The sequence below is a fragment of the Drosophila rhopaloa genome, unplaced genomic scaffold (assembly GCF_018152115.1).
Source record: "Drosophila rhopaloa isolate 14029-0021.01 unplaced genomic scaffold, ASM1815211v1 contig_155, whole genome shotgun sequence".
NCBI classification, from domain to species: Eukaryota; Metazoa; Arthropoda; class Insecta; order Diptera; family Drosophilidae; genus Drosophila; species Drosophila rhopaloa.
In genome coordinates this window covers 13,438,076-13,510,164 of record NW_025335034.1, presented here as the reverse complement: position 1 = coordinate 13,510,164, position 72,089 = coordinate 13,438,076, and the positions used below count along the sequence as shown (strand labels likewise).

At 47.7% G+C, this 72,089-nt stretch overlaps 1 protein-coding gene and 1 pseudogene across 1 annotated transcript; one reads left to right on the top strand and one right to left on the bottom strand.

Annotated features, from left to right (window-relative positions):
* Nucleotides 1-23,383: 23,383 nt before the first annotated feature.
* On the bottom strand, nucleotides 23,384-27,912 carry LOC123037233 (annotated as a pseudogene).
* Nucleotides 27,913-52,473: 24,561 nt separating this feature from the next.
* LOC123037220 lies at nucleotides 52,474-52,996 on the top strand (the record flags this gene model as incomplete). Its single annotated transcript, XM_044457008.1, has 1 exon — nucleotides 52,474-52,996. A coding segment is annotated over exon 1 (444 nt), but the record flags the coding sequence as incomplete, so codon positions are not given.
* Between the last annotated feature and the right edge of the window lie 19,093 nt (nucleotides 52,997-72,089).

The following is a 72,089-nucleotide window of genomic DNA, read 5'->3' as shown; positions in this document are numbered from 1 at the left end:
ACGTATAGGCTTGCGTCCGGCAGAGGAAGATTACACCCCCTGGAAGCTGTGCGTGGGCACTAGTTTCCGCAGGAGGGTATTACAGGAGTGCCACGATCATCCAACCGCCGGGCACCTGGGCCTACGGAAAACATGTACGCGGGTGGCCCAAAAATATTACTGGCCCGGACTTTTCCGAGAAGTAGCCGTCTACGTGCGACGATGCCTGAGCTGCCAACGCTTCAAGGTTGGCCAGGAGAAAGCAGCTGGAAAAATGTTCACGCGGCAGGTCGACGAACCTTTCCAGATCCTCTGCGCCGACTTCGTGGGCCCACTCCCGCGCTCAAAACAAGGGAATACGGTTCTCTTTGTATTCTTGGATTCCTTCAGCAAGTGGGTCGAACTAATCCCCTTGCGACGGGCCACAGTGCCTCACTTGGAGCGAGCCTTCCGAGAGCGGATCCTCAGCCGATTCGGAATCCCAAATACTCTGGTTTGTGACAACGGGACGCAGTTCACCAGCAGAGCATTCCAGGCTTTCTGTAAGTCCCTGGGAATGTAATTGCAGCCTACCACCCCATACACGCCGCGACAGAACCTTACCGAGAGGGCTAACCGCACCGTAAAGACCATGATAGCGGAATATCTTGGCGACGACCCGCAGGTCAACAGCAGCGTATCGGATACCACTGGTTTCAGCCCCGCTTTTCTTGTCCAAGGCCGGGAACCACGCCTTCCCAACGCACTCTACGACGAGGTGACGCCAGGACGGGGAACAGCATTTATCCCGCCTGAAGAACGAAGCCAACAGCTGCACGGCATCTTCAAAGTTGCCCGTGATAATGCTGAGCGTGCCACCGCCGAGCAGGGTCGGCACTATAATTTGCGACGACAAGAATGGAGGCCAGCTTTGGGCGCTCTCGTCCTCGTGCGCCGGCAAGTGCTATCCAACGCCGCAAAAGGATTTGCCGCTAAGCTATCTGCAAAGTTCGACGGGCCTTACAAAGTCATAAAGTTTGTGTCCCCAAACATAGTGCGACGAGGACAGCGGCAACAAGCTGGAGCAGACAGGTCAGGCAGATATCACCAGTCTCAACGACGACCATGTTGCCTACGACGCCACAGCCCAGCAGTAACGACGCCATCAAGTTTTTTTGAAGACTTAACGACCGTACCAGGATTACCAGACCATGCAAAATAGATCGGATTAATCGATATCCATCGTCATCGATCGAACGCGATCAATCGATACCTATCGTCATCGATTGGCCACTCGATCCCGCCATCGATAAGGCATGTTTCAAAGGGCAGGACTCACAAACCTCTGAGACTTCGGCGAGTACAGACCATGGAAAAACCGAACGCGAAGATCGACTCACCACCACCGTTGGTCGCGACACGCGCCCCGCCCCGGCGGAGCCCGCGCCGCCAAGAACACAGCATCGTCACGGCCCTTGGCCAACACCAGCTCCGCGCGACCTTCTCCCCCTATTAGCCCTTCATGGTGCGAAGGGCTATCCTTGGAAGACACGGTGGCAGCCATTGTGGTCGATGAGGAGACCAGGGGTCTGCCACACGGGCATCCCCACCTCACGGCGCACTCCCTACACGCGGACATGGACGTGCCAGCGCTGGTACCGCTTCCGCGGGCCCCGGCCGCACCGGTCAGCACGTATATCGAGATCTCGGACGATGAGATCGGAGAGGTCGGCCCGACGAGCAGCCAGCAGGGAGGTGGTGAGAGCGACACGACGGGGAGCGCCTCAGCCCGGAGCCGGCAGCCTCGCCCAGCCTGGAGGAGCTCATTGAGCAACTCAGCCCCCTCCCATGGGAGGATGAAGCGCCTCCAGCGCCCGCCGGCCCTCTGCCCGGCCGGCCCGCCGACTGCACACTAGTGCCGGCATCACTACCAGCCGCGCTACGCACGCGCCACGCCAGGGAGACGCCCCGGACGCCACCACCACGCCATTCTGCGACAACCCAAAAGAGGATGCAGCAGGTCCTGGCTTCCCCGGACGGCCCAACGACTTCGGCAGCCGCCAGGAGCCGCGCCGCTGCCAGTGCTGCCATCGCGGCCGCAGCCACCTGCGCGCCGCCAGCCCGAGCTCCGTCTCCACGAGGGAGTTTCGACGTCGTGCTAGGACGCACCGTCATCAACCGGCCCATCCAGCGCGTAGCCCCGCTACCCGCCACGGACGCTTGACGGTGGAGATTCCGTCGTCCGCACCAACACCCGGCAGCCAACCACGACCTCGAGTCGCCGGGGATTTTTGGCGGACGTCAATCGCCGCCGTCACGCACCATGGCCAATCGAGGAGGCGTCCACCGACGACGACTCCGGGACAGGTTCCGAGCCCGAGTAACCAGAGCCGCTCATGCGGACACCTGAGGGATGGTGCGCCCCGGACGAGTGGATTCCGATCGGACTCCACAATCTGATACGGGAGCGTATCCGCGGCGCGAATGGCCGAAACTTACGTTTCTTGGCCGAAGCCGGAGGGGACCATTACCGGGTACAGGTGACCCACCGAGGAGCATACGTTCGTATCCACCTCCGAGGAAGGGATGGAGTGTGAGGAGCTGAAACTCAGCCCTCACAAATTGTACATATTTATATATATATATATCCTTATAGGTTAAGATTAGGATTAAAACAAGAGAGAACGCTTTATTCGAGTGCCTCGACTATTAGATACCGGTTACAACTTTAGATTTTGCATTAACATAATGTGAATTAGAGTGACCTCAGGAAAAAAGGACAAAAAGTTCAAATTATCAATCGCAATTTCCTTTAATAGAAATCCTTATCGAGAATTAACGTTGAGACTGTTGAGCACCTTGGCCAGCTGTTCCAATGTCATCCGTTAGATGGCGCTATTGTATTGCGCCATCTACCCGGGCCATGAAAGGCGGAAATGTAGGCGCTAGCCAGGCTTAAGCGTTTAATGAGTTTTTGGGCGTTAGAGTGGGCGTGGCAAACTTTTATTAGGCCAATCGATAGGTATTGACGAAACAAATACATATCAATTAAAATTTTCATAATAGCATCAAAACTGTGGCCACAGCTTGTGGCTTGTGGGCGTCAGAGGGGGCGTGGCACCATTTTGAAACAAACTTGCGCTGCGTAGGAACTCCTAAAATCTACATGCAAAATGCTAATCTTCTAGCTTTTATAGTTTCCGAGATCTCAGCGTTCATACTGACAGACAGACGGACAGACAGACGGACAGACAGACGGACAGACAGACGTCGTGCTAGGACGCACCGTCATCAACCGGCCCATCCAGCGCGTAGCCCCGCTACCCGCCACGGACGCTTTTCGGTGGAAATTCCGTCGTCCGCACCAACACCCGGCAGCCAACCACGACCTCGAGCCGCCGGGGATTTTTGCCGTACGTCAATCGCCGCCGTCACGCACCATGGCCATTCGATGAGGCGTCCACCGACGACGACTCCGGGACAGGTTCCGAGCCCGAGTAATCAGACACCTGAGGGATGGTGCGCCCCGGACGAGTGGATTCCGATCGGACTCCACAATCTGATACGGGAGCGTATCCGCGGCGCGAATGGCCGAAACTTACGTTTCTTGGCCGAAGCCGGAGGGGACCATTACCGGGTACAGGTGACCCACCGAGGAGCATACGTTCGTATCCACCTCCGAGGAAGGGATGGAGTGTGAGGAGCTGAAACTCAGCCCGCACAAATTGAACATATTTATATATATATATATCCTTATAGGTTAAGATTAGGATTAAAACAAGAGAGAACGCTTTAGTCGAGTGCCTCGACTATTAGATACCGGTTACTCAGCTAAACAACTTTAGATTTTGCATTAACATAATGTGAATTAGAGTGACCTCAGGAAAAAAGGACAAAAAGTTCAAATTATCAATTTGAATTAGGCGTTCTCTTATCGCTGGCAGCTTTACAGCACGAGCATCAGCACCAGCGCTGCTTTAGCGCAGGCAGCTTTTGTCCTGCACCAGCATACACACATACACCATTGTTTGACTCAGACCTCCAATTTGGTTAACTTGATTTGATTTGCATAGTTCTTGGGATATAGTTCGGTATTGACAAATGAAAACCATCGCAATTTCCTTTAATAGAAATCCTTATCGAGAATTAACGTTGACTCTGTTGAGCAACTTGACCAGCTGTTCCAAAGTCACACGTTAGATGGCGCTATTGTATTGCGCCATCAACCCTAAGACATTGGTACCACGGGCCATGAAAGCCGGAAATGTAGGCGCTAGCCAGGCTTAAGCGTTTAATGGGTTTTTGGGCGTTAGAGTGGGCGTGGCAAACTTTTATTAGGCCAATCGATAGGTATTGACGAAACAAATACATATCAATTAAAATTTTCATAATAGCATCAAAACTGTGGCCACAGCTTGTGGCTTGTGGGCGTCAGAGGGGGCGTGGCACCATTTTGAAACAAACTTGCGCTGCGTAGGAACTCCTAAAATCTACATGCAAAATGCCAATCTTCTAGCTTTTATAGTTTCCGAGATCTCAGCGTTCATACGGACAGACAGACGGACAGACAGACGGACAGACGGCCATGGCTAGATCGACTCGGCTAGTGATCCTGAACAAGAATATATATACTTTATAGGGTCGGAAACGCTTCCTTCTACCTGTTACATACTTTTGCACGAATACAATATACCCTTTTACTCTACGAGTAACGGGTATAACTAGAGTAATAAGTTTGTAGACAATAAGGTAGTATAAGAGTCAGCATGAAGTCCCATGAAGGGCATTGTAAATATTAGCATAAGGGCTACACTACCAGATCGACATGTACACGGGCAGGCTAGCTAGCCCGCCGTCAGCGACAACACCACCGTCAACGACAACACCGCCAACACCGGCAGAGCCATCACCGGCAGAGCCATCACCGGCAGAGCCACACAGCGGCAGAGCAGCAGAGCCAATAGCAGCAGAGCCAATATCGGCAGAGCCACATAGCGGCAGCGCCATCATCGGCAGAGGCACACACCCGGCCGAGCGACGGACAGAACATACGAATGCCAACCGAGCCGAACAGCATCGGCGATCTACACCCGAAGCGCGCCCTTAGCAACAGGGCCGACGCGCAGACAACGGGCCGAAGCCAGAAGCCGAGACGAAGCTCTCGTGCCGGCCGAAGGCGTGAACGCCGACGAGCAGCAAAGGTATCGGCAGCCGAGGACGGCTCACGAACGCCCCTCTTCTCGCCGATCAAAGAATTGGTTTTTGGCATCAGTGGCGATCGGACGTGCGTCTAGGAGTGAAAGGCGATAACGAGGACACCAGGTGTCCGGGACTTGGCGGAGCTCAGCCAAGCGGTACCACTACCGCCTGCCCAGGACAAGGAGACCCATGGGGCCCCGCCCTCATGGATAGGCGGGACTCCATGACGATGGAGGAACAGGAGGAGCTGGTGAGACTGGCCTCGGCCCGAACCCTACGGGGAGCAACTCTCGTGGCGGTGAGACAGATAGGAGCTAGAGTTACGAACCTTTTATATTAAAGGGGAAATATAATAATTAACGCAACATTTATTTCGGCGCTTTTCTGGCAAGGTTTCCTCCCTCTCCCTCCCCAAGTTCCTCACGTGGCTCGGCAGCCAAAGGGTTTTCGGGGTCGCAAACGCCGCGGCCGTGGAGATCACCTCCCCTTCCTCACGTGGCTCGGCAGCCAAGGCAGGAGCGGCACCCGGGTTTTCGGGGTCGCAAATGCCGCGGCTTGGGAGATCACCTCCCCTCCCCCACGTGGCTAGGCGGCCAACCAAGGAGCGGCACCCGGGTTTTCGGGGTCGCAAACGCCGCGGCCGTTGAGACCACTTCCTCGAGATCCTCACCTGGCTTGGCGGCCAAGGCGGGAGCGGCACCCGGGTTTTCGGGGTCGCAAACGCCGCGGCCGTGGAGACCATTTCCTCGAGATCCTCACCTGGCTTGGCGGCCAAGGCGGGAGCGGCACCCGGGTTTTCGGGGTCGCAAACGCCGCGGCCGTGGAGACCATTTCCTCGAGATCCTCACCTGGCTTGGCGGCCAAGGCGGGAGCGGCACCCGGGTTTTCGGAGTCGCAAACGCCGCGGCCGTGGAGACCATTTCCTCGAGATCCTCATCGGGCTTGGCGGCCAAGGCGGGAGCGGCCCCCGGGTTTTCAGGGTCGCAAACGCCGCGACCGTGGAGACCATTTCCTCGAGATCCTTACCTGGCTTGGCGGCCAAGGCGCGAGCGGCACCCGGGTTTTCGGGGTCGTGAACGCTGCGGCCATGGGGCCACTCCCACACCTTCCCGATCTGCATACGGCTCCCGGTTGACGAGACCGCTATCCACCTCGGGATCCCCACGGAGCCAGGCCGACGGTTACGTCGTCGAACTTGGGCCCCAAAATACCTTCGTTTGGTATCGGGATCGGGGTCGTTCCGGCAACATACCGGTAGGGCTGCGGAACGGCTGGCACCCGGGCTTACGGGGCCGGCTAACTAACTCCACCTCCTAATCTCCCCATGCCCAACAATTCCGGCCATTTGGCCAACCGTCCTGTCTGTCCCCGCAAATATATAAATATTTCTGTGGAGGACCCTGGTACGACTTTGTATGTATCCTGGCCCGTGATTAGCATCCTTACAATTGTCATTTGAAGGTTCGAGCGAGCCTAGACTAGACCGTAAATATTGCAGCTTTTCAATGTTGCTTAGCTCGTCATCATTTCCAATGACCGCGGTGAACGTTGCGAGAAAGTCCGGCCACTCAGCATAAAATCCATGAAAACGAGCAATCTCCAGGTTGGGTAATCGAGGCTTCCGTGTCCGAAAAGAAAGATCAGCATGGTGGTTGATGTCTATAGATGTGGAGTTGGCAGCTGTGCTACCCGACAATTGTAATTTGCGTTGGGCCGCTATTGAGCTTCGCCTTCAGATCCATAAAAACCTTTGAAAATTCCAATCGCCTGTCAAATCGAAGTCTCCTTTTAATCCAGCCGTTTCAGCGATGTCTGTGCGGAGTCAAATGACAAATTTAAGGAATTGATAAACTCCGACATTTGTTTCCGCATTTCCTCGCATCGCGTTTCTGGCTTGATGTTGAATTCCCTCAGATAGATTTCTAGTTGGCGGCGTTTGCGACCCCGAAAACCCGGGTGCCGCTCCTGCCTTGGATGCCGAGCCACAGGGGGAAGGGGAGGTGATCTCCACGGCCGCGGCGTTTGCGACCCCGAAAACCCGGGTGCCGCTCGCGCTTTGGCTGCCCAGCCACGTGAGGAACTTGGGGAGGGAGAGGGAGGAAACCTTGCCAGAAAAGCGCCGAAATAAATAAAACGAGCAATCTCCAGGTTGGGTAATCGAGGCTTCCGTTTCCGAAAAGAAAGATCAGCATGGTGGTTGATGTCTATAGATGTGGAGTTGGCAGCTGTGCTACCCGACAATTGTAATTTGCGCTGGGCCGCTAAGCCTCTATTGAGCTTCGCCTTCACATCCATAAAAACCTTTGAAAATTCCAATCGCCTGTCAAATCGAAGTCTCCTTTAAATCCAGCCGTTTCAGCGATGTCTGTGCGGAGTCAAATGACAAATTTAAGGAATTGATAAACTCCGACATTTGTTTCCGCATGTCCTCGCATCGCGTTTCTGGCTTGATGTTGAATTCCCTCAGATAGATTTCTAGTTGGCGGCGTTTGCGACCCCGAAAACCCGGGTGCCGCTCCTGCCTTGGATGCCGAGCCACAGGGGGAAGGGGAGGTGATCTCCACGGCCGCGGCGTTTGCGACCCCGAAAACCCGGGTGCCGCTCGCGCTTTGGCTGCCGAGCCACGTGAGGAACTTGGGGAGGGAGAGGGAGGAAACCTTGCCAGAAAAGCGCCGAAATAAATGTTCCGTTAATTATTTTATTTCCCATTTAATATAAAAGGTTCCTAACTCTAGCTCCTATCTGTCTCACCGCCACGAGAGTTGCTCCCCGTAGGGTTCGGGCCGAGGCCAGTCTCACCAGCTCCTCCTGTTCCTCCATTGTCATGGAGTCCCGCCTATCCATGAGGGCGGGGCCCCATGGGTCTCCTTGTCCTGGGCAGCCGGTAGTGGTACCGCTTGGCTAAGCTCCGCCAAGTCCCGGACACGTGGTGTCCTCGTTATCGCCTTTCACTCCGAGACGCACGTCCGATCGCCACTGATGCCAAAAACCAACTCTTCGATCGGCGAGAAGAGGGCCTTGTTGCTAAGGGCGCCCTTCGGGTGTAGATCGCCGATGCTGTTCGGCTCGGTTGGCATTCGTTTGTTCTGTCCGTCGCTCGGCCGGGTGTGTGCCTCTGCCGATGATGGCGCTGCCGCTATGTGGCTCTGCCGGTATTGGCTCTGCTGCTATTAGCTCTGCTGCTCTGCCGCTGTGTGGCTCTGCCGAGGTTGGCTCTGCCGGTGATGGCTCTGCCGCTGTAAGGCTCTGCCGGTGTTGGCGGTGTTGTCGCTGACGGCGGGCTAGCTAGCCTGCCCGTGTACATGTCGATCTGGTGGTGTAGCCCTTATGCTAATATTTACAATGCCCTTCATGGGACTTCATGCTGACTCTTATACTACCTTATTGTCTACAAACTTATTACTCTAGTTTTAATCCTAATCTTAACCTATAAGGATATATATATATAAAATATGTACATTTTGTGAGGGCTGAGTTTCAGCTCCTCACACTCCATCCCATCCTCGGAGGTGGATACGAACGTATGCTCCTCGGTGGGTCACCTGTACCCGGTAATGGTCCCCTCCGGCTTCGGCCAAGAAACGTAAGTTTCGGCCATTCGCGCCGCGGATACGCTCCCGTATCAGATTGTGGAGTCCGATCGGAATCCACTAGTCCGGGGCGCACCATCCCTCAGGTGTCCGCATGAGCGGCTCTGGTTACTCGGGCTCGGAACCTGTCCCGGAGTCGTCGTCGGTGGAGGCCTCCTCGATTGGCCATGGTGCGTGACGACGGCGATTGACGTCCGCCAAAAATCCCCGGCGACTCGAGGTCGTGGTGGGCTGCCGGGTGTTGGTGCGGACGACGGAATCTCCACCGTCAAGCGTCGGTGGCGGGTAGCGGGGCTACGCGCTGGATGGGCCGGTTGATGACGGTGCGTCCTAGCACGACGTCGAAACTCCCTCGTGGAGACGGAGCTCGGGCTGGCGGCGCGCAGGTGGCTGCGGCCGCGATGGCAGCCCTGGCTGCGGCGCGGCTCCTGGCGGCTGCCGAAGTCGTTGGGCCGTCCGGGGAAGCCAGGACCTGCTGCATCCTCTTTTGGGTTGTCGCAGAATGGCGTGGTGGTGGCGTCCGGGGCGTCTCCCTGGCGTGGCGCGTGCGTAGCGCGGCTGGTGGTGATGCCGGCACTAGTGTGCAGTCGGCGGGCCGGCCGGGCAGAGGGCTGGAGGCGCTTCATCCTCCCATGGGAGGGGGCTGAGTTGCTCAATGAGCTCCTTCCAGGCTGGGCGAGGCTGCCGGCTCCGGGCTGAGGCGCTCCCCCGTCGTGTCGCTCTCACCACCTCCCTGCTGGCTGCTCGTCGGGCCGACCTCTCCGATCTCATCGTCCGAGATCTCGATATACGTGCTGACCGGTGCGGCCGGGGCCCGCGGAAGCGGTACCAGCGCTGGCACGTCCATGTCCGCGTGTAGGGGTGGCGCCGTGAGGTGGGGATGCCCGTGTGGCAGACCCCTGGTCTCCTCATCGTCCACATGTCTTCCAAGGATAGCCCTTCGCACCATGAAGGGCTAATCGGCGGAGAAGGCCCGCGAAGCTGGTGTTGGCCAAGGGCCGTGACGATGCTGTGTTCTTGGCGGCGAGAATACGCGGGCTCCGCCGGGGCGCGTATCGCAACCAACGGTGGTGGTGAGTCGATCTTCGCGTTCGGTTTTTCCATGGTCTGTACTCGCCGAAGTCTCAGAGGTTTGTGAGTCCTGCCCTTTCAAACGTGCCTTATCGATGGCGGGATCGAGTGGCCAATCGATGACGATGGGTATCGATTGTTTGCGTTCGATCGATGACGATGGATATCGATTAATCCGATATATTTTGCATGGTCTGGTAATCCTGGTACGGTCGTTAAGTCTTCAAAAAAACTTGATGGCGTCGTTACTGCTGGGCTGTGGCGTCGTAGGCAACATGGTCGTCGTTGAGACTGGTGATATCTGCCTGACCTGTCTGCTCCAGCTTGTTGCCGCTGTCCTCGTCGCCGTCTTGGTGGTATGGTTTTAAATTGTTAATATTTGCTGTACGGCGTCGGCTCGTGGGCTCCTGCAGCCGCACTATGTTTGGGGACACAAACTTTATGACTTTGTAAGGCCCGTCGAACTTTGCAGATAGCTTAGCGGCAAATCCTTTTGCGGCGTTGGATAGCACATTCCGGCGCACGAGGACGAGAGCGCCCAAAGCTGGCCTCCATTCTTGTCGTCGCAAATTATAGTGCCGACCCTGCTCGGCGGTGGCACGCTCAGCATTATCACGGGCAACTTTGAAGATGCCGTGCAGCTGTTGGCTTCGTTCTTCAGGCGGGATTAATGCTGTTCCCCGTCCTGGCGTCACCTCGTCGTATAGCGCGTTGGGAGGGCGTGGTTCCCGGCCTTGGACAAGAAAAGCGGGGCTGAAACCAGTGGTATCCGATACGCTGCTGTTGACCGCGAGAGATATCTCCGGGAGTAGCTGATCCCAGGTATTCTGCGGGTCGTCGCCAAGATATTCCGCTATCATGGTTTTTACGGTGCGGTTAGCCCTCTCGGTAAGGTTCTGTCGCGGCGTGTATGGGGCGGTAGGCTGCAATTACATTCCCAGGGATTTACAGAAAGCCTGGAATGCTCTGCTGGTGAACTGCGTCCCGTTGTCACAAAGCAGAGTATTTGGGATTCCGAATCGGCTGAGGATCCGCTCTCGGAAGGCTCGCTCCAAGTGAGGCACTGTGGCCCGTCGCAAGGGGATTAGTTCGACCCACTTGCTGAAGGAATCCAAGAATACAAAGAGAACCGTATTCCCTTGTTTTGAGCGCGGGAGTGGGCCCACGAAGTCGGCGCAGAGGATCTGGAAAGGTTCGTCGACCTGCCGCGTGAACATTTTTCCAGCTGCTTTTTCCTGGCCAACCTTGAAGCGTTGGCAGCTCAGGCATCGTCGCACGTAGACGGCTACTTCTCGGAAAAGTCCGGGCCAGTAATATTTTTGGGCCACCCGCGTACATGTTTTCCGTAGGCCCAGGTGCCCGGCGGTTGGATGATCGTGGCACTCCTGTAATACCCTCCTGCGGAAACTAGTGCCCACGCACAGCATTCAGGGGGTGTAATCCTCCTCTGCCGGACGCAAGCCTATACGTCGGTACAGCTGTCCGTTCTCCTTGCGGTAGTCGGGATACTTTGCGGGTTCCTGCTGGATCCGGAGAAGCATCTTAATGATCCAGTTGCAGGTGTTTTCCTGCACCTGCGCTTGCTGGATGGTTGCGAGCGGTTGACGCGACAAGGCGTCGGCGACCAAGTTTTGTGTCCCACGCCGATAGTTGATATCGTTCTGGAACAACCCGTGGGGTTGTCGATGGAGTTTAACCACTTTAGTAAGTGGCGGTCGGTGAGTACCTCGAATCTGTATCCCTCGAGGTAGCATCGCATTTTGCGGATTGCCCACACTATCGCGAGACACCCTTTCTCCATTACGGAGTAATTTTGCTCGGCGTTGTTGAGCCGGCAACTGGCATAAACGATGAAAGGCAAGGATCAGGGGTTCCGTCAATAGCTCCTTCTGTCCCTGGAAAGCCTGCTCCTGTTTGGCCGAGGCGCTGTCAGCTCCCGTATGGCGGAAATTTTATCCGGGTCGGTGTGTATCCCGGCTTCACTGATCACGTGGCCAAGGTACTTGATGCTCCGTTGGAAAAATTGACACTTGTCCCGATTCAGACGGAGGTTGGCTTCCCTCAGGCGTCTGAACACCTCTCGCAAGTTCTGGTCGTGTTCCTTGAGCGTGGAACCGATTACGATGATATCGTCGAGGTATGCAAAGGCGTGTGGCTCCATGTCCGGGCCGATCACTGTGTCGAGTGCACGTTGAAATGTCGCCGGGGCCGAGTGTAGGCCGAAAGGAATCACCTTCCAGTGGAATAATCCACGGCCGGGGACAGTGAACGGCGATGAAGATCACCGCGCTATGTGGACTTTTGGATGGCTCGATCCTACCGTCGCGGAGCAGCTCGTCGATCTGTTTGTCTATGACGGCCCTCATCGCAGGATTCCTCGGGTGGTACCTCTGCTTGATCGGTTTGTCATTCCGCATGATGATACTATGCTCGGCGATGTGGGAGACGCCGGCTAGGGTGTCAAACCGAGAGAGTTCTCGTTCGAGAAATGCTCCTATCCAGGGCTCGTTTCGCTTCCTTACGAAACGGGTTATTTTGGATCGCCGATGAATCAGGGGCGGGCAAAGCTGTGGTGATGTGGTCACGCTGCGGTTGTGCTCGTGGAGCCGCTTGTAGAGGGAGCCTCCGGCTGTGGCCTGGTTGCCAAGTCGTGGTCCTGTTGTGGTTGCGCTCGAGGGGTGGCTTCTTGGTGCCTCTGCGTGGTGTGCGCCCTGGGGGCGGCTTCTGGGTGCGTCCGTGGGACGGCATTGGGTGGTGTGTGCGCCAGCGTGGCGGCTTTTGGATGCGTCCGTGGGACGGCTTTGGGTGGTGTGTGCGCCATCGTGGCGGCTTCTCCCTGCGTCGATTTGTGCGCCTGCACGGCGACTTGTTCCGTCTGTGTGTGCGCCTGCACGGCGGCTTGTTCCGTCTGTGTGCGCGCCTGCACGGCGGCTTGCTTCATCTGTGTGTGCGCCTGCACGGCGGCTTCTGGGTCTGTCGTTGCTTCCCCGTGTGTTGTCCAAGTCCACCGCACTGGAGCGTGGCTGCTCCATCACACAGGAAATCCATCCCGAGTAGGAGGTCGTCCAGCACATCCGCCATAATGAGGACGGCGATGTTGACCCGTGCTTAGTTAGATAGTCACCCTGAGGGTTTGAGTTACCTCACGGCCGGTCCCATCGGCTAGCTTGACGTGGGAGCGTACGGCTCGAAGGTTACTTCCATCGTCGAGTTTTCTGGCCAGGCGCTCACTCATGAAGCTGTGTGAGGCCCCCGTATCCAGGGTGGCGTTGAGGGATTGTCCCTCGACCGTAACCCTTGCGCGGATACGGTTGTGATCCTGTTGAATCGTGGTTTTTAGTGTCTCTGGGCGTTCGAAGGGGTCCTCGGGGAGCTCCCGGATAATCGAGGCCCTTGCCCGTTTCCCGGCGACTGGTTCCTGCAGCAGTCGATGGTTCGAATGCCCTGTTGGCCACATTCCCAGCAGAACATGATTCTGGGATTTTGACACCCTGTCGCGCTGTGTCCTTCCTGACCGCAGTTGCGGCAGGCCCTGCTTGCGTTGATGCGTCCTGGGGGCTGGGGTTCCTGAAGATGCGTGGATGGTGGCTGCCGACGTTTGATTATTGTTGTAGTATTTGCCGGCCGTAGTTGCTGTGTTGGATGGCATGCTGGATAGCCTATGTTCGTCCGGTTCCTCGGAGTCGGAGTGTTGTGTGGGTCTTCCCCGTCGGCTCGGCCGGTTGTATAGCCTCGGAGTGCTCGGCCCCCGCGGCTGCGTGCGACTTGAAAGTTAACGGCGAGCTGTGTGTTAACGGCGACCAAGTTTTGTGTCCCACGCCGATAGTTGATATCGTACTGGAACAACCCGTGGGGTTGTCGATGGAGTTTAACCACTTTAGTAAGTGGTGGTCGGTGAGTACCTCGAATCTGTATCCCTCGAGGTAGCATCGCATTTTGCGGATTGCCCACACTATCGAGAGACACTCTTTCTCCATTACGGAGTAATTTTGCTCGGCGTTGTTGAGCCGGCAACTGGCATAAACGATGACAGGCAAGGATCAGGGGTTCCGTCAACAGCTCCTTCAGTCCCTGCTCCTGTTTGGCTGACCATTCCCAGTTTCGGTCTTTCTTGAGGAGGGAAGTCATTGGTTCCACTACGTCGGCGAAATTCGGTACAAAGCGCCTGTACCAGGACGCTATGCCGAGGCATCGGCGAAGCTCCTTGAGATTCGTCGGCGCTGTCAGCTCCCGTATGGCGGAAATTTTATCCGGGTCGGTGTGTATCCCGGCTTCACTGATCACGTGGCCAAGGTACTTGATGCTCCGTTGGAAAAATTGACACTTGTCCCGATTCAGACGGAGGTTGGCTTCCCTCAGGCGTCTGAACACCTCTCGCAAGTTCTGGTCGTGTTCCTTGAGCGTGGAACCGATTACGATGATATCGTCGAGGTATGCAAAGGCGTGTGGCTCCATATCCGGGCCGATCACTGTGTCAAGTGCACGTTGAAATGTCGCCGGGGCCGAGTGTAGGCCGAAAGGAATCACCTTCCAGTGGAATAATCCACGGCCGGGGACAGTGAACGGCGATGACGATCACCGCGCTATGTGGACTTTTGGATGGCTCGATCCTACCGTCGCGGAGCAGCTCGTCGATCAGTTTGTCTATGACGGCCCTCATCGCAGGATTCCTCGGGTGGTACCTCTGCTTGATCGGTTTGTCATTCCGCATGATGATACTATGCTCGGCGATGTGGGAGACGCCGGCTAGGGTGTCAAACCGAGAGAGTTCTCGTTCGAGAAATGCTCCTATCCAGGGCTCGTTTCGCTTCCTTACGAAACGGGTTATTTTGGATCGCCGATGAATCAGGGGCGGGCAAAGCTGTGGTGATGTGGTCACGCTGCGGTTGTGCTCGTGGAGCCGCTTGTAGAGGAGCCTCCGGCTGTGGCCTGGTTGCCAAGTCGTGGTCCTGTTGTGGTTGCGCTCGAGGGGTGGCTTCTTGGTGCCTCTGCGTGGTGTGCGCCCTGGGGGCGGCTTCTGGGTGCGTCCGTGGGACGGCATTGGGTGGTGTGTGCGCCAGCGTGGCGGCTTTTGGATGCGTCCGTGGGACGGCTTTGGGTGGTGTGTGCGCCATCGTGGCGGCTTCTCCCTGCGTCGATTTGTGCGCCTGCACGGCGACTTGTTCCGTCTGTGTGTGCGCCTGCACGGCGGCTTGTTCCGTCTGTGTGCGCGCCTGCACGGCGGCTTGCTTCATCTGTGTGTGCCTGCACGGCGGCTTCTGTCGTTGTCTGTCGTTGCTTCCCCGTGTGTTGTCCAAGTCCACCGCACTGGAGCGTGGCTGCTCCATCACACAGGAAATCCATCCCGAGTAGGAGGTCGTCCAGCACATCCGCCATAATGAGGACGGCGATGCTGACCCGTGCTTAGTTAGATGGTCACCCTGAGGGTTTGAGTTACCTCACGGCCGGTCCCATCGGCTAGCTTGACGTGGGAGCGTACGGCTCGAAGGTTACTTCCATCGTCGAGTTTTCTGGCCAGGCGCTCATTAATGAAGCTGTGTGAGGCCCCCGTATCCAGGGTGGCGTTGAGGGATTGTCCCTCGACCGTAACCCTTGCGCGGATACGGTTGTGATCCTGTTGAATCGTGGTTTTTAGTGTCTCTGGGCGTTCGAAGGGGTCCTCGGGTAGCTCCCGGATAATCGAGGCCCTTGCCCGTTTCCCGGCGACTGGTTCCTGCAGCAGTCGATGGTTCGAATGCCCTGTTGGCCACATTCCCAGCAGAACATGATTCTGGGATTTTGACACCCTGTCGCGCTGTGCCTTCCTGACCGCAGTTGCGGCAGGCCCTGCTTGCGTTGATGCGTCCTGGGGGCTGGGGTTCCTGAAGATGCGTGGATGGTGGCTGCCGACGTTTGATTATTGTTGTAGTATTTGCCGGCCGTAGTTGCTGTGTTGGATGGCATGCTGGATAGCCTATGTTCGTCCGGTTCCTCGGAATCGGAGTGTTGTGTGGGTGTTCCCACCGGCTCGGCCGGTTGTATAGCCTCGGATTGCTCGGCCCCCGCGGCTGCGTGCGACTTGAAAGTTAACGGCGAGCTGTGTTAACTCGGCCAGCGTGTTGAAGTCCTGTCGCCGAGTGAACATCTGGTATTCTGGTAGCATATTTTCATAGATTCGCTCCAGTTCTTGTTCCCCTGAGATTCCTGCGCGTCTCATTTGCAGTTTGAGGTCGACGAGGTATTCCTTGAAGGTCTCGTTTGCCTTCTGGTATCAAGTGCGTATCTCGTCTTTTAGACATTGGTAGTAGGAACTCTCGTTGTACCTCGGTACCATGTTTTTCCCTGTAGACCGCTGGTTCGGAACCAGTTTTCCGCTCTTCCGGTCAGCAGGACGATAAGGGCATGGGACAGATACCTCCGGTCGATCCGGTACGTATCCGCCCGTTCCTCCAGATGCTCTATGAAGCTGAGCGGATCTGAGGTGCCGTTAAAAGTGAGTCCCCACTTAGTTACCTTGTCTATCAAGAGGGAACAGGTGTTTGAATCGAGTGGTGCGGTGGCTGTACGTGTCGTATTTTCCGGCTTCCGAGTTGAAGGTGAGACGCTGCGTGGAACTGTGAGTGTGTGGCCACCACTGGGTTTCTCCACATCGTGTGGTAGTGGCGCAGTGGCTTCGTGTCCCCAGGTCTCCCAGTTGCGCTTGTACTGCGTCAGTGTGCTCTGGCTGTCGTGCGAATGCGTATAGTCGAGCTAGTGGCTCCTCGACTGTACCGCTGTGTTCCAGTCCTAGCTCCAGAAGAATGGCTTCGAGCTCATGCTTCCTTCGGTACGAGATCCATGTGACTCCCATGGTCAAAAGAGCAGGGTAGAATTTGATATCCAAGCTGGGTGGTGGTGGTTGACGGTGTGTAGTCCTTCGTTGCTGGCGAGTGTGGTCATGGCACCCGCGTGCTCCTTGACACAAAATTCCCCTAACCTCACTAAACTTTCTCCTATTCTGTCCAAACTGTGGGGCTTTAATCCACGGTGGATGGTGATGTCTTTGACGTCCTGCATGTCCTGTCTAGTCCCTGCTCGGGCCCCATTCTGTAAGGATGCTAATCACGGGCCAGGATACATACAAAGTCGTATTAGGGTCCTCCACAGAAATATTTATATATTTGCGGGGACAGACAGGACGGGTGGCCAAATGGCCGGAATTGTTGGGCATGGGGAGATTAGGAGGTGGGGTGCAGTTAGCCGGCCCCGTAAGCCCGGGTGCCGGCCGTTCCGCAGCCCTACCGGGATTTTGTCGGAACGGGCCCGATCCCGTGCGCCGGGTGTTCGGGCCCAAGTTCGACGGCTACGTCGCCCGTGAGGCGCCGGCCTGGCTCCGTGGGGATTCCGAGGTGGATAGCGGTCCCGTCAACCGGGAGCCGTATGATGATCGGGAAGGTGTGAGAGTGGCCCCATGGCCGCAGCGTTCACGACCCCGAAAACCTGGGTGCTGCTCGCGCCTTGGCCGCCAAGCCAGGTAAGGATCGTCTTTGACTTTCAAAGTGAACGGTCGTGTTTTTTTTCTGCGCATCGAATTTTGCATTTTGTTTTCGTTTTATTCCCATCGGTGGGATTTATCAAAACAATTTTAATTCTCTTCGGGTTTATTAAAACATAAATTTAAACTCCGTTCGCTTCGCGAGTGCACTTTGTATTTAATACTAATATATTGTTTTAGTTTTTCGTAATTCTTATCTGTGTTTTCTTTTCTTATATCCCCTCCGTTTCTCTTTTGTGCATGCACTTTAACTTATTTACGCTCCCGCTCTCTTGCTCTCTTTGCTTTGAAAGTTCTAAGCGTGCAGTTTCTGCGCTCTTGCGGTACTTATAACTGCTCGCTTATAAATTTCAATTCGCTTTCTTGGTACAGTGGTAAATAAATAAAATGAATAATAAAAATTTAGTCTGCTTCTGCAAAAAATGCAGCCTCGTAATCAGGGCTGACCAGTCTAATATGACTTGCTGGCTGTGTGAAAATATGGTGCACACCAAGTGCGCCGGTTTTACTGGCCGGACAAGTGATGACCTTTCAAAGGGTCCCAATTTGCAGTTTTGTTGTGACGCTTGTGTCGAGGTTGCGAACGAGATGAAATCGTTCATGCGCCAAACTAAAGGCGGCCTGATGGGGCTGATTAGCTGTTTCGGAGTGGCTAGAGATAGTTTTCGCCGAGCTGATGATCTCCTGCGCTGGACTCGCAGTTTAATAGTCGTAAGCTATTAGAAGAGTCCCCTAAGCGCAAAAAGGCCGCTGGTGGTAAGGAGCAAAAGGGGAACACCCCGCAACCGAAATCAAAAGATCAACAGAGCATTCCGGCGGATCAGCAGTTGATTTCAGCAAACCCTCAAATGTTGCTAAGATCGGCAGCTAAAAAGATTCAGTATCCGAACAATCCGTTACAGAATGCATGCAACCAGGGACTTCTAAGAATTCCGATTTGTCCGTAGTGGTTTCACAATTAGTGGATCCACCTATCTCTCAGAATGTAGCATCTCCACCACTAGGGACTACTGAGTCCGGACAACCGGCTCAAGTTGGTTTTGCAGAAACAATGTCTGCTCCACCAAAATCCCTTACAGTGGTTCCACTAAAGAAACTAATTTTCGTTTCTCGGCTTTCCCCTGATCAAACATCTTCTGATGTATTGTCTTATATACAAGACAAAACTAAAGCCGATTGTAATAGTGTAAAGGTGGAAAAGTTTAAGTTTTCTTATGCTAGAGACATTTCATCTTTCAAGATAACTGTCCCTAACTAGCTTTTTGAAGCCATATGCTAGGGCGACTTTTGCCCGGATAATATGGTTGTAAAAGAGTTCGAGGCTAAGATAAAGAAGAAGGGGCCCGTGGGAGTAAAACTTCCTAGTCGAGGCCAAACCAGTGTACCAATTTCAAAAAACTAACTTCTAACCTCCTTCTTTCCTATCAGAATGCAAGAGGTTTGCGTAGCAAACTCACTAAATTGTATTCTGATAGCCTTTCCTTTGCATCTCATACTATTGTGTTCACAGAAACCTGGTTAAAGCCGGAGATCTTTAGCTCCGAAGTTTTTCCAGGTAAGTACACAATATATGGGTATGACCGTCCCTCTAGACGGGGAGGTGGAGTCTTAATTGGAGTTGATTCAAACTTCCCGTGTGAGGAGTTATTTTTTGATGAATTCAATACCATTGAATTTATTTGTGTAAAGTTATCGCTTCCTGGTAACTTTGTATACATAACTTGCTCATATATTCCGTCGTTGTCTGAACTTCCTGATTATTTAAATCACCTATCCGATATTAAGTCCGTTGCAAATAAGCTTTCCGTTAGGGATCAGATGATAGTTCTAGGTGATTTGAATATACCTGGAGTTACTTGGTCCACGGAGGACGGATCTAATGTCTTACTACCTATAGCACAGAATGATTTTATTGATGGCCTGCTTGACATATCTCTATCTCAAGTAAACCATGTTCGAAATTCATTAGGTCGCCTACTTGATTTGTGTTTTGTATCAAATCCTGAAGGTGTGTTTCTGTCCAGAGTAGCACCACTCACGCAACCTGAAGATCCATATCATCCCACAATCGAACTTTCATTTGATACGGGTAGAGTTATAGAAGAAAAATCAGAAAAATCAAAACGAATGCATTGTTTTCGCAAGGCAGACTTTCTGAGGCTAACTAATTTTATTTCTGGCTTTAATTGGTCTGATCTTTACTTATGCATTAATATGTCCGATGCAGTTAATGTTTTTTACACTGCAATAAACTCATTTTATAATTCCTGTGTTCCGTTGTACTATCCGTCAACTTCCAATAAATCACCTTGGTTTAGCAAAGAGTTGACACACTTAAGAAATGTAAAGTCCAGACTTTTTAGGAAATATAAAAATACCGGTTCTCAATCTGTTTTTACTAGATATTTAAGTGCTCGGTCAGGATTTACCGTGCTTAATGCTCAGTGTTATAATAGTTACTTAAACCGTTGTAAGGTCCAGTTCTCTCAGGACCCGAAACAGTTTTATAATTTTGTTAACACCAAGCGTAAATCTAATTCTTTTCTTTCCTCGCTGTCGTTCGAAAACATGACGGCAACCACAGATCAGGCAATAGCCGATTTATTTGCCCAATTTTTTCAAACGACTTACTCTACTTTAGATTATTTATCACAGCCTTATTCTTACACCATGTCCAAGTCAAACCTCATATTCTGTCCCACTTTAACAGAAAGCTCTCTTCTTTTGGATCTTCTTCGTATTAAGCCTGTTTATTCGCCAGGGCCCGATGGTATTCCTGGGTGCGTGCTTAGGTATTGCGCTAAGGCCCTGTGCAAACCTCTTCACAAGTTGTTTACCTTATCTCTAGAAACCTCCCAATTCCCAAATATTTGGAAGGAATCATTTGTTATTCCTCTTCTCAAAAAAGGTAACAAGTTAGAAGCCAGTAACTACAGAGGTATTTCTAAGTAGTCAGCTATTCCTAAGCTTTTTGAAAAAATTATTACTCCTCATTTGCGGCACCTTTGCAGATCAATCATTTCTCCGTGTCAACACGGATTTATAAAACGTAGATCCACAATCACAAACCTTCTAGAGCTCACTTCATTTGTGATAAAAGGCTTCAATAGTAGTTTTCAAACAGACGTCATTTACACTGTCTTTAGTAAAGCATTTGACTCTGTAAATCACTTACTTCTCATTCAAAAACTTGACCTTTTAGGTTTTCCAGTTGATCTGCTTAAATGGATTTCAAGTTATCTAAATGGCAGGTCACAAAGGGTCCTTTTTAAAAATTCAATTTCTGAAATTCTCCGTGTTACCTCCGGTGTCCCACAAGGGAGCCATCTGGGTCCGTTACTTTTTACATTATTTATTAACGATCTTCCCTCAATTATAAGTCATTCTCGCGTACTTATGTACGCAGATGATGTTAAGTTGTGCCTGCAGTATAAGGACATTTCCTGCCATTTAAACTTGCAATCCGATCTAGATAATTTTCAAAACTGGTGCCGAGATAATTTACTAAATTTAAACGGTTCCAAGTGCAAGCTGATGACTATTTTATCGGGCCAATCCGATATACGCGACTTACACGTTAAGTGGCAGCTCTTTGGATAGAATAACTCTTGTAAACGATCTTGGCGTTCTCTTGGACCCTAAACTAAAATTTTCTAATCACATTTCGTCCATGGTTAAAAAAAACAGAAAAGGTTTTTTATTTTTTAAAAGGTGGTCAAAAGAATTCGATGATCCTTATTTGACTAAAACTTTATTTATTTCGCTAGTCCGTCCGATTCCGAGTAGGGGGTCCCCTTTTTTGGTTTACAAAATATAATATAAAATTGTTTTTTTTTAAATTTTAAAAAAAACTTCTTTTTTTTTGCTTTACGGCGCCTAAACTGGGATGCAAATCTTATCTTACCTTCTTATTCTAGTAGACTTCTTTTGATTAATTTACCATCCCTAGCCAACCGTTTTTTTTTTTTTTTTTTTTTTTTATTTTTTTTTTTTTTTTTTTTTTCTTTTTTTTTTTTTTTTTTTTTTTTTTTTTTTTTTTGGAAGAAAGGGGGGGGGGGGGTTTGGTGTTTTTTGGTTGGGGGGGGGGGGGGGGGGGGTTGGGTTTTTTAGTAGGGGGGGGGGGGGGGGTGGGAAAGAAGAGGAGAAAGAAAAAAAAAAGGGTGGGGGGGGGGGGAAGGAGAAAAATTCATTTTGTTTTTTTTTTTTTAGGGCGGACCGGCCGGGCGATGTATTTCATACATATTTCATATTGAGACAATGAAAGACTAACTTAAACCTAATTGAGCGCTGCGTTTCAAAGCGCAGTGGAGAGATTCCGGGAGCGGGAAGGCGGGAGAGCCTGGAATCGCAAGCGTCCAGTGCGGGAGAGCGGGAGAGCCTGGAGTCGCGAGCATCCAGTGCGGGCGAGTGGGCATTCGCTACGAGGGAAGCGCGGGCAGTTTAAAAGAGGGGAGAGCGGCGTAAACATTCCGCCCCCCTTGCAATCGCTAGCGTTGCAAAAGAAAAAAAAACAAGCCCACTCCTGTCGTCTAGGCTTGACTGCAGGCGCCGGACAGGATCCACCCGAATGCCGTCTTCTGGGCCACTGGGAGTCCCTCGTCGACCAAATGGAAGCCCGGTCGGATGACCTTGGCGTAGACATCCGCACCCAGGACTACAGAGATGGTTGCCGGCAAGTAAAAGCGTTTGTCGGCCAACGGGAGGTCCCCGTATCTGCCGACCACGGTGTCCGAGAGCTCTCGGATGGGGGTGCGGATGCGGACGTTCGGCTCCACTTTCAAGACCACCTCTAGCTTGAAGCCGTTGTCGCACTTCGACCGAATTGTCGCCGTGCAGATGCTCTCGTCGCCGACGGTCGTAGTCGGCAAGCGGAACGCGGACGCCAATGATGCGTCGATGCAGCTCGTCGGCGTACACGGGTCGATGAGGGCGGCCGTGTCGAAGGTCTTCAGCCCGGTCTCCAAAGTGACCATGGCCGTCGGCAGGACATTCACGCTGTGCCGTTGAAGGATGGACGCAAGTGACGGAGCCGGTGCCGAGGAGGCTGAGCGCGGCGGAGAGGCAAGCGCTCTGCGAGTTGGCGGATCTTGCCGGCGCGAGCGCTGCTGAGAAGCGGCGGATGCCGAGCGCCTTGCCGGGGCTAGCGCTTGGCGAGTTGGCGGATTCTGCCGGCGCGAACGCTGTTGAGTAGCCGACGGCAGGGGACGCTCGTGCATATGGAGGAGCGTGTGGTGCTTCCCGTTGCACGTTTTGCATTTGTCGCCACTGCGACAACTCCCGTCGGAGTGCTCGTGGGCGAGACAATTTGAGCAGTACTTATTAATAAGCACTGCCCGAAGCCGCTTCTCTGCGCTCAGCTTTAGGAACCTCTGGCACTTTCGAAGCGGATGGATTCCACGGCAGACTCGGCATCGGTAGGAATGTATACCTCGAGTACGTCTGCTTTCCAATGCCTGAGCGCTGCGTGGACGAGGAACCATGATGTGATCTGGTAGGGAGTAATGGATAAAAAAAAAAGATGATTTGAAACTGCTTAGATGGCGAGGATTGTTGGGGAATTATGTGGAGGATGTTGGTTGAGGAAGACGGTTGGAGTGTTCTCCTGGCAGAAGAACCACCTTGGTCACGGGACGCTTGATAATCCTGCGTGCCGTGAGAATGCTGACGACACGGACATTGCCGTCAGCCCCCGGAAAGACAGAGTCGATTCTGCCAAGGCGCCACTCATTCGAGGGCAGATTGTCCTCCTTGACGACTACCATGTCGCCAACGCGGAGATTTGCGGTCGGGGACTGCCACTTGTTACGCTTGTGGAGCTCTTTGAGATACTCCTCTTTCCATCGAGCTTGGAATTGTTGATGGAGCGCCTTTAAGTGTTGCCACCGATTCACAATGGACTTGGATTCCCCTTTTAATTCGGGTTCCACTATGGACAGAAGAGGTCCGCCGACTAGAAAATGCCCTGGTGTCAATGCTAAGAGATCAGTGGGATCTTCAGACATAGGAGATAGCGGTCTGGAATTTAGACAAGCTTCAATTTTCGCTAGGAGGGTTGAAAGCTCTTCAAAAGTGTACTTTCGAGTAGCGGTGGACTTGTAAAACAAGGTTTTGAAGCTTTTGACACCCGCTTCCCACAGGCCTCCCATATGGGGTGCCCCCGGAGGAATGAATTGCCAGTTGAGCTGCTGATGACTATACGCATCAGTCACAGACTCTTTTACGGCTTGTAGAAAATCTCGGGAGAGCAGGGTGGCAGCGCCGACAAAGGTTTTCCCATTGTCGGACTGCACTTGACGGGGACAACCTCTTCTGGATACGAACCGAGCGAAAGCGGCGAGAAATTTCTCGGTCGTCAGATCGGATGTAGGCTCTAGATGGATGGCCTTTGTAGAGAAACACACGAAAACCAACACATACCCTTTTGTAATTAGGCAAGCTCTGCCTGTGTAATTTTTTATGTCGAAAGGGCCAGCGTAGTCCATCCCTGTGTACGTGAATGGCCGGGAAAAAGAGACTCGCTCTTTCGGAAAACTTCCCATCATCTGAACTTGCAATCGCTTCTTATGGATAACGCAGACCTTGCAGGAGTTAATAACGGCCTTTACCAAGTTCTTTATTTTCGGAACCCAATATCTTGACCGGGTGAGACGTACGACTAACTGGTTACCTCCGTGCAACGTTATGAGATGCGTAAAGTTTACCAGTAGTCGCGAGAGTGCACATTCGTACGGGAGGATTATAGGATGTCGTTCATCATATCGCAAATTTTCGGAGGCCGTTATTCGGCCGCACGCCCTTATAAGCCCTTTCTCATCTAGAAAGGGGTTCAAGGAGAGGATGGAACTTGTCGCGGACACAGGACGCTTTTGACTCAAGCAGCGATATTCATTAGCAAAATATCTGCGCTGAGTGCTAATGACCATGAGCCGTTCAGCGGCGACAAGTTCTTGGGCTTCTAGATGGACTTCCGGAATCGGCGACTGTTTCCTACATCGCTGGACAAAACGGTGGACATACGCAAAGACCCGTAAAGCTCTATTTAACTTGGAAAAGCGATCAAGGATGTCTTCTGTCGGAATGGACGCAACATGGGCCTTGACAGGACGCCTTTCCACTTCGGTCACCTGTAAGTCGGTGCTTTGGGCAGGCCACTGATCTCGTGGCTTTTGCAACCAAGTGGGCCCATGCCACCAAAGGGAGTTGTCGACCAGTTCTTGTAATGGCACGCCCCGACTGGCCAAGTCAGCTGGATTGTGTTCGGATTGAACATGCGACCAATTGGCTGCCTCTGTGGACTGGGTGATCTTTGTTACCCGATTGGCAACGAACGTTGTCCACTGGCATGCTGGTTTGGCTAGCCATGCAAGCACAATCGTGGAATCGGTCCAACAATGGAGTTTCGAGGACAGCATCGGCATATGGGGGAGGATGGATTCGGCCATCTCGGATAGCAATAGAGCTCCACACAGCTCTAGTCTGGGAAGCGACACTAGCGTCGTGTGCCCCATCTCGACGCGCACATAAATCGCAGCACCGTACGCCTTTTGAGAGGCATCACAGAATCCGTGATGTTCCACTCGGAATTCTGGGCGGAAGGAAACCCATCTGGGAATTCGGACTTGATCTAGGACTGAGTAGCTTTTAAGGAAATCACGCCACTTTTGGCACAGTTCAATTGGAAGTTCAACATCCCACCCTAGATCATGCAGCCAGATCTCCTGCATGAAAATCTTGGCACAGACCACGAAAGGAGCGAGCCAGCCTGCTGGATCAAACAGCTTCGCAATTTGGGAGAGAACATGCCGTTTTGTGAGTGTAGCTTCGGTGGATAGGTCGGGGAGGGCGAAGAAAAACTCATCGGATGTTGCTTTCCAACGGACTCCGAGAGTTTTCGCCGTGCTTTCCGTATCTATTTCGAGGAAATCGGCATTTAAAAGATGATCGGTTCCGATATGAGCCAGAACTTCTTTGTGGTTGGAGGTCCATTTCCTCAATGGAAAACCAGCCGAATCGAGGGCACTCTGCAACTCGCGAATGGTGAGGTGAGCCTCTTCTGCAGAGTCAGCTCCCGAAAGGACATCATCGACATACATGCAACCACGAATAACTTTACTCGCCCTCGGATGGGTTAGTTGCACGTCGGTCGCCAGCTGTTGCAGTACCCGAATTGCCAGGAACGGTGCACAATTGACCCCAAACGTAACAGTTTTTAGCTCAAAATCTCGAATGTATCCTTCCCTATCGCGGAATAAGATACGTTGGAACGCTGTCTGCTTCGGATCTACCCAGATCTGCCGGTACATTTTCTCGATGTCAGCACTATACACAAATCGGAAATATCGCCACTTCAGGATCTGGATGGTTAGATCGGACTGTAGGACCGGGCCAGCATGAAGGATATCATTTAAGCTGACCCCATTGTCTGAAGGGCTGGAGGCGTTGAATACCACTCGAAGCTTGGTGGTCGTACTCTCCGGTTTTAACACTGCATGGTGTGGCAGGTAGTAACATGCTGAATCGTGGGTAGGAAGGACTTCTCTCATGTGATTGAGGTCGAGATATTCTTGAATAACTGAGTCGTACTTGGATTTTAACGTACTGTCCCTTTTTAGCCGCTGCTCGTTTCTTAAGAATTGAGCCAGCGCCTGGGATCTGGAATGTCCTAGGGAGCAATTAATGTTCTCAGGATCTCGAAAAGGAAGACTCACGACATACCTGCCGGTCTCGTCTTTTGTGGTGGTCCGAAGGAAATTGTCCTCACAAATCACGTCGGATTCTTTTGCCACTTTTACTGGCAGATCCTCCACCTCCCAGAATTTGGTGAGGAGTTTATCGAGAGACGCTTCATACGTGTGTGCAACTTGCGTGGAAAAGGATGATATTTGATCATGCCTCGGAGCGGGTACTGGTCCTGTTAGAATCCAGCCGAAAATGGTCTCTTGACCGAGAAGCGAGCCACAGATGTTCGCTCGGGTACCGCTTAGTAGAATGGATGGAAGTATATCGGCCCCGATTAGAATATCTATTTGTGCGCTCTCATAAAACTTTGGATCCGCTAGCGGAAGTTCGGGAAGGTCTCGCAGGAAATGTTGCGGAAGCGGACATGAAGGAAGATTTCCGGCTATTTGTGGAAGCACGTAGGCAGTGGTGTTTAACTGCAAGCTAGGCCGGGTCGGAGAACGGATCGTGAATTGACAGATCTTTTTGGTCTCAGCGGAGACCGTTTGATTAAGTCCTGAGACCTGTGCTCGGATAACCTGGAACGGCAGTTTAATCAGGTTGAAAAGGCGCTCAGTGATGAAGGTCGCCTCAGATCCGGAGTCTATTAAGGCTCGCGCTTGGAAATTGGAACCTCGATGGCATATATTAATTATAGCGGTGCCTAGGAGGACTGACCTAGTGCCTGCCGCAAAATAATTCTGAAGCGTTGACTGCGTGCCACTGGCAGCCGAGGGACCGAGAGTATTTGGTCTGGATCTGGGCGTTGGCGTTGGATTTGCGCGCGCTGGGGATGGGCTGCCTCGGTGTAGGAGGGTGTGATGGCGGCCGCGGCACGTGAAGCAGTTATGTGCGCTTTCGCAGTCGCGCAACTGATGTGTCCGCGCAAAGCAGTTTAAACACAGCTGTTTTCTTTTTATATATGCGATGCGTTGGTCGACCGTCATCTGGAGAAATTTGGCGCATGTGCGTACAGGATGGTTCTCTCTATTACAGAGATCGCACCCTCTAGGTTGCCTAGGTGCTACCCTTGTCTCGTATGAATTTATTCTTCGAGACGCCGAGTTGGAAGTGGATGCCCTGGGCTGAGTCTGACTAGAACCTGATGGTCGAACATCATCTATGGCTTCTAGTGTCCTGTGACGCTCCGTTAGGAAAACGTTCAGCTCGTGCCACGTAGGGATCTCGGCTTTGTTATGGAGGGACTGCTCCCATAGGGAAAGCGTAAGCTTTGGGAGTTTGGACGAGCACATATACACCAAGAGGCAATCCCAAGTTTCGACCTGAATACCGGACATTTCTAGTGCAGTAAGGCAACCCTGGATGGTACTTTGAAGTTCTTTCAAAGCTGACCCAGACTCCTGTGTGACGGACGGTACATTGAAAAGTATCTTTAATTGACTGTTTACTAACAATCGCTTGTTTTCGAAACGCTCAGTGAGGTTATCCCACGCTGATCGAAAGCCATCATTAGTAAGGGGTGAATTTGAAACTATATTGTGAGCGTCGCCACTCGTTTTAGCATTAAGGTGAAATAATTTTTCGACAGGAGTGAGTCTGGGATTGTTGATATAAATTGCCGTGAATAGATCCCTAAAGGTTGGCCAACGAAGATAGTCGCCGGTAAAAACTTCGGTATCGCACGGCGGAAGCCGGCAGCCTGACGGAATGTATGTCTGAGAAGGATCAGCTGGCGTTGGGGGAGGTTGCGGAAGTTGCGGAGTTTGCGCTATCATATCTGCTATCTGGGCGCCGCACCTTTCGTACGCGCTGTAGCAATACCCGTACTTAGCCTTGAGGACTGGCAAGCTGTCAGCTGCACCTTCTCCGGCTGCTACAAGGCATGCGGTACAGGCATCGTATTCTTTTTTGATGCGGACCCATACCTCTCGGATTTCGTCTCGGCGAATATTGAGGACGGATAACGTAGGAGGGACCGCCGAGGGAATATTTATTCGCGATTCCAATTCGGACAGTCGATCCGAGACTTCAATAAACTGGCTCATAGCGAGGTCGGCAGCCGTTGCAACCATTTTTGTGCTGGCTCGCGTGGTTCTTTCGATGGAAGAAGGAGCCTTTTTGGGAGGTGGCGTCTTGACCTTTTTAGGTGTGGGCGTCCTTACCGTGATTTTTGGTATTTTCGGTGATGGAACAGGGGATAGTTTGTTGGAACTTTCCCTGGACATACCAAACTAGGATGCTGTTAGGATGGAATGTGCGCGCTGATATTTCGGACAAAAATCAGAGAAACAATTACGGACCCACTTATGGACCGGTGGAAATAGGGTATCGACAAAAATAGTCGATATGCGTGGCTGAATTATTGTTAAAATATTCCCCAGGCTTTTGGTGGAACGATGGAGCAAGAATGGAAAAAAATACCAAAAAAATACCACAAAATAAAAATACTGAAAAAATACTGTATTTGATGAGGTATTTGTCGTTTAGTATTTTATAGGGGGTGGTTGGCCGAATTAGGATGGGATTGGATGTCCCCGGCAGTGTTTGGAGTTTATTGGTTTTGTTTTTCTTTATTTTAAAAAAAATATTCGGAGACAAAAAAACAAAAAAAATAATACCTTGCAGTGGTATGCGGGTGGTATTTTTTTCAATTTTTCAATTTTTCTTTTTATCCCCAAAAGAAAAAATTGAGTATCGATATATATGCAGATTTACCAAGCTCAATAAATAAGAAAAAAAATACTGGAAAGGGCGTTTTTTTTTTGGAAAAAAATGTGAAACCGAAGAAACAAATTAATAAAATCAATAAATTAATAAATTGATTCCACTAGTTCCGCGATGGCGACAGTATTTTATATTTCTCCCTTTTTTTTTTTTTTTTTTGGAACTGGCAGTAATTCTCAGTATTTGTTTAATTTTATTGGAGTTGAACTTGGTGTTTATTAATTTTGTTGGAATTTATTTATGGGATGATTGAAAAACAACTGCCCGAACTTTTGCGGGCTGTGTATTGGTGACGCTGGAATGCGCGGGATTATCGAGCTTTTTGCGGTACTGCAATTCGCGTGTATGTGTAGATGTATGGATGGATAGTGCCCAAAATATGTAACTAAGAAAAACACACTGAGACACAAAAGTTATTTCACGTCGGCTTTAGGAATTTATTTAATATATATTTATTGGATGGCCGACGGAAATACTTGAGCTTTCGGAATTGGGGTGTAGTTATGTAGAAAAATATGTATAAATGTATGTATGTATATATATATGAAATATGTAATATATGTAATATGGATGTAATATATGTAATATGGATGTAATATATGTAATAGAGTAATATATGTAATATGGATGTAATATATGTAATCAATATGGCGGAAAATTTTATTGTAAATTTTTCCGACGGGTATGTGTTGTAAATTTTCGATTTATTGTGGACTATATTTGGATTTTTAATAATGTAAGCAAATATTGTCACAGCGGATGTACAATAAAAAATTAATATCAAAAAATATTTGTGGGCCGAAATTGGCGGAACACTTAATTTTTGTTTCACTTTTTTGTGGAAAATTAATTGGAACTCAATTTTGAAATTAATTTATTTTTCACTGTTCACTGAATTTTTTTGAAATTAATTTATTTTTCACTGTACGCTTGACTTTTTATTTGCACACTTTAATTTGGATTTATATTTTTTTTATTTTCTTCGATTTGATGGTGGATGTATATTTAGTGGATGTACGGCCAAATGCGAATATGAATTTTGTACATCAATATGCACACGAAAAGGAATTAGAAAATAGGCAATATGGCCGCACGTTAAAAGAGAACGAAGAAATAAAAGACGGAATTGGAGTTGTAATTTACTAACTGCCGTCGTCGGATTAAATCGGACTTGGATTTTAGACAAATCGTACAGAAAGTCAAACGAATTATGTTCTTCGAATGGCTGACTGTCGACCGGCAGTTAATAAAAAAATTAATAAATTGGCACTTATCTGGCTCGAATGGACCAAAAAATGAAGAGATGGGGCGTCGGGGATGATCGTCGCTTGGGGGCAGCTTCGTCGGGCGTTGCGGCTGTTGAACGTAGCCGGGTGGCAAGCTGTGGAATAGATGGTGAAGAGAAACACTCGACGATCGCGGTGCGCAAAGGCAGAAAAAAAAACTCGATGTGGATTTCGTTTTATAGCGCGGACCGGCCGGGCGATGTATTTCACTATTGAGACAATGAAAGACTAACTTAAACCTAATTAAGCGCTGCGTTTCAAAGCGCAGTGGAGAGATTCCGGGAGCGGGAAGGCGGGAGAGCCTGGAATCGCACGCGTCCAGTGCGGGAGAGCGGGAGAGCCTGGAGTCGCGAGCATCCAGTGCGGGCGAGTGGGCATTCGCTACGAGGGAAGCGCGGGCAGTTAAAAAAGTTAAAAAGGGAGAGCGGCGTAAACAAAGTAGATTAACTAGAAATTATTTTTCCCTAATTTTAAATCATTGTAGATCTAACTATGCCTTGCATGAGCCTTTCAGAGTATTATGTTCTGACTATAATAGACTTTTTCCTGTAATATCAAATCTTGACTCTCTGCCGCTCCTAAAACATATTTTTTTTTTTTTTTTTTTAAAAAATTTTTTTATTATTTTTTTTTTCCCCGGGCCTTTTCCTTTTTTTTCCTATCTCGCGTCTTTGCGGCCCCGAAAACCAGGGTGCCGCTTCTGCCTTGGCTGCCGAGCCACATAGGGGAGGGAAGGTGACCTCCACGGCCGCGGCGTTTGCGACCCCGAAAACCCGGGTGCCGCTCGCGCTTTGGCTGCCGAGCCACGTGAGGAACTTGGGGAGGGAGAGGGAGGAAACCTTGCCAGAAAAGCGCCGAAATAAATGTTGCGTTAATTATTTTATTTCCCTTTTAATATAAAAGGTTTCTAGCTCTAGCTCCTATCTGTCTCACCGCCACGAGAGTTGCTCCCCGTAGGGTTCGGGCCGAGGACCGTCTCACCAGCTCCTCCTGTTCCTCCATCGTCATGGAGTCCCGCCTATCCATGAGGGCGGGGCCCCATGGGTCTCCTTGTCCTGGGCAGCCGGTAGTGGTACCGCTTGGCTAAGCTCCGCCAAGTCCCGGGCACGTGGTGTCCTCGTTATCGCCTTTCACTCCGAGACGCACGTCCGATCGCCAATGATGCCAAAAATCAACTCTTCGATCGGCGAGCAGAGGGGCGTTCGTGAGCCGTCCTCGGCTGCCGATCCCTTTGCTGCTCGTCGGCGTTCTCGCCTTCGGCCGGCACGAGAGCTTCGTCTCGGCTTCTGGCTTCGGCTGTTCGGCTCGGTTGGCATTCGTTTGTTCTGTCCGTCGCTCGGCCGGGTGTGTGCCTCTGCCGATGATAGCGCTGCCGCTATGTGGCTCTGCCCGTATTGGCTCTGCTGCTCTGCCGCTGTGTGGCTCTGCCGAGGTTGGCTCTGCCGGTGATGGCTCTGCCGCTGTGAGGCTCTGTCGGTATTGGCTCTGCCGATGTTGGCTCTGCCGATGTTGGCTCTGCCGATGTTGGCTCTGCCGATGTTGGCTCTGCCGATGTTGGCTCTGCCGATGTTGGCTCTGCCGATGTTGGCTCTGCCGGTGATGGCTCTGCCGCTGTGAGGCGGTGTTGTCGTTGACGGTGGTGTTGTCGCTGAGGGCGGTGTTGTCGCTGACGGCGGTGTTGTCGCTAACGGCGGGCTAGCTAGCCTGCCCGTGTACATGTCGATCTGGTGGTGTAGCCCTTATGCTTATATTTACAATGTCCTTCATGGGACTTTATGCTGACTATTATACTACCTTATTGTCTACAAACTTATTACTCTAGTTTTAATCCTAATCTTAACCTATAAGGATATATATATATATATATAAATATGTACATTTTGTGAAGGCTGAGTTTCAGCTCCTCACACAATTATAAAAAGGCTTTGAATCTGCTCATAAATCGATTTGATAACAAAGTTTTACATTTTCAGGCACACGTTCAGGCAATATATGCTTTAAAAGGTGTCGAGAAGGGATCTGCCAAGGGTCTTCGTGAGCTCAGCGATTCTATGAACGCATATCTTCGGGCAATCCATACGCTGGCCACAACACGGCAAATTTTGGATGGATTACTGATTCATATCGTCGTTCACAAGCTGGATCAACGGACTCGGGAAAATTGGAAGAGGATTCGCCAATCGCTGAGCTATCTTCCTGGACTGCTATGGAGTCGTTTTTGGAGAGAAGGTGTAGGATGATGGAAAATTTGGATCAAGCCTTGGTAACGCAAACACCAGGCCATCAGGTGGGAGAAAATGTGCATAAATATAACCCAAGTGCACTCATTGCGTCTTCTACTAACTTAAATCATCCAATATGCCTATTTTGCGATGCGAGAGATCCTTATTTGCCATAGTGCTCTCGATTTTTAAATTTAAGCCCGCATCTTCGATTTAGAGATGCCAAGAAAATGCACCTTTGCCTGAACTGTTTGCAGCAATGTAAATCAACTCATTGCAGATATTATCGCATGAAGCACCACTATTGCATATGACCCCTGACTCATCCGCACCACCTCCATCATCAGACCCACTCTCGAGCTCTCAGTCATCACCATCTACTTCATCAGCACCATTGTCATGCTCACAACTTGATCGTCAGGTATCGCACCCTCCACCAAATGGTTCAAATACTGTGCCAATAAATTACTTGTTGCTGCCAACTGCTATTGTCTATGTAAAAAATAGGGTTGGTTCATTTATGCCCTGTTGAGCAATCTTAGATTCTGCTTCTCAATTAAACTTCAAAACTACCCGCCTAGCTAGCCAGTTAAATTTGAAATATAGGCATTCGCATTTCTGGGATCGGTGAGTCCTCTATGAACTCTGATAAATCAGTGGATATTTTTGCGCAATCACGGGATCCAGGCTATCGTGCGTCATTCACAGCTGTTGTGACTGACAGTATCACTGAGTATCAGCCGAATTTCAACATAAATACATCAGGATGGAGGACTGGAGCCGCAACGCTAATAGCAAACACAGCTTGCAATCTATACCAAGGATACTTACCACTGCGATATATTAATTTTTTTTTTTTTAAACAAAATTAAATTAATTCTATACGATTTTTGTCGCGTCGCTCCACCATACATTGACATTGTTGACATTCCGTTATTAGGTTTTTCGAAATTTTTGGGCCGCACCTGTATCTTCCGGAAGTTATCGATTTCGTCGTCCCTTTTCTTTTCGAATCCAACCCGGTGATCCGCAACAGCGTGACCACATTCCAGGACAGACTTTTCCGGGCGGGTCTAATTTTTACAAAACCAGATTGGTTTTCCCAGTTAATCTGATTTCTGGAATGCCAGGAGACATAATGAAGTTATCAGTTCCATCTGCAAATAAAACGCGATCGCTATCCGCATCTTCTCGCGCGCGCACATCAAGCCCACTAGCCCCAAAATCAGTAACGAAGGCAAAGAGCGAAACTTCATTAGCCACCCAAGAAGGCGACAAGAAGTTGTCTATTACACGAGAAATCAGAAATGATTGTCTCTGAGTCCGCTCATGCCTAAAGTTAGATCACAAATCCAGACCAAGTCCATAAAGTCGCTACCAACTCGTTCTCAGGCAAAAATGAGCAACAAAATTGCAATTGCAGCCCTCGCGCGGTTCATCACGGTGTCCGACCGTATGAGCCATTTTAGAGCGACGATTGAAACTCCAGGGCCGTCACCTCCGTCTGTCCACACCTGCAAAATCCGTAAGGAGCAAGTCCGCTCGCTATGGGACAAAGCCGAAAAAGAATTCGAAGCGTGTTTAGACACGATCTCCAGTATTACGACTGAGGGGGCGGAGGAGATTTCGGCAACTCTGCACCGCAAATACGAATACTGCTATTCGGTGTACGAAGAGCTGGCGGTTCAGCTCAGCGAGCTAATTGACCGAGCCAGTTCACAGCAACCGATGTCGAGCACCGACAATCAGTCCGAGTACATTCCGTCCGGGTGCCGGTTGCCTCCATGTGATACAGAGGTATTCGGGGGAGACTATCTCAAATGGCCAACGTTCAGAGACCTTTTCACTGCCGTCTACGTCAACAACACACGGTTGACGCCGGTCGAGAAGTTATTCCATCTCAACGCGAAGACGAGCAGTGAGGCAAAGGCAATTGTTGCCCAGTCCCTGCTCACTAATGATGGTTTCGCTTCCGCTTCGGCGCTTCGAGACCGTTTCGAAAACAAACGGCTTTTAGTGAACAGCTAGCTCAAGCTCCTATTTAACTTGAGTTCCGTTAATTCCGAAACTGGCCACTCCATAAAAGAGCTCCATAAAGGAGCTTCAGAGCACCATCCAAGGGTGCCTGACAGCATTAGCCCATTCCAAAATATCAACGGAAAATTGGGATTGCTTGCTGGTATACCTGTGCGCCAGTAAGTTGCCCAGGTTGACCCTGTCCCTGTGGGAACAATCCCTTACATCAAAGTCCGATATTCCTACATGGGATGAGATGAACGCGTTCCTTAGCGATAGGAATAGAACCTTAGAAGCCATTGAGGATATGAAGCAGAGTCTTGGTGGTCCGTATCCTTCCAAAAATCCCCAGGTTACGAAAAAGCTTCACTCCTTTGAAGCCAAAGTGAGTGTCAAACCAAAGAGCTGTGATTTGTGCTCTAAAGAGAGTCACCCAGTGCGGTTGTGCCCTCGCTTCATTCAGATGGCAATCGAGGCGCGGGAAAATTAAATAAAAAAGAAGCAGTTATGTTTGAATTGCTTCGCGAGAGGCCATCAGCTCCGGGATTGTTCCAGTACGCACAGCTGTTCGTGTGCCGAGGGAGACATCACACGCTTTTGCATCGAGGCACCCCTTTTTCCAACAATCCAAGTCCCTCTGGGAATGCGAGACCTAGAGCCTATCCTCCGGCGGGAGGCTCAGACATTCCAGATGAACATTCAAATGTACAAGTCTGTTTTGCCTCCGGCTCAAAGGCAGTTCTTTTGGGCACGGCAATGATTGATATCTGCCACCTCGGTACCCACTTCCGAGCACGCGCTCTGATTGACTCGGGATCGGAGGCGACGTTTATTACGGAGCGTCTTTTCAAGTTGGTCAATGTGCCGTTCCGCCCCATTCAAGCTCAAGTGTCTGGTTTAAATCAGACAGTTTCTGCCCAGTCAACACGGCTTTGCCATTTCTCCATTCAGTCTCCTACTAAGCCGGGCCTGCAGTTAGACACCGCAGCGTATGTTCTGCCAGAATTAGCAGGCAGATTACCCTCACATTCCATTCCACAATATGTCCTGAGAGATTGGCCAAACCTTCAATGGGCAGATCCCACATTTCTCCAGAGTTCCCAGACAGGCGTTCTTATCGGAGCTGATATCCTTCCATCCGTGCTGCTGAGCGGCACAAAGACCAACATCTGCGGATCTCTTTTTGGGCAAGAGTCCATCTTCGGGTGGGTGCTCACTGGTCCAGTCTCCATGTCCACAAGCAACCGATCTCAGCCTTTACGACTCAAGTTACGAAGCCAACTGAGGCGTCCTTAGACAAACTTCTTACGAAGTTTTGGGAGGTGGAAAATCTACCATCAAAAATGGTAAAAGAGTCCGATTCCCTCTGCGAAAGTAATTTTCTACGAACCACAACTAGAGTCGCGAGCGGGAAGTACGTAGTGACGTTACCGTTCTGCGACCCCGATCATTGTGGATCTGAGTTGGGATACTCAAGGTCTATAGCACTTGCTCAGTTTCTGAGAAACGAGAATCGTTTACGAAGAGACACTCCATTAAATGAGCAGTACAACTCCGTGATCCAAGAATATTTGGACTTAGGCCATATGAGAGAGGTTTCGCCCACTCTCAATTCTCCAAGCTACTACCTCCCACATCATGCGGTAATAAAACCCGAAAGCACCACCACGAAACTGCGGGTGGTATTCAACGCTTCCAGCCCTTCAGCAAATGGGACTAGCTTGAACGATGTGCTTCTTGCCGGTCCAGTCCTCCAATCTGACTTAACGATCCAGATTTTAAAGTGGCGCTATTTCAAGTATGTCTTTAGTGGGGACATCACTAAAATGTATAGGCAGATCTGGGCCGCTCCAAAGCACACGCCCTTTCAAAGGATCCTATTCCGAAACAAGGAAGATGACATTCGAGATTACGAGCTGAAAACCATAACATTCGGTGTCAATTGCGCGCCCTATCTCGTCATCCGAGTGCTGCAACAGCTGGCTGATGACGTAGATCAGCAGTTTCCGAAAGCCAGTCACATAATCCGCAACTTCATGTATGTTGATGACGTTTTAGCAGGATCGAATTCTCAACAAGAAGCTCAACTTACCATCCAGGAGTTAGTAACCGCTTTGAATTCTGCCGGTTTTCCGCTTAGAAAGTGGACTTCCAACCACAAGGGGGTTTTAAAGGACATTCCAAATGAGCATCTTCTCCATGCTGAGTTCCTGAATATTGATGCCGAAAGCACTGCCAAAACTCTCGGCGTTCGCTGGAGAGCAACCACCGACGAGTTCTACTTCGTGCCCCCAGAAATATCCGTCAAATCCTCCTATACAAAAAGAGAAGATCTCTCCCAGATCGCAAAGCTATTCGATCCCGCTGGATGGCTTGCCCCGTTCATCGTCCGGGCCAAAATTTTTATGCAGGAGATCTGGCTGCAAGAGTTAGGCTGGGATGACAACCTTCCCGCCGAAATGAGCCATAGATGGCAAATGTTCCTGCAAAGTTATTCCGATCTCGATGAAATCCGTATTCCGAGATGGGTCGGTTACCAGCCCCAGGTAAAAATTGAGCTTCACGGTTTCTGTGACGCTTCCCAAAAGGCCTATGGGGCTGCGCTGTATGTCAGGGTTGAAGTCGGTCAGCAGATATTGACTAATCTGCTTACGGCAAAGACCCGGGTGGCCCCTGTGATAACCGTATCCCTCCCCCGACTCGAGCTATGTGGTGCCCTATTGCTGGCAGATATGGCATCCACCATCCTTCCAAATATGTTGTCAGACAGCTCTGAGATTTTCCACCATTGTCCTGGCATGGTTAAAAAAACCAGCCTGCTCCTGGACCACATTCGTAGCCAACCGCGCAACCAAAATAGCTCAAGCTACAAAGATTGAGAATTGCTCACATGTGCGATCAGAACACAATTCTGCCGACCTAGCTAGTCGCGGCGTGTCCCTGCAAGAGTTGGGCGATAGCACCCTCTGGTGGCATGGGCCCCAATGGTTACAACTGCCCAAACTTCAATGGCCAGAAACTTCGGATCCACACCCAGTCACTGAGTTAGAGCAGCGCGCGGTGAAGGTTCACTTCGTAAAGCTCCCCGCTGATGATTTTCTTTAACGTTTCTCCAGACTACACAAGGCATTACGAGTCCTAGCTTACGTCCAAAGGTTCCTAAATCGCTGTCGGAAGGCTCCGGTAAGTCCGGATAGGCAGCTCAGTAATCGGGAAATCCGGGAAGCTGAGAAAACCTACATAATACTTGCCCAGCGTGAAGAGTACGCGCTCGAGCTTCGATTGTTGCGAAGTAAAAGTTCCATACCCGCATCAAGCCAAATTGCGAATTTATTTCCATTTATAGACCAACATGACCTCTTAAGAGTATGTGGTCGCTTAACTGCCTCCAAGGTCCTGCAGTATGACGACCGCCATCCTGTTATACTCCCGTACAGCTGTCGGCTATCTCGTCTGCTTGTCCAATTCACGCACATCACGACACTTCATGGCGGCAACCAATTGATAGTGCGCTTGGTGCGATCCAAATAAAGTCAAGAATCTGGTAAAGGGAGTGGTGAATTCATGCAATGTGTGCACCATTTATAAAAAAAGACTGCAAACCCAATTGATGGGCGATTTTCCGACTGATCTCCAGGCCATTTACTTACACCGGCGTCGATTATGCCGGCCCCTTTGAAGTTAAAAACTACACAGGGAGAGCATGTCTCATCACTAAGGGATATGTTTGTGTGTTTTTCTACGAAGGCCATCCATTTGGAACCCACCTCCGACCTTACAACTGAGAAGTTTCTAGCAGCGTTTGCACGTTTTGTAGCTAGACGAGGTTGTCCTCAGCGGGTCCATTCCGACAACGGCAAAACCTTTGTTGGCGCCTCAAGTCTTCTTTCCCGTGACTTTACGCAAGCGCTAAAAGAGTCGGTGACTGATGCGTATAGCCATCAGGGACTCGTGTGGACCCAGGAGCTCCTCATATGGGAGGCCTGTGGGAGGCAGGAGTAAAGAGTTTTAAAACTCTGTTTTAGAAATCCACGTCCGCTCGCAAGTATACCTTCGAAGAGCTTTCCACGCTTCTTGCCAAGATTGAAGCCTGCCTTAATTCCAGACCGCTTTCTCCAATGTCAGAGGACCCGACAGACATGCTGGCACTGACGCCAGGCCATTTTCTGATCGGGGGTCCGTTGCTTTCCACGGCAGAGCCTGAAATCAAAGGCGAAGCCAAGTCGATTATAAATCGATGGCAACATCTCAAGGCCCAGCATCAACAATTTAGTTCACGATGGAAAGAAGAGTATCTAACGGAACTCCACAAACGCAACAAGTGGCTAAGGCCATCCAGAAATCTGCAAGTCGACTCCTTTCTGATTTGTTTGTTGTTTTGCTTTCCCTTCCAAGTAAAGGTTCAGAATGGCTCCTCGTCCTCGCCCACGCACTTCCCAGACCCTTGTCAGCAGATGTTCTCGAGGTATAAAATCCTACCGCTGCCGAGTCTGCCAGGGTATACATCCGCTACGGAAATGCAACCGGTTCCTGAGGCTCAGTTCAGAGAAGCGTCTCCGAGCAGTACTGGTGAACAAGTACTGCCACAATTGTTTGGCTCATCAGCACTCCGGAGGGAAATGTCGCAGTGGCGACGTTTGCAAAAAATGTGGACAGGAGCATCACACCTTGCTCCACATGCACGAGATGCCCGCGATAACTCGCCGATCGCCTTTCCAGCAACGTCGGCAGTCGCCTTCCCCGCAACGCCACCAGTCGCCGGCCCAGCAACGTCGCCATTCTCCGTCCCCGATTCGTCAGCAGTCACCGCAGCAGCAGGCATCCGCATCGCAGTATCGATCGTCTGCCCCACCGTCTATTGTGGCCCCATCCCTGACCTCGCTCCTGCAGCACCGGAGTATACATATTCTGCCGACGGCCATTGTGGTCATCGACACAGGGGCCAACAGCTATGAGACGGGCGCGCTCATCGACCCGTGTACCCCCGTGAGCAGTATCGATAGCTCGCTGGCAGAAGCTTTTCGGCTGCCGACCACGCAAGTTGGAGACGAACGAGTGTGCTCAACGACCATCCGGTCGAGGTCGGGCGATTTTAACATGGATATGGTCCTGAAGATCGACAACAGCCTGCGAATCCGAACACCGATTCGTGCGCTGAGCGATGAGGTTCGGGCTAAATTCGATACCATCCGACTAGCCGATGACCAGTTCCATCGAAATGGCGAGGGGCGGCTCTCCAATGGGGTGATTTGTATTGTCCAGGAAAATTAGTTATTTTTTCACTTTACGTAAAATTTATTTCAGAACAAGTTCAACTTCACTTCTTTCTTCATACACTGGTAGATTAGAACTAACTTAAAGCTACGGGGTGTATGTTTCAAGAAGTCGCTTGGAGAGCGGAGTGGAGACACTTAACAGTGCGAGAGAACGAGATACGAAGATCTGGAAAAAACTGTTCTCTCGACTGTTAGGACTCCAGGGTTCCGGTTCACCCGAAACTGGAAGCGCCGCTTTGGCGCGAACATTCTCCCCCCCCCACCTGCGGGAGAGTTCCTTGAAGCAGGACATCAGGACTGACGGCAGGCTCCCGACACGATCCATCCAAAGGCCGTGCTCTGAGCGACGGGCAGCCCATCTTGAAGGTTTAGAAACCCGGGTTGGATCACTTTCGGGTACACGTCGGATCCCAACACCAGGGAGATGGTGGCTGGACGATGGAACTGGTCATCGGATAGTCGGATGGTATCGAATTTAGCCCGAACCTCATCGCTCAGCGCACGAATCGGTGTTCGGATTAGCAGGCTGTTGTCGATCTTCAGGACCATATCCATGTAAAAATCGCCCGACCTCGACCGGATGGTCGTTGAGCACACTCGTTCGTCTCCAACTTGCGTGGTCGGCAGCCGAAAAGATTCTGCCAGCGAGCTATCGATACTGCTCACGGGGGTACACGGGTCGATGAGCGCGCCCGTCTCATAGCTGTTGGCCCCTGTGTCGATGACCACAATGGCCGTCGGAAGAATATGTATACTCCGGTGCTGCAGGAGCGAGGTCACGGATGGGGCCACAATAGACGGTGGGGCAGACGATCGATACTGCGATGCGGATGCCTGCTGCTGCGGTGACTGCTGACGAATCGGGGACGGAGAATGGCGACGTTGCTGGGCCGGCGACTGGTGGCGTTGCGGGGAAGGCGACTGCCGACGTTGCTGGAAAGGCGATCGGCGAGTTATCGCGGGCATCTCGTGCATGTGGAGCAAGGTGTGATGCTCCTGTCCACATTTTTTGCAAACGTCGCCACTGCGACATTTCCCTCCGGAGTGCTGATGAGCCAAACAATTGTGGCAGTACTTGTTCACCAGTACTGCTCGGAGACGCTTCTCTGAACTGAGCCTCAGGAATCGGTTGCATTTCCATAGCGGATGTATACCCTGGCAGACTCGGCTGCGGTAGGATTTTATACCTCGAGAACATCTGCTGACAAGGGTCTGGGAAGTACGTGGGCGAGGACGAGGAGCCATTCTGAACCTTTACTTGGAAAAAAAAAAAGCAAAACAACAAACAAATCAGAAAAGGAGTCGCTTTAGTGAAGTTTACGGGGTGGGCAGCGGGAACAGAAGGCATTATTGTGGAGATTTAGAGGTTGCCTTAGCCTCCATAGGAAGGAGAACTACTTTGTGGACCGGACGTCGGATAGTTCCACGAGAAGTAAGAATATCTACGACGCGTACTCTAGTATCAGCTCCTGGGATAGCAGCTACGATTCTGCCGAGCCGCCAGGCTCGACTTGCAGATTTCTGGATGCCCTTAGCCACTTGTTGCGCTTGTGGAGTTCCTTTAGATACTCTTCTTTCCATCGTGAACTAAATTGTTGATGCTGGGCCTTAAAATGTTGCCATCGCTTTATAATCGACTTGGCTTCGCCTTTGATTTCAGGCTCCGCCGTGGAAAGCAACGGACCCCCGATCAGAAAATGGCCTGGCGTCAGTGCCAGCAAGTCTGTCGGGTCCTCTGACATTGGAGAAAGCGGTCTGGAATTAAGGCAGGCTTCAATCTTGGCAAGAAGCGTGGAAAGCTCTTCGAAGGTATACTTGCGAGCGGACGTGGATTTGTAAAACAGAGTTTTAAAACTCTTTACTGCTGCCTCCCACAGGCCTCCCATATAAGGAGCTCCTGGGGGTATGAAACGCCACACGATTCCCTGATGGCTATACGCATCATACTCCTTTAGCGCTTGCGTAAAGTCACGGGAAAGAAGACTTGAGGCGCCAACAAAGGTTTTGCCGTTGTGCAAACGCTGCTAGAAACTTCTCAGTTGTAAGGTCGGAGGTGGGTTCCAAATGGATGGCCTTCGTAGAAAAACACACAAACATATCCATTAGTGATGAGACATGCTCTCCCTGTGTAGTTTTTAACTTAAAAGGGGCCGGCATAATCGACGCCGGTGTAAGTAAATTGCCTGGAAAAAGAGGCTCGATCAGTCGGAAAATCGCCCATCAATTGGGTTTGCAGTCTTTTTTTATAAATGGTGCACACCCTGCATGAATTCACCTCTCCCTTTACCAGATTCTTGACTTTAGGAATCCAATATTTGGATCGCACCAAGCGCACTATCAATTGGTTGCCGCCATGAAGTGTAATCTGGTGCGTGAATTGGACAAGCAGACGAGATAGCCGACAGCTGTACGGGAGTATAACAGGATGGCGCTCGTCATACTGCAGGACCTTGGAGGCAGTTAATCGACCACATGCTCTTAAGAGGCCATGTTGGTCTATAAATGGAAATAAATTCGCAATTTGGCTTGATGCGGGTATGGAACTTTTACTTCGCAACAATCGAAGCTCGAGTGCGTACTCTTCACGCTGGGCAAGTATTATGTAGGTTTTCTCAGCTTCCCGGATTTCCCGATTACTGAGCTGCCTATCCGGACTTACCGGAGCCTTCCGACAGAGATTTAGGAACCTTTGGACGTAAGCTAGGACTCGTAATGCCTTGTCTAGTCTGGAGAAACGTTCAAGGAAATCATCAGCGGGGAGCTTTACGAAGTGAACCTTCACCGCGCGCTGCTCTAACTCAGTGACTGGGTGTGGATCCGAAGTTTCTGGCCATTGAAGTTTGGGCAGTTGTAACCATTGGGGCCCATGCCACCAGAGGGTGATGCCACCCGGGTCTTTGCCGTAAGCAGATTAGTCAATATCTGCTGACCGACTTCAACCCTGACATACAGCGCAGCCCCATAGGCATTTTGGGAAACGTCACAGAAACCGTGAATCTCGATTTTTACCTGGGGCTGGTAACCGACCCATCTCGGAATACGGATTTCATCGAGATGGGAATAACTTTGCAGGAACATTTGCCATCTATGGCTCATTTCGGCGGGAAGGTTGTCATCCCAGCCTAACTCTTGCAGCCAGATCTCCTGCATAAAAATTTTGGCCCGGACGAAGAACGGGGCAAGCCATCCAGCGGGATCGAATAGCTTTGCGATCTGGGAGAGAACTTCTCTTTTTGTATAGGAGGATTTGACGGATATTTCTGGGGGCACGAAGTAGAACTCGTCGGTGGTTGCTTTCCAGCGAACGCCGAGAGTTTTGGCAGTGCTTTCGGCATCAATATTCAGGAACTCAGCATGGAGAAGATGCTCATTTGGAATGTCCTTTAAAACCCCCTTGTGGTTGGAAGTCCACTTTCTAAGTGGAAAACCGGCAGAATTCAAATCGGTTACTAACTCCTGGATGGTAAGTTGAGCTTCTTGTTGAGAATTCGATCCTACTAAAACATCATCAACATACATGAAGTTGCGGATTATGTGACTGGCTTTCGGAAACTGCTGATCTACGTCATCAGCCAGCTGTTGCAGCACTCGGATGGCGAGATAGGGCGCGCAATTGACACCAAATGTTACGGTTTTCAGCTCTTAATCTCAAATGTCACCTTCCTTGTTTCGGAATAGAATCCTTTGAAAGGGCGTGTGCTTTGGAGCGACCCAGATCTGCCTATACATTTTAGTGATGTCCGCACTAAAGACATACTTGAAATAGCCCCACTTTAAAATCTGGATCGTTAAGTCAGATTGGAGGACTGGACCGGCATGAAGCACATCGTTCAAGCTAGTCCCATTTGCTGAAGGGCTGGAAGCGTTGAATACCACCCGCAGTTTCGTGGTGGTGCTTTCGGATTTTATTACCGCATGTGGAGGTAGTAGTTTGGAGAATTGTGAGTGGGCGAAACCTCTCTCATATGGCCTAAATCCAAATATTCTTGGATCACGGAGTTGTACTGCTCATTTAATGGAGTGTCTCTTCGTAAACGATTCTCGTTTCTCAGAAACTGAGCAAGTGCTATAGACCTTGAGTCTCCCAACTCAGATCCACAATGATCGGGGTCGCAGAACGGTAACGTCACTACGTACTTCCCGCTCGCGACTCTAGTTGTGGTTCGTAGAAAATTACTTTCGCAGAGGGAATCGGACTCTTTTACCATTTTTGATGGTAGATTTTCCACCTCCCAAAACTTCGTAAGAAGTTTGTCTAAGGACGCCTCAGTTGGCTTCGTAACTTGAGTCGTAAAGGCTGAGATCGGTTGCTTGTGGACATGGAGACTGGACCAGTGAGCACCCACCCGAAGATGGTCTCTTGCCCAAAAAGAGATCCGCAGATGTTGGTCTTTGTGCCGTTCAGCAGCACGGATGGAAGGATAAGAACGTCTATCTGGGAACTCTGGAGAAATGTGGGATCTGCCCATTGAAGGTTTGGTCAATCTCTCAGGACATCTTGTGGTATGGAATGTGAGGGTAATCTGCCTGCTAATTCTGGCAGAACATACGCTGCGGTGTCTAACTGCAAGCCCGGCTTAGTAGGAGATCGAATGGAGAAATGGCAAAGACGTGTTGACTGGGCAGAAACTGTCTGATTTAAACCAGACACTTGAGCTTGAATGGGGCGGAATGGCAGATTGACCAACTTGAAAAGACGCTCCGTAATAAACGTCGCCTCCGATCCCGAGTCAATCAGAGCGCGTGCTCGGAAGTGGGTACCGAGGTGGCAGATAGGCCAGCCGGAGGATAAGCTCTAGGTCTCGCATTCCCCGAGGGACTTGGATTGTTGGAAAAAGGGGTGCCTCGATGCAAAAGCGTGTGATGTCTCCCTCGGCACACGAAACAGCGGTGCGTACTGGAACAATCCCGGAGCTGATGGCCTCTCGCGAAGCAATTCAAACATTACTGCTTCTTTTTTATGTAATTTTCCCGCGCCTCGATTGCCATCTGAATGAAGCGAGGGCACAACCGCACTGGGTGACTCTCTTTAGAGCACAAATCACAGCTCTTTGGTTTCAACTTTGGAAGTTGACGGACCACCAAGACTCTGCTTCATATCCTCAATGGCTTCTAAGGTTCTATACCTATCGCTAAGGAACGCGTTCATCTCATCCCATGTAGGAATATCGGACTTTGATGTAAGGGATTGTTCCCACAGGGACAGGGTGAACCTGGGCAACTTACTGGCGCACAGGTATACCAGCAAGCAATCCCAATTTTCCGTTGATATTTTGGAATGGGCTAGTGCTATCAGGCACCCTTGGATGGTGCTCTGAAGCTCCTTTATGGAGCTCTTTTATGGAGTGGCCAGTTTCGGAATTAACGGAACTCAAGTTAAATAGGAGCTTGAGCTAGCTGTTCACTAAAAGCCGTTTGTTTTCGAAACGGTCTCGAAGCGCCGAAGCGGAAGCGAAACCATCATTAGTGAGCGGGGACTGGGCAACAATTGCCTTTGCCTCACTGCTCGTCTTCGCGTTGAGATGGAATAACTTCTCGACCGGCGTCAACCGTGTGTTGTTGACGTAGACGGCAGTGAAAAGGTCTCTGAACGTTGGCCATTTGAGATAGTCTCCCTCGAATACCTCTGTATCACATGGAGGCAACCGGCACCCGGACGGAATGTACTCGGACTGATTGTCGGTGCTCGACATCGGTTGCTGTGAACTGGCTCGGTCAATTAGCTCGCTGAGCTGAACCGCCAGCTCTTCGTACACCGAATAGCAGTATTCGTATTTGCGGTGCAGAGTTGCCGAAATCTCCGCCCCTTCAGTCGTAATACTGGAGATCGTGTCTAAACACGCTTCGAATTCTTTTTCGGCTTTGTCCCATAGCGAGCGGACTTGCTCCTTACGGATTTTGCAGGTGTGGACAGACGGAGGTGACGGCCCTGGAGTTTCAATCGTCGCTCTAAAATGGCTCATACGGTCGGACACCGTGATGAACCGCGCGAGGGCTGCAATTGCAATTTTGTTGCTCATTTTTGCCTGAGAACGAGTTGGTAGCGACTTTATGGACTTGGTCTGGATTTGTGACCTAACTTTAGGCGTGAGCGGACTCAGAGACAATCGTTTCTGATTTCTCGTAGGAATAGACAACTTCTTGTCGCCTTCTTGGGTGGCTAATGAAGTTTCGGTCTTTGCCTTCGTTACTGATTTTGGGGCTAGTGGGCTTGAGGTGCGCGCGCGAGAAGATGCGGATAGCGATCGCGTTTTATTTGCAGATGGAACTGATAACTTCGTTATGTCTCCTGGCATTCTATAAATCAGATTAACTGGGCAAACCTATCTGGTTTTGTAAAAATTAGACCCGCCCGGAAAAGTCTGTCCTGGAATGTGGTCACGCTGTTGCGGATCACCGGGTTGGATTCAAAAAGAAAAGGGACGACGAAATCGATAACTTCCGGAAGATACAGGTGCGGCCCAAAAATTTCGAAAAACCTAATAGCGGAATGTCAACAATGTCAATGTATGGTGGAGCGACGCGACAAAAATCGTATAGAATTAATTTAATTTTGTTTAAAAAAAAAAAAATTAATATATCGCAGTGGTAAGTATCCTTGGTATAGATTGCAAGCGGTCCGCTTGTGTTTGCTATTAGCGTTGCGACTCCGGTCTATTTTTGGAATATGTGGAAACGGACCACTAGTATAAATTTCAAAGTTTTCGAAAGTTTTCGAGGAAAATAACGATGATTTGGAAATAATATTCTACAAGATATTTGCAGTTGGATGCTGTGCTGCAAAAATGAGCTGTAGGAATTGGAAAAATATATATATTGCGCACCGTCACGGCTTGCACAAAAAAAATGTATTTATTTATTTTTATTTAATGGATGTGAGCCGACGGTGTGTGCGAATTAGCGCTGCTGAAATAAATATCATGCAAATTCTGGAAAGTCGTGTCGTGGTAATGGGTTCGGTGGAATCGAGTTATTTTTGGTAATATGTATAATATATAATTATGCATATATTAATATATGTATCTTAATCAGCATGCATCAGGATTATATGTGTGTATATAGTACTTCTTATATTTGGAAATTATAAATTATGTGAACTGTATTGTAAATGTCGACTTCGAAATGTTTGTAGGGTGTACCGCGAAAGAACGTATGTTACGCTACGACTTTTCCCCTTATGTGCATATGTTGAAATGGATATGTAGATATGTACTTACATTAATAAGCATGCATTAAAGTTATATGTGTGTATGTATGGGCGTATGGATATGTGTGTTTGTGGGAACTCAATGATGTATGTGTATAAATTGTAATTTAAAATTATAATTTGTGATAAATTTGGAAATTGGAGTTAATGTGGACTGTATGGTAAATGTTGCTGTAGAAATTTTTGTAGGGTGTACCGCGAATGGAGGTACGTGTATGTATGTATATGTCCGTATGAACAAGAATATGGAAATGGGAAAATATGAAGAAAGAAGCCGGAAAATGGCGACCGTATGAAGATGGAAATAGCAAAACGAAAAAGAAGCCGGAATATGGCGATCGTATGCACAATGGAATGGCCGATCAGACAGATATAAGAAATTGGATTAAAAAAATTGGAAATATCTGGCTGGTCGGCAGAAATGAGTATAAATAAGAACGGTCGTACTTATCTTGAATGATGGAAGAGAAATTTGGGAAAATCCGCCGGTTGAACGCTGGTGCTTGGAACTTCTTCTCCTCTTCTGGAATTATCCGGTCGATGGATCATGAAATGGCGAGGGGCGGCTCTCCAATGGGGTGATTTGTATTGTTCAGGAAAATTAGTTATTTTTTCACCTTACGTAGAATTTATTTCAAAACAAGTTCAACTTCACTTCTTTCTTCGTACACTGGTAGATTAGAACTAACTTAAAGCTACGGGGTGTATGTTTCAAGAAGTCGCTTGGAGAGCGGAGTGGAGACACTTAACAGTGCGAGAGAACGAGATGCGAAGATCTGGAAAAAACTGTTCTCTCGACTGTTAGGACTCCAGGGTTCCGGTTCACCCGAAACTGGAAGCGCCGCTTTGGCTCGAACAAGGATTTATATATATATTGTTTACGCCGCTCTCCCCTCGTTTAAACTGCCCGCGCTTCCCTCGTAGCGAATGCCCACTCGCCCGCACTGGCCAGGCTCTCCCGCTCTCCCGCTCTCCCGCACTGGACGCTTGCGATTCCAGGCTCTCCCGCCTTCCCGCTCCCGGAATCTCTCCACTGCGCTTTGAAACGCAGCGTTCAATTAGGTTTAAGTTAGTCTTTCATTGTACCACTAGTGAAATACATCGCCCGGCCGGTCCGCGCTATAACCCGAAAAGTTCACCGAGTTTTTTTGTTCCTTTGCGCACCGCGATCGTCGAGTGTTTGCTCTTCATCATCTATTCCACAGCTTGCCACCCGGCTACGTTCAACACCACGCAACCACCGACGAAGCTGCCCCCAAGCGACGACATCCCCGACGCCCCAACTCTTCATTTTTTGGTCCATTCGAGCCAGATAAGTGCCAATTCATTAATTTTTTTATTAACTGCCGGTCGACAGTCAGCCATTCGAAGAACATAATTCGTTTGACTTTCTGTACGATTTGTCTAAAATCCAAGTCCGATTTAATCCGACGACGGCAGTTAGTAAATTACAATTCCAATTCCGTCTTTTATTTCTTCGTTCTCTTTTAACGTGCGGCCATATTGCCTATTTTCTAATTCCTTTTCGTGTGCATATTGATGTACAAAATTCATATTCGCATTTGGCCGTACATCCACTAAATATACATCCACCATCAAATCGAAGAAAAATAAAAAAAAAAAATATAAATCCAAATTAAAGTGTGCAAATAAAAAGTCAAGCGTACAGTGAAAAATAAATTAATTTCAAAAAAAATTCAGTGAACAGTGAAAAATAAATTAATTTCAAAATTGAGTTCCAATTAATTCTCCACAAAAAAAGTGAAACAAAAATTAAGTGTTCCGCCAATTTCGGCCCACAAATATTTTTGATATTAATTTTTTATTGTACATCCGCTGTGACAATATTTGCTTTTTATTTTTAAAAATCCAAATACAGTCCACAATAAATCGAAAATTTACAACACATACCCGCCGGCAAAATTTACAATAAAATTTTCCGCCATATTGATTACATATATTACATCCATATTACATATATTACATCCATATTACATATATTACATATTTCATATATATATACATACATACATTTATACATATTTTTCTACATAACTACACCCCAATTCCGAAAGCTCAAGTATTTCCGTCGGCCATCCAATAAATATATATTAAATAAATTCCTAAAGCCGACGTGAAATAACTTTTGTGTCTCAGTGTGTTTTTCTTAGTTACATATTTTGGGCACTATCATTCCATACATCTACACATACACGCAAATTGCAGTACCGCAAAAAGCTCGATAATCCCGCGCATTCCCGCGTCACCAATACACAGCCCGCAAAAGTTCGGGCAGTGGTTTTTTCAATCATCCCATAAATAAATTCCAACAAAATTAATAAACACCAAGTTCCACTCCAATAAAATATAAAATACTGTCGCCATCGCGGAACTAGTGGAATTAATTTATTAATTTATTGATTTATTAATTTGTTTCTTCGGTTTCACATTTTTTTTCAAAAAAAAAAACACGCCCTTTCCAGTATTTTGTCTTCTTATTTATTGAGCTTGGTAAGTCTGCAGATACATCGATACTCAATTTTTTCTTTTGGGGATAAAAAAGAAAAATTCGAAAAAAATACCACCCGCATACCACTGAAAGGTATTATTTTTGTGTTTTTTGTCTCCGAATATTTTTTTAAAATAAAGAAAAACAAAACCAATAAACTCCAAACACTGCCGGGGACATCCAATCCCATCCTAATTCGGCCAACCACCCACTATAAAATACTAAACGACAAATACCTCATCCAATCCAGTATTTTTTTCAGTATTTTTATTTTGTGGTATTTTTTTTGTATTTTTTTCCATTCTTGCTCCATCGTTCCACCAAAAGCCTGGCGAATATTTCAACAATAATTCAGCCACGCATATCGACTATTTTTTGAGCTAGTCGATATCCTATTTCCACCGGTCCATAAGTGGGTCCGTAATTGTTTCTCTGATTTTTGTCCGAAATATCAGCGCGCACATTCCATCCTAACAGCATCCTAGTTTGGTATGTCCGGGGAAAGTTCCAACAAACTATCCCCTGTTCCATCACCGAAAATACCAAAAATCACGGTAAGGACGCCCACACCTAAAAAGGTCAAGACGTCACCTCCCAAAAAGGCTCCTTCTTCCATCGAAAGAACCACGCGAGCCAGCACAAAAATGGTTGCAACGGCTGCCGACCTCGCTATGAGCCAATTTATTGAAGTCTCGGATCGACTGTCCGAATTGGAATCGCGGATAAATATTCCCTCGGCGGTCCCTCCTACGTTATCCGTCCTCAATATTCGCCGAGACGAAATCCGAGAGGTATGGATCCGCATCAAAAAAGAATACGATGCCTGTACCGCATGCCTTGTAGCAGCCGGAGAAGGTGCAGCTGACAGCTTGCCAGTCCTCAAGGCTAAGTACGGGTATTGCTACAGCGCGTACGAAAGGTGCGGTGCCCAGATAGCAGACATGATAGCGCAAACTCCGCAACTTCCGCAACCTTCCCCAACGCCAGCTGATCCTTCTCAGACATACATTCCGTCAGGCTGCCGGCTTCCGCCGTGCGATACCGAAGTTTTTACCGGCGACTATCTTCGTTGGCCAACCTTTAGGGATCTATTCACGGCAATTTATATCAACAATCCCAGACTCACTCCTGTCGAAAAATTATTTCACCTTAATGCCAAAACGAGTGGCGACGCTCACAATATAGTTTCAAATTCACCCCTTACTAATGATGGCTTTCGATCAGCGTGGGATAACCTCACTGAGCGTTTCGAAAACAAGCGATTGTTAGTAAACAGTCAATTAAAGATACTTTTCAATGTACCGTCCGTCACACAGGAGTCTGGGTCAGCCTTGAAAGAACTTCAAAGTACCATCCAGGGTTGCCTTACTGCACTAGAAATGTCCGGTATTCAGGTCGAAACTTGGGATTGCCTCTTGGTATATATGTGCTCGTCCAAACTCCCAAAGCTTACGCTTTCCCTATGGGAGCAGTCCCTCCATAACAAAGCCGAGATCCCTACGTGGCACGAGCTGAACGTTTTCCTAACGGAGCGTCACAGGACACTAGAAGCCATAGATGATGTACGACCATCAGGTTCTAGTCAGACTCAGCCCAGGGCATCCACTTCCAACTCGGCGTCTCGAAGAATAAATTCATACGAGACAAGGGTAGCACCTAGGCAACTTAGAGGGTGCGATCTCTGTAATAGAGAGAACCATCCTGTACGCACATGCGCCAAATTTCTCCAGATGACGGTCGACCAACGCATCGCATATATAAAAAGAAAACAGCTGTGTTTAAACTGCTTTGCGCGGACACATCAGTTGCGCGACTGCGAAAGCGCACATAACTGCTTCACGTGCCGCGGCCGCCATCACACGCTCCTACACCGAGGCAGCCCATCCCCAGCGCGCGCAAATCCAACGCCAACGCCCAGATCCAGACCAAATACTCTCGGTCCCTCGGCTGCCAGTGGCACGCAGTCAACGCTTCAGAATTATTTTGCGGCAGGCACTCGGTCAGTCCTCCTAGGCACCGCTATAATTAATATATGCCATCGAGGTTCCAATTTCCAAGCGCGAGCCTTAATAGACTCCGGATCTGAGGCGACCTTCATCACTGAGCGCCTTTTCAACCTGATTAAACTGCCGTTCCAGGTTATCCGAGCACAGGTCTCAGGACTTAATCAAACGGTCTCCGCTGAGACCAAAAAGATCTGTCAATTCACGATCCGTTCTCCAACCCGGCCTAGCTTGCAGTTAAACACCACTGCCTACGTGCTTCCACAAATAGCCGGAAATCTTCCTTCATGTCCGCTTCCGCAACATTTCCTGCGAGACCTTCCCGAACTTCCGCTAGCGGATCCAAAGTTCTATGAGAGCGCACAAATAGATATTCTAATCGGGGCCGATATACTTCCATCCATTCTACTAAGCGGTACCCGAGCGAACATCTGTGGCTCGCTTCTCGGTCAAGAGACTATTTTCGGCTGGATTCTAACAGGACCAGTACCAGCTCCGAGGCATGATCAAATATCATCCTTTTCCACGCAAGTTGCACACACGTATGAAGCGTCTCTCGATAAACTCCTCACCAAATTCTGGGAGGTGGAGGATCTGCCAGTAAAAGTGGCAAAAGAATCCGACGTGATTTGTGAGGACAATTTTCTTCGGACCACCACAAAAGACGAAACCGGCAGGTATGTCGTGAGTCTCCCTTTTCGAGATCCTGAGAACATTAATTGCTCCCTGGGACATTCCAGATCCCAGGCGCTGGCTCAATTCTTAAGAAACGAGCAGCGGCTAAAAAGGGACAGTACGTTAAAATCCAAGTACGACTCAGTTATTCAAGAATATCTCGACCTCAATCACATGAGAGAAGTCCTTCCTACCCACGATTCAGCATGTTACTACCTGCCACACCACGCAGTGTTAAAACCGGAGAGTACGACCACCAAACTTCGAGTGGTATTCAACGCCTCCAGCCCTTCAGACAATGGGGTCAGCTTAAATGATATCCTTCATGCTGGCCCGGTCCTACAGTCCGATCTAACCATCCAGATCCTGAAGTGGCGATATTTCCGATTTGTGTATAGTGCTGACATCGAAAAAATGTACCGGCAGATCTGGGTAGATCCGAAGCAGACAGCGTTCCAACGTATCTTATTCCGCGATAGGGAAGGGTACATTCGAGATTTTGAGCTAAAAACTGTTACGTTTGGGGTCAATTGTGCACCGTTCCTGGCAATTCGGGTACTGCAACAGCTGGCGACCGACGTGCAACTAACCCATCCGAGGGCGAGTAAAGTTATTCGTGGTTGCATGTATGTCGATGATGTCCTTTCGGGAGCTGACTCTGCAGAAGAGGCTCACCTCACCATTCGCGAGTTGCAGAGTGCCCTCGATTCGGCTGGTTTTCCATTAAGGAAATGGACCTCCAACCACAAAGAAGTTCTGGCTCATATCGGAACCGATCATCTGCTAAATGCCGATTTCCTTGAAATAGATACGGAAAGCACGGCGAAAACTCTCGGAGTCCGTTGGAAAGCAACATCCGATGAGTTTTTCTTCGCCCTCCCCGACCTATCCACCGAAGCTACACTCACAAAACGGCATGTTCTCTCCCAAATTGCGAAGCTGTTTGATCCAGCAGGCTGGCTCGCCCCTTTCGTCGTCTGTGCCAAGATTTTCATGCAGGAGATCTGGCTGCGTGATCTAGGGTGGGATGATGAACTTCCCATTGAACTGTGCCAAAAGTGGCGTGATTTCCTTAAAAGCTACTCAGTCCTAGATCAAGTCCGAATTCCCAGATGGGTTTCCTTCCGCCCAGAATTCCGAGTGGAACATCACGGATTCTGTGATGCCTCTCAAAAGGCGTACGGTGCTGCGATCTATGTGCGCGTCGAGATGGGGCACACGACGCTAGTGCATCTTCTCACGGCCAAGACGCGCGTGGCGCCAGTAAAAACTGTGTCGCTTCCCAGACTAGAGCTGTGTGGAGCTCTATTGCTATCCGAGATGGCCGAATCCATCCTCCCCCATATGCCGATGCTGTCCTCGAAACTCCATTGTTGGACCGATTCCACGATTGTGCTTGCATGGCTAGCCAAACCAGCATGCCAGTGGACAACGTTCGTTGCCAATCGGGTAACAAAGATCACCCAGTCCACAGAGGCAGCCAATTGGTCGCATGTTCAATCCGAACACAATCCAGCTGACTTGGCCAGTCGGGGCGTGCCATTACAAGAACTGGTCGACAACTCCCTGTGGTGGCATGGGCCCACTTGGTTGCAAAAGCCACGAGATCAGTGGCCTGCCCAAAGCACCGATTTACAGGTGACCGAAGTGGAAAGGCGTCCTGTCAAGGCCCACGTTGCGTCCAGTCCGACAGAGGACATCCTTGATCGCTTTTCCAAGTTAAATAGAGCTTTACGGGTCCTTGCGTATGTCCACCGTTTTGTCCAGCGGTGTAGGAAACAGTCGCCGATTCCGGAAGTCCATCTAGAAGCCCAAGAACTTGTCGCCGCTGAACGGCTCATGGTCATTAGCACTCAGCGCAGATATTTTGCTAACGAATATCGCTGCTTGAGTCAAAAGCGTCCTGTGTCCGCGGCAAGTTCCATCCTCTCCTTGAACCCTTTTCTAGATGAGAAAGGGCTTATAAGGGCGTGCGGCCGAATAACGGCCTCCGAGAATTTGCGATATGATGAACGACATCCTATAATCCTCCCGTACGAATGTGCACTCTCTCGACTACTGGTAAACTTTACGCATCTCATAACGTTGCATGGAGGTAACCAGTTAGTCGTACGTCTCACCCGGTCCAGATATTGGGTTCCGAAAATAAAGAACTTGGTAAAGGCCGTTATTAACTCCTGCAAGGTCTGCGTTATCCATAAGAAGCGATTGCAAGTTCAGATGATGGGAAGTTTTCCGAAAGAGCGAGTCTCTTTTTCCCGGCCATTCACGTACACAGGGATGGACTACGCCGGCCCTTTCGACATAAAAAATTACACAGGCAGAGCTTGCCTAATTACAAAAGGGTATGTGTTGGTTTTCGTGTGTTTCTCTACGAAGGCCATCCATCTAGAGCCTACATCCGATCTGACGACCGAGAAATTTCTCGCCGCTTTCGCTCGGTTCGTATCCAGAAGAGGTTGTCCCCGTCAAGTGCAGTCCGACAATGGGAAAACCTTTGTCGGCGCTGCCACCCTGCTCTCCCGAGATTTTCTACAAGCCGTAAAAGAGTCTGTGACTGATGCGTATAGTCATCAGCAGCTCAACTGGCAATTCATTCCTCCGGGGGCACCCCATATGGGAGGCCTGTGGGAAGCGGGTGTCAAAAGCTTCAAAACCTTGTTTTACAAGTCCACCGCTACTCGAAAGTACACTTTTGAAGAACTTTCAACCCTCCTAGCGAAAATTGAAGCTTGTCTAAATTCCAGACCGCTATCTCCTATGTCTGAAGATCCCACTGATCTCTTAGCATTGACACCAGGGCATTTTCTAGTCGGCGGACCTCTTCTGTCCATAGTGGAACCCGAATTAAAAGGGGAATCCAAGTCCATTGTAAATCGGTGGCAACACTTAAAGGCGCTCCATCAACAATTCCAAGCTCGATGGAAAGAGGAGTATCTCAAAGAGCTCCACAAGCGTAACAAGTGGCAGTCCCCGACCGCAAATCTCCGCGTTGGCGACATGGTAGTCGTCAAGGAGGACAATCTGCCCTCGAATGAGTGGCGCCTTGGCAGAATCGACTCTGTCTTTCCGGGGGCTGACGGCAATGTCCGTGTCGTCAGCATTCTCACGGCACGTAGGATTATCAAGCGTCCCGTGACCAAGGTGGTTCTTCTGCCAGGAGAACCCTCCAACCGTCTTCCTCAACCAACATCCTCCACATAATTCCCCAACAATCCTCGCCATCGAAGCATCTCAAATCATCTTTTTTATCCATTACTCCCCACCAGATCACATCATGGTTCCTCGTCCACGCAGCGCTCAGGCATTAGAAAGCAGACGTACTCGAGGTATACATTCCTACCGATGCCGAGTCTGCCGTGGAATCCATCCGCTTCGAAAGTGCCAGAGGTTCCTAAAGCTGAGCGCAGAGAAGCGGCTTCGGGCAGTGCTGATTAATAAGTACTGCTCAAATTGTCTCGCCCACGAGCACTCCGACGGGAGTTGTCGCAGTGGCGACAAGTGCAAAACGTGCAACGGCAAGCACCACACGCTCCTCCATATGCACGAGCGCCCCCTGCCGTCGGCTAATCAACAGCGTTCGCGCCGGCAGAATCCGCCAACTCGCCAAGCGCTAGCCCCGGCAAGGCGCTCGGCATCCGCCGCTTCTCAGCAGCGCTCGCGCCGGCAAGATCCGCCAACTCGCAGAGCGCTTGCCTCCCCGCCGCGCTCAGCCTCCTCGGCACCGGCTCCGTCACTGGCGTCCATTCTCCAACGGCACAGCGTCAATGTCCTGCCGACGGCCATGATCACTTTGGAGACCGGGCTGAAGACCTTCGACACGGCCGCCCTCATCGACCCGTGTACACCGACGAGCTGCATCGACGCATCATTGGCATCCGCGTTCCGCTTGCCGACTACGACCGTCGGCGACGAGAGCATCTGCACGGCGACAATTCGGTCAAAGTGCGACAACGGCTTCAAGCTAGAGGTCGTCTTGAAAGTGGAGCCGAACGTCCGCATCCGCACCCCCATCCGAGAGCTCTCGGACACCGTGGTCGGCAGATACGGAGACCTCCCGTTGGCCGACAAACGTTTCTACTTGCCGGCAACCATCTCGGTAGTCCTGGGTGCGGATGTCTACGCCAAGGTCATCCGACCGGGCTTCCATCTGGTCGACGAGGGACTCCCAGTGGCCCAGAAGACGGCATTCGGGTGGATCCTGTCCGGCGCCTGCAGTCAAGCCTAGGCGACAGGAGTGGGCTTGTTGTTTTTTCTTTCGCAACGCTAGCGATTGCAAGGGGGGCGGAATGTTTACGCCGCTCTCCCCTCGTTTAAACTGCCCGCGCTTCCCTCGTAGCGAATGCCCACTCGCCCGCACTGGCCAGGCTCTCCCGCTCTCCCGCTCTCCCGCACTGGACGCTTGCGATTCCAGGCTCTCCCGCCTTCCCGCTCCCGGAATCTCTCCACTGCGCTTTGAAACGCAGCGTTCAATTAGGTTTAAGTTAGTCTTTCATTGTACCACTAGTGAAATACATCGCCCGGCCGGTCCGCGCTATAACCCGAAAAGTTCACCGAGTTTTTTTGTTTTCTCTTTTGCGCACCGCGATCGTCGAGTGTTTGCTCTTCATCATCTATTCCACAGCTTGCCACCCGGCTACGTTCAACACCACGCAACCACCGACGAAGCTGCCCCCAAGCGACGACATCCCCGACGCCCCAACTCTTCATATATATAAATATGTACATTTTGTGAGATCTGAGTTTCAGCTCCTCACACAATTATAAAAAGGCTTTGAATCTGCTCATAAATCGATTTGATAACAAAGTTTTACATTTTCAGGCACACGTTCAGGCAATATATGCTTTAAAAGGTGTCGAGAAGGAATCTGCCAAGGGTCTTCGTGAGCTCAGCGATTCTATGAACGCATATCTTCGGGCAATCCATACGCTGGCCACTACACGGCAAATTTTGGATGGATTACTGATTCATATCGTCGTTCACCAGCTGGATTAACGGACTCGGGAAAATTGAAAGAGGATTCGCCAATCGCTGAGTTATCTTCCTGGACTGCTATGGAGTCGTTTTTGGAGAGAAGGTGTAGGATGATGGAAAATTTGGATCAAGCCATGGTAACGCAAACACCAGGCCATCAGGTGGGAGAAAATATGCATAAATATAACCCAAGTGCACTTATTGCGTCTTCTACTAACTTAAATCATCCAATATGCCTATTTTGCGATGCGAGAGATCCTTATTTCCCATAGTGCTCTCGATTTTTAAATTTAAGCCCGCATCTTCGATTTAGAGAAGCCAAGAAAATGCACCTTTGCCTGAACTGTTTGCAGCAATGTAAATCAACTCATTGCAGATATTGTCGCATGAAGCACCACTCACTATTGCATATGACCCCTGACTCATCCGCACCACCTCCATCATCAGACCCACTCTCGAGCTCTCAGCCATCAACATCCACTTCATCAGCACTAGTGTCATGCTCACAATTTGATCGTCAGGTATCGCACCCTCCACCAAATGGTTCAAATACTGTGGCAATAAATTACGTGTTGCTGCCAACTGCTATTGTCTATGTAAAAAATAGGGTTGGTTCATTTATGCCCTGTCGAGCAATCTTGGATTCTGCTTCTCAATTAAACTTCAAAACTACCCGCCTAGCTAGCCAGTTAAATTTGAAATATAGGCATTCGCAATTTCTGGGATCGGTGAGTCCTCTATGAACTCTTATAAATCAGTGGATATTTTTGCGCAATTACGGGATGCAGGGTATCGTGCGTCATTCACAGCTGTTGTGACTGACAGTATCACTGAGTATCAGCCGAATTTCAACATAAATACATCAGGATGGAGGATTCTACAAAACATTTCGCTCGCTGACCCTTATTTCAACCAATCACAACGCATCGACTTGTTAATTGGCGCTGGTCTGTTTTTCGAAATAATATGGGGCAAATACATTTGGATAGCATATTGCCAACACTCCAAAACACAAAACTTGGTTGGATCGTTTCTGGTGGGATGTCGACTACTCAAAATCATAAGTCTGTCTTAGCCGCCACTTGACGCACTTGCTGCCATAGTAAAGCGAATTTGGGAAATTGAGGATTGTAATCCATCAAAGCCAGCACTGTTGCCTGAGGACTTGCAATGCCAACAACTGTTCAAGGAAAACTGCACTAGACTTGGGAATGGTCAATACTCTGTTCGTCTCTTATCCACTTCGGGATTCGAAACTTTAGGTTATTCCTGTTGCCTAGCTCGTCGTCGTTTTAGGAGTTTGGAAGCTAAGCTAGATAGAAACCCTGTTCTCAAAGCTCAATATTCGGTTTTTCTCCTGGAGTACATCAACTTAGGCCACATGTCTCTCGCACCAAAGGATCCAACAGTACCACAATTCTTCTTGCCACACCATTGTGTACATAAGCAGGAAATTACGAGCACAAAGCTTCGGGTCGTCTTTGATGGGTCTGCTAGAACTACTTCTGGCAGCTCTCTGAACGGCTTTCTTCTTGCAGGGCCAACAATTCAGCAAAAAATCTTTAACATTCTACTTCGCTTCCGGTGTTTTAAAGTTGCCCTCTGTGGAGACATCTGCAAGATGTACCGCTGCGTGCGTGTGTCGCACCCGGATGACTTTTTGCAGTGTATTGTTTTGCGAGAGAAGTCCACGGATGTGTTGAGTATTTACAAATTAAACACGGTGACTTATGGTACCAAGCCAGCTGCTTTTTTGGCTATAAGAGCCATGCATCAGCTCTCTCATGATGAGGAGGAATCGTTTCCAATTGGAGCAAAAATTGTTCGTAGGGACTTCTACGTGGATGATTTAATCTCTGGTGGCGAGTCAATTGAAGAGGTTAGAGAAATTCGTCGTCAGGTGAAGGAGCTATTGTCGCGAGGCCATTTCCCAATCCAAATTGTGTTCTAATGATATACGCGCCCTCGAAGGAGAGTCTGACTGCGATAAGGAGAAGCTAATTCAATTTCACGACGGATCAGCTGTTAGCAAGGCGCTGGGATTAGCCTGGGAACCTTCTTCTAACCAACTTCAGTTCAACTTTTCTCAATTATCTGTAAATCATCGAGTCACCAAGCGTATTGCACTTTCAACAATAGCCAAATTCTATGATCCGCTCGATTTAATAACACCGATTGTCACAAAGGCTAAGATCTTTTTGCAATCCCTATGAATGCTAACGTGGATTGGGATGGCACATTACCAGAGCCTATTCTTTCGTCATGGGGGGAGTTCACCTCTCAGTTATCGATCGTCCAAAACTTGAAATTTTCACGATTCGTAATGCAACCTCAGGCTTCCATCCAGTTGCATGGTTTCTGCGATGCTAGCATAGCGGCTTATGGAGCGTGTTATGGAGCGTTTGCTCGGCGCCAAGTCGAGTGTGGCCCCTTTAAAGGCTTTGACAATTCCAAGATTGGAGTTGTCGGCAGCGCTTTTATTGGCGGAGCTTATCGTAAGCGTCAAGGAAACCATCGATTTCGAATGCGACTTTCATTGCTGGTCTGACTCGTCTATCGTACTGGCGTGGATTCTGCAGCCTCCGAGGGATTTCAACGTATTTGTATCCAACAGAATCGAGAAAATTCAGGAGATGACAAAAGGCATGACTTGGCACCATGTTCCAACAAGCTTAAATCCGGCGGATGTCGTATAGCGAGGCTGTAACCCGAGAGAATTGCTGGAGCACTCCCTGTGGGCTAACGGGCCTCCATTCCTGCTGCAAAGCTCGTCAAAATGGCCCTCTCTTCCAAATGCAGTTAAGGATCTTCCAGAACGTCGTTCCGCAGCGTTAGTTGGAACTGTTTGCACTGACATTTCGATCAACAGCGAATTCCTTAACTCTTTTCATAAGCAAAATCTTCACCTTCAAGGAACCGTGTTACCGTTGAGGAGCTCAATTTGAGGACCGTATTTCTTCTGAGGAGCATATAACAGGTTCACTTAGCCAAGGAGTATGGATGTCTTAGCCAGGACAGGCCGTGTCCACAGAATAGCAAGCTGATTTCACTGAATGCAAAGCCTGGACTACGATACTTAGCATCCGATATTGTTACCCAAGGATCATCCAGTTACCAAGGCAATCATCGTATATTTTCATACAAAATACTTGCACGGAGGATCGCAAGCGTTACTTGCCACATTAAGGAAAAGGTATTGTACAATTGGAGGACGAAAGTTCGAAAGTTGGCTACCGTCATCAAAAAATGCGTCAGATGTTTTCGGATGAAGCCTGTCACTTGGGAGCACGTTATGGGCAGCCTGCCAGCAAATCGAGTTCAGCCTAACCCAGCATTTCATACCACGGGAGTGGATTATTGTGGACCATTTTATCATAAGGCAGAGGTCCGCAACAAGGCGCCTCACAAGTGCTACATCGCCGTCTTCTCTACGATCTCTCAACGGATTCTTTCATCGCAGCGTTGAGAAGATTCACCAGCCTGAGAGGCACTCCGCGCACTATTTGGAGTGTCAATGCGACGAATTTTTGTCGGCGCTAAGAGCGAGGTAACCGAGCTGAAGGATCTATTTTTGAGCGAACCCCACACGGCTGCGATAGCTTCCTCCTGCTTAGCTGATGGGATTGATTGGAAGTTCATACCTCCGCGTGCCCCACATTTTGGTGGTTTATGGGAGGCGGCTGTTAAATCGGCCAAATTTCACTTTTATAGACTCGTCGGTGCTTCCATCTTGGGCCTCGATGAATTGAGAACTCTCGCCTATGAGATTTCTGCCATCCTTAACTCCCGTCCACTCTGTCCAATTTCAGAAAACGCTGAAAGTCTTGAGGTGCTAACGCCGGGCCATTTCCTGAAAGGCTCCAGCTACACAAGGTTTCCTGAGCCTGATATCACTCATCTCCGAGAAGGCCGCCTCAGCAGATGGGAAAGGGTGACACAAATGAGCAGCGAGTATTTATCCTTGCTCCAAGAAAGGAGTAAAGCATCGTGTTGCTGAAGGAGGACAACGTTCCACCATTGAAATGGAAGCTGGGGTGCATCCAAGGAGTCGTTCCAGGCGAGGACGGCGTCGTCAGAGTAGCTATGGTCCGTACAGCTACGGGTCTAGTCAAGAGAGCCGGCGCCAAGTTAGCCGTTCTGCCCATCGATTCCCATTTAGTTGTAGCCCTACTTCCTGTAACGGGGGAAGTATGTTCGGAGCAGCCCGCCAGCGCCTAGTCTAGTGCGCATAGGTGTATGGCTGAACCTGCAGCGCTCTTGCGCTCTCCTCTTTATATTTGCCTTATCTCGCAAAGCTGTCGCGCTACCTATTCACCGACTACATTTGTAAAACCCGAAAAAATATGAAGCCAGGCTTTCGGCTGCGGCAGTGCAGATTCGACTGGCAGAATAAACACGACACTTACATAAACTGATAAAAAACGTTATTATTACATAACGTAGGGGGGGGATTTTTTGTTGTCTTCCCCCAAACAATCATAATATTTTAATATTTGATATTTTTCATAGCTCCAATTTTTCTTAATAAATTGAATCCAATTAGAAGATCAGATTCTAATCCTACGATTTCATAAAAAAAATGTCTTGTTTCAAATATATTTATAATATGATAACATTTAACTGCTTCTTTGTTTTCCTGTCTATCCTATTTAAACAAGGCCTTCCCCTGTAGGGGTCTTGTCTAAAAAATGATCTTCATTAATATTATTTAATCTGGTTATTTTATTAGCTGGTTGATTTACTGTTCCATTTGGTTCCCTTTTTATACCCGTTACTCGTAGAGTAAAAGGGTATATTGTATTCGTGCAAAAGTATGCCACAGGTAGAAGAAAGCGTTTCCGACCCAATAAAGTATATATATTCTTGTCCAGGATCACTAGCCGAGTCGATCTAGCCATGTCCGTCTGTCCGTCTGTCTGTCCGTCTGTCTGTCCGTATGAACGCTGAGATCTCGGAAACTATAAAAGCTAGAAGATTGGCATTTTGCATGTAAATTTTAGGAGTTCCTACGCAGCGCAAGTTTGTTTCAAAATGGTGCCAGGCCCCCTGTGACGCTTACAAGCCACAAGCTGTGGCCACAGTTTTGATGATATTATGAAAATTTTAATTGAACGTGCGTCTTCACAGAGAACGGTCGTGTTTTTGTTTTGCGCTCCGAATTTTCATTTTTCTTATTGAAACCACCGGGGTTTACTTAAATCTCTTTAACTTTTCTACACCTTTAAGTGTTTGCTAACAACTTTCCGTTCGCTTCGCGAGTGCATCGTGATTAACTTGTGTTTAGAAAACAAAAAGTTTTTATCATAATTTAATTCGGTGCTGGTTTGTTGTTATTGTGTTCCATTGCCCCTCTTTTCAGTCTTTCTCTTCGTCGTTAAGCGCTGTTGGAACGGCACGCACTCCAACGGTCATATCTCTCAGAGGTGTTTTATACCGGAGTTAGTCGGTTAATAATCCCGCGCTCTCTCTCTTTTCGTTTCTATATCGTTTCGTGGTGCCTAACATCAAAGTTATTCGGTGTTTCGCTCCCGCTCTGTCGCTCTGCTTGATCTCTCATTAAAAAGTTCTTGAGCGCTTTCGATTTTTTTGTCCGCTATAGTGCACAGTGGTCCGCGGTCAGCGAAAATGGCTTTCTGTTCATTAAAAAATTGCAAGAAAGTTATCTCGGCTGGACAGCAAAGTATTCCCTGCCATACATGTGATAAAATTTATCACGCAAAGTGTCTTGGCTATTCTGGCCTGGTTCGTGATGCCATCGATAAAAGGAGTGGACTACGCTACTACTGCGATGAATGCATTGTATACGAGAACCAGGCAATAACTATTAGGCGGCTCACAAAAAGCAGTGTTACGGAATTAATCCGGAACTGCCGTAAAAATACGGACCTGCTCGTGGCGCTTGAATCTCAGCTCACTAGCCGCATGCTAGCTGAGCCCGATTCCCCAAAGCGCAAAAAAGTCGCGGTCGGTGGGCATTCTATGGCAGGTGCTGTGCAACCTGCTGCCCGCGATTCGACTCCAGCTCAGCTGCCAATCTTAGGCGCCACTCAAATGGTACTAAGATCGGGGGCAAAAAGTGATTCGGTATCCGAAGTGGCTGGAATCGATGTGGCTCCGCTAGGTACTTCCGCTCTGTCCGATCAAAATAAAGTAGTGGCCCCAACACCTCATGTAGACTTAACGTCCGGATTACCGGTCGATACTGGTAGTACAGATACAAATTCTGTAGTACCAAAAAGGGTTGCATGTGTTGTACCAAAAACGGTTACTTGTGTTCGGGTGCCCCAGCTAAAACATGTATTTGTTTCACGGCTCGCCCCAGACCTCTCATCACTGGATATTACGGCTTATATCCGTAACGAAATCCAAGTTGATGATTTGAAGGTCGAACAATTTAAATTTTCTTATGCTAGGAAAGTATCATCATTTAAGATCGGTATTCCTTGTGCTTTTTTTGTGTGTTCCACCAGTTTCTGGCCGGAGGGCATATTTGTAAAAGAGTACGAAGCTAAGAGAAAAAAGAATAGTTCAGGGGAAATGGAAAATACCATTAAAGAACCATCCCAGCGCCCTCCACATCCTCTTCTGTCCCAAAAAACTAGCCTCCTCTTTTCTTCTTTGCTATCAGAATACAAGAGGCTTCATAAGTAAGCTGACTAAATTGTATTCGGATAGTTTTTCTTTCCCATATAATATTATGGTATGTACAGAGACCTGGTTAAGGCCGGATATTCTTAGCTCCGAAATTCTCCCGGGTAAGTACACAATTTATAGGCTTGATCGACAGTCCAGACGGGGAGGTGGAGTCCTGATTGCTGTCGACTCCACCTTTTCGTCTGAATTACTAACTTTCGAAGAATTTTATGACATCGAATTCCTAGGTATAAAATTATCGTTTCCCGGTAGTTTTGAATATATTACTTGTTCATATATCCCACCATCCTCTGAATTCCCTATTTACGCAAATCACCTTTCCGTTATTCAGTCCATTTCAAAAAAACTGTCAGATCGAGATCAGTTAATAGTATTGGGTGATTTTAATATACCTAGTGCGACATGGTCCCCTGACGAAAACTCTAACATTTTACTTCCTTTAGCGCAGCATGACTTTATTGACGGCTTGCTTGACATTGCGCTATCCCAAGTGAACCATGTTAAGAACTCCTTAGGACGTTTACTGGACTTGTGTTTTGTTTCAAATTCAGAAGGCGTTTGCCTATCAAGAACGTCACCACTTACACAACCGGAAGATCCTTATCATCCAACTCTAGAGCTGACTGTAGACGCAAGAACAGAGCTGAATAAAAAATCCGAAAAGTCGGTTAAACGAATCCGCTGCTTCCGTAAGGCAAACTTTCATCTTTTAAATACTTTTATATCCGGCTATGACTGGTCAGAATTTTATTCATGCACTAACGTGGCTAAGGCCGTTAATATCTTTTATAATGCATTGAATTCCTTCTTTTATCTGTGTGTTCCGTTATACTATCCGTCAATTTCAAATAAACCTCGGTGGTTTAATAAAGAGTTGTCCCACCTAAAAAATATTAAGTCGAGACTTTTCAATAAATTTAAAATGTGTGGTTCACAATCTGCCTTCTCTCGGTACCTAAGGGCTCGGTCAAATTTTATCGTGCTTAACGCCCGGTGTTATAAAAGCTATTTGACTCGTTGTAGGGTCCAATTTTCACAAGATCCAAAACAATTTTATAATTTTGTTAACACTAAGCGTAAATCAGCCTGTTACCGTACATCACTATCATTCGAAAACTCTACGGCAAATTCTGATCAGGCAATTGCCGATCTATTTGCCCAGTTTTTCCAGACAACATATTCTGTTTCATCCCGTCCAAATCCGTCTTATTCAAATGCCATACCCAAGTCGAACTTGATTTTTTGTCCGAGGTTAAGCGAAAGCTCCCTTCTTTTGGATCTCCATAAAGTTAAGCCTGTCTATTCACCGGGTTGGGACGGAGTTCCAGGCTGCGTGCTGAGGAACTGTGCTGAAACTCTGTGTAGACCTCTGTACAAATTGTTTACCTTGTCTTTAAAAACATCTCATTTCCCACTTATTTGGAAGGAGTCATTTGTCATTCCCCTTCATAAGAAAGGAAATAAATGCAATACAAGTAATTACAGAGGCATATCCAAATTATCCGCCATCGCAAAGCTTTTCGAAAACACTATTACACCCCATTTGCAACATCTTTGTAGATCGATTATATCTCCATGTCAACATGGATTTATAAGTCGAAGATCTACGACGACAAACCTCTTGGAGCTAACGTCTTTTGTAATAAATGGCTTTAGAAAGAACATGCAGACTGACGTAGTTTACACTGATTTTAGTAAAGCGTTTGATTCAGTAAATCACTCGCTTCTTGTATTAAAGCTAGACTTATTAGGGTTTCCATGTGATCTTCTAACATGGATCTCAAGTTATCTGAGTGGTAGGACTCAACGAGTCCTCTTTAAAAACTCGATCTCTGATTTGATCCGAGTTACTTCAGGCGTCCCACAAGGAAGCCACCTTGGCCCACTTCTTTTTACTTTATTTATAAACGATCTCCCTCTAGTCTTGACAAAGTCGCGTGTCCTTATGTACGCAGATGTTATGCCTGCAATATAACGAAATTTCTAGCAGTTCAGACTTACAATCTGACCTAAACGCTTTTCAAACATGGTGTTGTGAAAATCTCTTGGATTTAAATAGCGCTAAGTGCAAAGTAATGACATTTTTTCGGGTGAACCCACAATATGCAACGTATTCGCTGGGTGGTTGCGCGTTGTCTAGAATTACGCATGTTGATGACCTTGGCGTCCTCCTTGACCCTAAACTTAAGTTTTGTGACCATATTACTTCTATGGTGAATAAAGCCAGGGGAGTACTTGGATTTATTAAAAGGTGGTCAAAGGAATTCGATGATCCCTATGTTACAAAGACTCTGTTTATTTCCGTCCAATCCTGGAGTACTGTTCTGCAGTTTGGAGTCCTCAGTATGGTGTACATATAGACCGGATAGAGTCTGTGCAAAAGAACTTTTTATTATTTGCTCTACGGGGCCTTAACTGGAATGCAAGCCTTATTTTACCATCCTACTCTAGTAGACTTCTCCTAATTAATCTACCATCCTTAGTAAACCGTAGAACGATGCTTGGCACAACTTTTATCTATAAACTTATTTACGGGGATGTGGAGAGTCCCGAGTTACTGGGTCGCCTAAGCTTCTCCGTGCCTAATAGAATTACCAGGAACTATGTTCCTCTTACATTAAATATTTGTAGATCTAACTTTGATATGCATGAACCGTTTAGAGTACTGTGTAACGACTATAATAGACTATACCACATTATTTCTACTACCGACTCTTTGCCAAGCCTAAAATCATTAATTTTATCTTACTTAGCACAAAATTAGTATTAGTATTAGTCTCGTACGTATTTCTAATCTTGTCTGTCCGCTTCTGCATTGTGCTTTTAACTTCTCGCGATCTCGTTTTTACGCCTATTAGGCTCCGCGCGTAACAAGCACTGCTTGGTGTCGTAAGGGCCACTTGTTTGCGCTGATCATAGTGCATCAACGTCCGAATGTATAAAAAATATGTATTTGTTTCATCAGTAAATATCGGTTGGCCTAATAAAAGTTTGCCACGCCCACTCTAACGCCCAAAAACCCATTAAACGCTTAAGCCTGGCTAGCGCCTACATTTCCGCCTTTCATGGCGCCATTTAACGGATGACTTTGGAACAGCTGGCCAAGGTGCTCAACAGAGTCAACGTTAATTCTCGATAAGGATTTCTATTAAAGGAAATGGCGATGGTTTTCATTTGTCAATACCGAACTATATCCCAAGAACTATGCAAATCAAATCTAGTTAGCCAAATTGGAGGTCTGAGTCAAACAATGGCGTATCTGTGTATGTATGTAAGCATATACATATGTATGTATTTACATTGTACACAGTTGCAATTGCCCGGCAAAGATAACTCCTTTCAAAGAAAGCTATTCGCTATACCCGTTACTCGTGTTGTGCAAACATTTAGACTTTAATATACATAATACTATTTAAGAATGTATGTGTTTAGCCAATAGAAGTATGTATGTTAAATATTTCTAGTCAATTTATTGCACTCAAAAACATAAACATAAACACAGCTGCTGGTGCAGGACAAAAGCTGCCTGCGCTAAAGCAGCGCTGGTGTTGATGATCGTGCTGTAAAGCTGCCAGCACTAAGAGATCGCCGAATTCAAATTGATAATTTGAACTTTTTGTCCTTTTTCCCTGTGGTCACTATAATTCACATTATGTTAAAAAAAAAACCAAAAAAAGCACAAGAAGGCATATTTATATTAAGTTGTTTAGCTGAGTAACGGGTATCTAATAGTCGAGGCACTCGACTATAGCGTTCTCTCTTGTTTGAGCTTGAGTTTGCTCTCTATTTTGATTTGTGTGATATTATTTTATTTTAATGCGTTTTCGGTTTTTAGATGTTTTTTTTTTATTTTTAATTAATTTTGTGTTCTTGTATTTTTTTTTTGTTTTTAAGATTTCGGTCCACTTTTTTTTAAATTCACCTTTAAATGGATTATTTCATTTATTAATTTCCATTTAATTGTTGTTAACGATCGCTGACACTTTGTTGTGCCGTTTAAATTTTTCCACTAAAAATTTAGAGTTGTTGGCCGCGCGAGTTCCGTTTATATTTAACTTATTTTTCATTAAATAATTAGTTGGAACTTAAATTTCTTGTTATTTAAAAAAATAGAATTTTTTTATTATATTATTTTGGTGATAAACCTTTTATTCTTAAACACTTTAAATGGAAGACATTTTCTGTTTACTTTCTAATTTTTGTCAACCGATCGCGGTCGCGATCCAATGAAACTCGGCCAGGAGTTTTTCTTTTTGAACTTTAGAACTTCAATTTATGTTTAGATTAAAAGCTTAAGATGAAAATGTTGCATCTCATTGTGAAATTCAATTATGCTGACCGATGCAATTTGGTGGGAACTTGAAACGCAAAAGGGCGCAATTGATCGGGATTCAAACAAAAGCTGATGTTTACTTTAATTTTGATTTCTTTAACTTAGTTGGGGAACCAAGATCGGACCTCAAAGCCAAAGGCAAATGCAGAGTTTGAAAATATTGTTTTTAAAAGCCATAAGTGGCCTGCTTTCATGGGTTGTATAACTTGCAGACAACCAAACACGGCACAATTAGAGGCTAATGCAATATTACCAATAATGATGAAATAAGTCTTCTGGTGAAATTCCCGAGAATATAACCAAAACACTCATACCAATATCCACATTCATATATTCATTTTGGAATATAACAAAATCATTAATATTTTCAAACAAAATAGTAGAGGTTCGTCCATAAATGGCTTCTAGTTTAATATCGTTTGCCTTTTCACTGGTCATTTCAGAGTACAACATTTTCACGAAACTACGATTAAATATTATTTCCACCTTAACTAATATTAAATATTATTATTAAGAGGACACTCTGTAATTGGAATACCTAGAAAGGCATCTTCTTCTGCACTATGAACTGTAGGTACTAACGAGACAAAAGCTTCGGTTCCTGTTACAAGTGAATCTGAATCTGTTCATAAAGTTTGTGGCCGAATATGTTTATTGACTATAAACTGTTATGTTTACTCTGGAAAAAGCGTCTGCTTCATAATTTTGTTTGCCTTTAATGTGCTCATTTTCAAATTCGCTTATACTTATTTTCCACTTCTGTAACGTCATGTTTGGCTCTTTTTCATTGTGTAACCAAGCCAAAGGCTTGTCATCGGAAATAATCTTAAACTTTCTACTGTAAAGGTAACAGCGGAAATACTTGGTTGCCCACACTATCGCCAATAATTATTTTTCTATTGCAGAATAATTTGGTATTCATTGAGAGTGCGGCTTGCAAAACAATTTTAATTATGGTCATAGGACAAAAACGACACCTAATGCAAAGTTGTTAGTGTCTGTCTTCAAAGAAAATTTTTTATTAATGTTTGGTTTGGCTAAATACCATTAGGTGTAATTATATTATATGCCCAAGAAAGTTAGTTTCACGTTTTAAATATTCGAACTTTTTCAATTGTAATTTTAAATTTGCATCTCTTAATTTATTGAAAACCCCAAAAATTGAAAGGATGTGTTCCTGTAGTTTCGTAGAAAAAAACAAGAGAGAACGCTATAGTCGAGTGCCTCGACTATTAGATACCCGTTACTCAGCTAAACAACTTAATATAAATATGCAATTGCAACTGTGTACAATGTAAATACATACATATGTATATGCTTACATACATACACACATACGCCATTGTTTGACTCAGACCTCCAATTTGGCTAACTTGATTTGATTTGCATAGTTCTTGGGATATAGTTCGGTATTGACAAATGAAAACCATCGCAATTTCCTTTAATAGAAATCCTTATCGAGAATTAACGTTGACTCTGTTGAGCACCTTGGCCAGCTGTTCCAAAGTCATCCGTTAGATGGCGCCATGAAATGCGGAAATGTAGGCGCTAGCCAGGCTTAAGCGTTTAATGGGTTTTTGGGCGTTAGAGTGGGCGTGGCAAACTTTTATTAGGCCAATCGATAGGTATTGACGAAACAAATACATATCAAATTTTCATAATAGCATCAAAACTGTGGCCACAGCTTGTGGCTTGTGGGCGTCAGAGGGGGCGTGGCACCATTTTGAAATAAACTTGCGCTGCGTAGGAACTCCTAAAATCTACATGCAAAATGCCAATCTTCGAGCTTTTATAGTTTCCGAGATCTCAGCGTTCATACGGACAGACAGACAGACGGACAGACGGACAGACAGACGGACAGACGGACATGGCTAGATCGACTCGGCTAGTGATCCTGAACAAGAATATATATACTTTATAGGGTCGGAAACGCTTCCTTCTACCTGTTACATATTTTTGCACGAATACAATATACCCTTTTACTCTACGAGTAACGGGTATAACAACGATTTCGTCGAGATAAACTAAGCAGTGAACACCAATTAAATCCTTTAGAATATTATTCATACATCAGTGAAATGTCGTGGGGCGTTGTACAACCCAAAACGCATACGAGTATAGTGCCCGTTTTACGTTGAGAATGCTGTTTTTTCAATTGACTGAGGGTCCATTTTTATCTGATGAAATCCTTTGGCAAGGGCAAGGGTCGTAAAGTATTGATATTTTCCAAAATTGTCCAATATTTCGTCAATAGGAACTGGGAACTTGTCGTTAATAGTAATATTGTTTAAGTGACTATAATTGATAATAAACAAAATTTCTGTGTCCCCGAGCCATCATCTTTTTTTGGGACTATCCATATTGTACTACAATACGTAAAAGGTGATTTTCGAATCACAGACTTATTAATTCTAATATTTGCTCCTCAACCTCATCTCTATAAATATCTGGGTACTTGTATGGTTTTACATAGACAGGGCTTTCATGTTTAGTTTTTATTACATGTTTAATGGAATGTATAAAGGGAAAATTGTCACCTTCAACAAAACCTTTATTTTTTTATTAAGAGCATTATTGATTTCCCTTCTTCACTATGTAGATGACTAAATCGAATTTTATTAGAATAATTGATTTCTTTGTTAAGAGCATAATTAAAGTTATTATCCTCTAATTCATCGTCCAAATTTTTTACTTTTTAATTGGAATACAATTTTGGTTAATTTATTTCTTTAAATCGCATGGTAAATGATCATTGTAATTATGTTTTTTATAGGTGCTATTAAAAATTAAGTTATTTAATTTTACATATTCTTCTTTGAAGTTTATATGGGCCTTACTTAATTCTAGTATATCTCTTCCATAAATAGTTTCCATAAATAGTTCTGAATTTTCAAAGTTTGCTAGTTAAATGTTTGGCGTTTATTTCTCGTGCAGTAAAATTACTTCCCCTATAATTGCAAATATTACTTTGGGGCTTGTTTCATGCTACAGAAAAATATTTAAAATTTTTGTAAAAGTCCGTTGCTTTGACTCGCTTGTATTGACCAAAATCTGACATACGTTTTTTTGATGATTCTGAAATTCGCAAGGCCTAAAATTGGTTGAATTAGCTTGTTGTTGAATGCTTCTGTTATCATAATTTTTTTGGAACCTGTTGTTGACAAGTCTATCATTTCTAATTTGCCCAGACTGATTTCTAAAGTAACTTTAATTTTGGACTTGTTGTTTATTCTGTGGATACTTATAATTATTATTTACATTTTTAATCGGATTCTGATATATTGGATGAAACCAATTTTGGTTTTGCATAAGTGATAGTCAAAATTAGGATTCAATTGAGGGTTGTTATAACATTTCTTCTTTGAAGAGTTTTGTTGTTTCTTAATATTGTTTTTAAAATTTTCATATATTCCTAGTTCTTGTGCAACACGTCTCAATTTACTTGGGGTACTAACATTAAATCTACACACTGATATTAATATTCGGTATAGTAAATCTTTTCGAATAATTTCACTAATAGCTGAGTTCATTGCTTCGGTAAACAGATATATATTATTTGTACTACCATCTAGTGCCATTTATTACAAATAATGCTTAATTTTAATATAATTCCAAAATATTACATTTTGTACATATCAGTAAGTAATTGAGGGATTGGTGTTTCTTCTTTAGTAAGTCCAGTAACCTCGTGTTGCGTTGTGCCTTGTGTTTATGTAAACACATGCCACAAAGTGTTACAGTGCGTATCCCTTAAGTACTCTTGGTACAGTGGGTATTGGTTATATGTGTACATAATACATCTCCTTTTTAAAAATAACGTAATAAAATGAAGTTATTTCATTATGTTGAAAGTTTAGAAAATTGGAATATTAGAAAAATTTTAAAAATGTTTAAATTATGTTGGTTCAAATTTGAATTTTTAATAAAATTGTTAAAAAACTTGAAGTTTAGTGTAAGTTAGTTTATGGCGAAGGCGGGAGCACAATAAAGTTCTCTCTCGCTCCCTTCGTTAAGCTAAGCTCTAAGTACTTTGTCGATATATAGAATAGACATTCGTTGAAATTGAATTGAGCCGTCGACACCTTTTTTCTTTTCGTTCGTTATTCTCGCAAATTAATAATTTTAGCCACCGCAGTTTTTCGGTTTTGAATAAATTTGAATAAATTATTAATATTTATTTTCGTGGCAACTTAGTGACA